The 72,089-nt window shown below is 44.5% G+C and overlaps 6 non-coding genes across 6 annotated transcripts; 4 read left to right on the forward strand and 2 right to left on the reverse strand.

Moving 5' to 3' along the window:
* The first annotated feature begins 11,396 nt into the window (after positions 1-11,396).
* On the forward strand, positions 11,397-11,470 carry trnan-guu (transfer RNA asparagine (anticodon GUU)). The gene has a single exon. It is a non-coding gene; the product is annotated as a tRNA-Asn (tRNA).
* A 4,007-nt stretch (positions 11,471-15,477) lies between these two features.
* trnai-uau (transfer RNA isoleucine (anticodon UAU)) lies at positions 15,478-15,572 on the forward strand. The gene is made up of 2 exons: positions 15,478-15,515; positions 15,537-15,572. It is a non-coding gene; the product is annotated as a tRNA-Ile (tRNA).
* A 4,984-nt stretch (positions 15,573-20,556) lies between these two features.
* Positions 20,557-20,639, reverse strand: trnas-uga (transfer RNA serine (anticodon UGA)). Its single transcript has one exon. It is a non-coding gene; the product is annotated as a tRNA-Ser (tRNA).
* Positions 20,640-26,531: 5,892 nt separating this feature from the next.
* On the forward strand, positions 26,532-26,613 carry trnal-aag (transfer RNA leucine (anticodon AAG)). The gene has a single exon. It is a non-coding gene; the product is annotated as a tRNA-Leu (tRNA).
* Positions 26,614-36,133: 9,520 nt separating this feature from the next.
* On the reverse strand, positions 36,134-36,206 carry trnak-cuu (transfer RNA lysine (anticodon CUU)). The gene has a single exon. It is a non-coding gene; the product is annotated as a tRNA-Lys (tRNA).
* A 31,002-nt stretch (positions 36,207-67,208) lies between these two features.
* trnak-cuu (transfer RNA lysine (anticodon CUU)) lies at positions 67,209-67,281 on the forward strand. Its single transcript has one exon. It is a non-coding gene; the product is annotated as a tRNA-Lys (tRNA).
* Positions 67,282-72,089: the final 4,808 nt, after the last annotated feature.

Here is a 72,089-nt window from a genome sequence, read left to right on the forward strand (position 1 = left end):
TCTGAAATGAATATTCATGAAAAAAACACTGTCAGTTTGGGAATCCATTGCATAAAAGTAGAGTTGGCAATGTTTGGCGAATATTTTCTTGCAGCCAAAATGCCAGTTGTTATCCTGGAACTGTGTGACAATGAATGATGATGGGAGAAAACAGCAAAGGCTTCGTCCCTGATGGTCTTAAAGCACCAACCTTTCGGCTACCTTCCAAATTCCTACCAATCATACAATAGAGGCTCACACAATCAAAACTTGCAAGCTATCTTAAACTGACTCAGCGAGTTAAAGCTTCAGATTGTCAATACCGGAATGACAGTTGTTTTCTATCAATTTCACTCTTCGAAAAGAGCAGGTAGAACATTGATTATGGAAACATGGAACCAGTCTGATCTCACCCACTGCAGACACATCCATGTCACCAGGAACCACCTGTCATACAATAGATTCTCACTTCGAGCCTTTTGGTGTCTTGTCTGATATTGTACCAAAGCCCATTTTAGGTTTCAATTCCTGACCTGCCAGACCTGTGCACTGATGGAGTGCAGTTCTGATGAAATGTTACAGACCTGAAATAAAAGCTATGTTTTTCTCTCCAGAGGCGCGACCAGACCTGCTGAGAATTCCAGCATTTTCTGTTTTTTCTATTTCAGAAAGCCAGCATCTGCAGAATTTTGACTTTCTTTAACTAATTATTCCACAAAGAATGTGGAAGCCATAAGGCTTGAGATCGATGTTTCAGCTGAAAATGTGTAAGTAAACTCACGTGCACAAGCTGAAAATGCAAATGGTTCATTCCATTGTCCCAATTACTGACTCATTAACACAGTCACACCAGTACGAGACCATCCAGATACTTCATATGTGTGAAGCGATTTATTCAGTTTGCAAAGCAGTAAACACACCAACTTTAAAATTCAAAGGATTAAATCCTCTGACAGAGCATTCCTGTTGGCAGGGTTTAAATGTTCCATGTCTGGTGAAAAATAATCCATCTGCTAAGACTGCATCGAGTTCAGATCTAACTGCAGGGTATTTGTTCAGCTGTTCATAACACCCAGGGGAGAATTATGTGGAGTCCAGAGCATTTTACTTGCTGTATCAATTCATTCGAAGACTTTATACCTTGTCTCGATGGCACCCATCGTATTCTAATTACTGGACTTCAGTTTCATTTTACAATGTTAGCCTTCAATGGCGGAGCGGTCACCCAGCATTCACCGCGGTACAGAATGTGCTCTATCCTCATTACAGCAGCTCCCCACACATGCGCATTACGGTGTGTGCTAGGAGCATGCGCACTATTGTCTCTTTCACGAGCATGCGCAGTGCTGGTCTGTGACTGAAGCTGCTCAGAACGGGTGAGAGAATGTCGAGCGGAGCAAACTAACAGAGTTAGTGGGTGTGTGAGGAGGAATGGAGCCAGCGGAGTGGACAGGGAGGCTTCATAAAGACACAGTGCATGCCGCAGACACCAAATAACAAGGTACCGGTCTTGTGTTTCTAGAGAACAGGCCGAAAAAGTCTGGATTTCTCCCTTCGCCAGGCCCGGGGTAACGGCCGCCATCTTTTTAGGGGGCAATGTGCAGCAGGGCGCATGCGCAGTCATCCTGGTCCAAGTAACAGGAGGAGAGAATGTTGTGCATTTCTAACCTGGACTGACAGGGATGGATTTTGGAAATTCCTTTTACAGGGGGTCAGAAGGGGAGGATTTACACGCAGCAAACGCAAACCAGGAGAAACGTTTGTCTCTTCTCAATTTCTATCCTGCACTGACAATGATGGATTTTGTAATCTCCAATTACAGGATACTAGAAGATGAGATTTTGCAGGTGGGAAATTCAAACCAAACATCACACTAGAGTCTGCAAGAATCACTCGATTCATCAGGACCTGGATATTATCGGTCTCTGAGTGTAAGCATTGAGTTTCAGGTCATTACCGCTCACTGTGTAAAGTTTCTTCCTTATATCCCTCTAGTAGATCTTCCCAAACTCTTTAAACTGTCTCCCATAACCATTTTACGATCAGTTAATGGAAATAGTTTTTCTTTAACTACCTCATCTAAACTTCAGGACCTTCACATCCTTCATAATGTGTGGTGGTCACTGGTTTGTACAAACCCAGATGTTCTGTGTTTATGACATCATCACACATCGACAATTACCTGTGAGATCATCACACATCGACAATTACACTGTGACATCACCCCGCTCCCCGGGTATTTCCTCAACTGGGAGATTTTTCTCTGACTCCAGTGCTTCTGATAGCTTTCCAGCTGCAGGCTCCAGCAGGAGATTTTAAATTGAAAACTGTTAAATTGTTTCAGAGCTGAGTATTTTCACCTTTCAGCTACAGCTTTTAGTTTAGCTTTTAGTTCTATGCTCTGTATCTGTGAGAGGTTCCATGGCTCTGGGGCTGGTGTGACTCCCTTACTGTAGACCTGAATCCATGTCCATCCATTGCTCTGTTTCACCTCTGCCCTCCCTGATCACCTCTCTACCATTGCCTGACATCCTCTGACTCTAATACTGCGTGTAGTGTTTGTTTAGGATGTATGTTTAGGATTTTACTGTAACTTCTGCCCACTGTGTCTAAATGAGGTTTCCACTGCTGCCCATCCCCAGACCATGCGCTGCTGTCTTACCAGCTTTATCTTCCCACAGTATCTTTCACAGTCAGGAATTGTTTTTCCTGCGCTATCGTCCATTTCTCTTCCACTTCTGAACTTACATTGAGCATCACATTCTGCACCATTTTTATCCCCTGTAATTCATTCTGTGAACCCTGAAATGTTAACTCTGTTTCACTGTCCACAGATACCAGAGCCTATTGTGACCCCCAGTTGCTTGTGGAGAAGATGATGTTTGACCTTCTTGAACCGCTGCAGTCCGAGTGGTGAAGGTGCTCACACAATGCTGTTAGGTAAGGAGTTACAGGTTATTCACCCAGTGATGATGAAGGAACAGTGATATATGTCCAAATCGACAACAACAATTTGTGTTTATATTGCACATTTATTGTTATTCAGTTTTCCAAGGCATTTCACAGAAATGTTACAAAACAAGGTTTGACACTGAGCCACTTAAGGAGATATTCAGGCAGGTGACCAATAGTTTGGTCAAAGAGGTTGGTTTGAAGGAGCATCCTAAAGGATGCTATAAGGTAGAGAGGTGGAGAGGTTTAGGGAGGGAATTCCAGAGCTTAGGCCTTGGAAACTGATGGAGTGACAATCAGTGATGGAGTGATTATAATCAGGAATTCTCAGGAAGTCGGAATTCGAGGAGCGCAGATATCTCGGCGGGGGATTGTGAGGCTGGAGGAGGTTACAGAGATAGGAATGATCACAACCATGGAGGAAAACAAGGATGAGAATGTGAAAATATGGGTGCTTCTTAAATGGGTGCCTTCAAATCATTTCTATAGTTTGTGAACGGCTGTGGGCCAAGCATTGATCCTTGGGGTACCCCACAAGTAACAGCCTGTCATCCTGAGAATGACCCGTTTATTCCGACTCTCTGTTTCCTGTCTGTTCACCAATTCTCAATCCATAGTAGTATATTACCCCAATCCCATGTGCTTGGATTTTGTTCACTGCATCTTGTGCTTTGTTCACTAACCATCTCTCTCTGTCTCTCCCACTCCCCTCTCTCTTTTTCTGTCTCTCTCTTTTTCTGTCTCTCTCTTTGTCACAAAGAATTCTCCAGCCCAGCGAGTTGTGGATGTTCCATCATTGAATATATTTCAGGCTGAGATGGGGAGATTTTTGGTCTCTCAGGGAGTCGAGGGATATGGGGAGTGGGCGGGAAAGTGGAGTTGAAGCCCAAGATCAGCCACGATCGTATTGAATGGTGGAGCAGGCTCGACGGGGTGTCAGGACTTCTCTTGATCACTACTTATACTCCTAAAGAGACCAGAGTCTTGTGTAGGCCCAGACTGGGTGGCAGGTTCCCTTCCCTGAAGGACATGAATGAACCAGTTGGGTTTTTATGACAATCCAGCAGTTTTCATGGTCATTTTTTCCTAGTGCCGGCCCCACAAATTCCCAGATTCATTCAGTTCAATTTCACAACCTGCCTTTGTGTTTTTGTGGGTTCTCTCTCACTCCCTTTTTTCTGTTTTAAGTCAATTTCACAGGGTATTAGAAGGGGAGGATTTTCATTCAGGAAACTGAAACCAAACATCACATCAGGATCTGACAGATTCGCCCAATTTATCAAAACCTGAATATCATCGGATTTTGAACATGGAGGGAAAAAGCACCGTTCACAGTGGGGAGAAACCGTACACGTGTTCTGTGTGTGGACGAGGCTTCAGCCGATCATCTGGCCTGTCGAGACACAAGCACAGTCACACTGGGGAGAGTCCATGGAAATGTGGGGAGTGTGGGAAGGGATTCAGAACCGCATCTGAGCTGGAAACTCATCGGCGCAGTCACACTGGGGAGAGGCCGTTCACCTGCTCCGAGTGTGGGAAGGGATTCACTCATTCATCCAAACTCCTGAAACACCAGCGAGTTCACACTGGGGAGAGACCTTTCAAATGCCCAGACTGTGGGAAGTGCTATAAAAGCTCCTGGGATCTGATGTCCCATCAGCGTGTTCACACTGATGAGAGGCCATTCAGCTGCTCTCAGTGTGGGACTGGGTTCAGGTGGTCATCTCAACTCACTGCACACCAGCGCACTCACACTGGGGAGAGGCCGTTCACCTGCCCTCAGTGTGGGGTAAGATTCACCGATTCCTCCACCCTGCTGACACACCAGCAAGTTCATGAGTAATGACAGTGATTGGATTTTGCTGTTTTTCACATCCAGGACTGAACCGTGTGCATTGGGATGTGATTCTGCTGATGTTAATAAACTCCAGAACAGTTATAGGCCTTAATATTCTGGCTAAAAGTCAAATAAATCAGCTTTGACCGGCTTCAGCCCATCATCTGGCCTGTCGAGACACAAGTGCAGTCACTCTGGGGAGAAACTGTTGAACTATCGGGAGTGGGGGAAAGGATTCAATTACCCATCCCAGCTGGAAATTCATCGACACAGTCACACTGGGGCGAAGCCGTTCACCTGCTCTGAGTGTGGGAAGGGATTCACTCAGTCATCTCTCCTGCTGAGACACCAGCGAGTTCACACTGGGGAGAGACTGTTCACCTGCATCCAGTGTGGGAAGTGCTATTAAGATTCTGGGGAAATGATGTCCCACTAGGATTCTCACACTAAAGAGAGACCTTTTAAATGTCCAGACTGCGGGAAGCGCTATAAACATTCAGGGAACTGAGGCACCATCAACGTGTTCACACTCGGAGAGACCGTTCAATTGCTCTGAGTGTGAGAAGGGGTTCACTCATCATCCCACCTGCTGAGACACCAGCGAGTTCACTCTGGGGAGAGACCGTTCACCTGCTCCGTGTGTGGAAAAGGATTCACTACCTCATCCCACCTGCTGGACTCCAGCGAGTTCACAAGTAACTACAATGATTGGATTTTGCTGTTAAACGCATCCAGGACTGAACCATGTTCATTGGGGTCTGTTTCTGCTGATGTTTAATAAACTCCAGCCCAGTTATAGGGGTTAGTGTGCTGAATAAAAGTTAATAAATCAATTTTATGTGAAATATACTGTGTGTCAAATCTTTTTGATATCTCTTAGACAAGTTAGTTCCTTTCGAAGGGCTCTCCCTGTCCCTTGTCTCCTCCATCCTCACCTCCAACAAGAAGTGTGAGGAGCTCATGGAGCTTCTTTGTCACTAAGGTTGGGACAATCCGATCAACTGCCTCTGCTGCTTCCTTCCCTTCCACGAGCCCACCGGGCCAAACTATCTGTAAAGGTCCCCCTTGTCTGAGCCCGGAATCCACATCTTTCTCCAGTTTCTCCCCATCTGTCCTCATGCCCTCTCAATGCTCATCTTGTCCATGAGACCCAACTTCTGCTCCACTGACCCTATTCCCACTAAACTGCTGATCGCCCAACTTTTCCATGTTCAATGAGATTGTTAATGGTTCTCTCTCTCTTTTGGTACTGTCCCTCTTCACCTTTAAATCCACCATCATCAACCATCCTAATAAAAACAATTTTGACCCCACTGTCTTTGCAAACTGCCCCCATCTCCAGCCTCCCTTTCCTCTCCAAAGTCCTTGTACTTTGTGTCCCCCAAGGATCTATCCTTGGCCCCTCCAATTTCTCATCTACATTCTGCCACTAGGTGACATCATCCAAAAGCACCACAACAGTTTTCACATGTATACTAACAACACCCAGTTGCATGTATAATCAGTGTCCTATTATATTCATAATCAGGATCTAATTGCATTAATAATCAGTGCCTGATTACATTGTCAGTGTCCTATTACGTTATTAATCAGTGACCTATTACATAAAGAATCAGCATCATATTACACTAGTAATCAGAGTCCTATTACATTAATAATCAGAGTCCTTTTACATTACTAATCAGGATCTAATTATATTAATAACATGGTTCCACTGAATTAATAATCAGGCTGCCTGTTGCAGCAATAATCAGGATGCAAATACATTAATAATCAGAATTATTTCAATGAACTATCAGAATCCTATTGAAGCGATAATCAGGGCCCTATTACATTATAGTCATTTGCCAATTGTGTCAATAATCATGATCTGATAAGATTTATAATCAGGAGGCTAGTATATTAATAATCAGAGTCCAAATACATTAATAACCTGTTAGTAATCACCCCCCCACCCGCACCCCCACCCGCACCCCCACCCCCCCACCCGCACCCCAACCACTCAACAACTCTCACACCCCTTAACAAATTTCACTCTGGGGGTCACATGAAGCTGAATCATTAAAATGGGGTCACATCAGGAGAAACTGTGGGAAGCACTGATTTAATCCAACCCCTTTCTGGACTTTAAATTACTTACCTCACCATTCAATGTCACATCTCCTTGTTCTATCTCCCTGACAGAAGTTATTATTATTCATGTTTATCAGGTCTCGTTGTGGGTTCTTGTTTCCAGTGTTGGTGTCTGTTTCACTTCATTCTTCACCCTGAACCTGTCATAGATTCTGCCATCAGCCTGTACAGTACACGGCCTGTTGTCATGAAAGGAGTGGATAATACTGAGCAGCTTTGGTGGACAATCAAGTTTCTCCAATATCTTCTACAGTTCTGCCCTGCTGACGGAGTCGAAGTCTTTAATGAAATCTAGTAAAGTAAGGTAAAGAGGTTTATCCTGTTCTCTACATATCTCTTGTAGCTGGCGTATGGAGAAGATCATGTCCACTGTAGATCTGCCAGCACAGAAACCGCACTGTGCTTCTGGATACACTCGGTCTGCAAGTAGATGGAGTCTTTTAAGTCTGACCCTAGTGAAGGACGTCCCTGTGATGCTGAGGAGTGAGATGTCCCTCTCTCAAATTTATTTTTGTACATTTTGATAATTCTTGCATTACTCGTGTTCTATGGAATGGATCCTACTTCCCAACAGAGAAGGAGGAGGTCATGAAGGTGCGGCAGTAGATGGGACTTCCTGGGCTTGAGCAGTTCAGTTGGAATTCACAGAATCACACAGTGCAGAAGAGGCCCTTCAGCCCATCGAGTCTGCACCGACACGTGAGAAACACCTGACCTACCTACCTAATCCCATTTACCAGCACTTGGCCCAATTCCATCCTTGCCGAGTGCTTTTCTGTTTGCTGAACAATCAATGGCCTTTATGCGCTCAAGTGATGAGGACTCCTCGTCCAACTCAACCATGACTGGAAGATGCAGTCAGCATCTTCAGTGTCAACGGAGACTGGGAGGTGCCGGTCCCGTGGGAGTACAGCTCACAGTCATCTTCAACCCACTGGGACATTTGTTCACTTCTGTCAGTGAGAACTTCACCATCTGCTGATTTCAGGGGGGCAACTTTGGTGATGGTCGGACCAAGCGCCCTCCTGATCCCATCATACACAATACATAGATTTCCATTGTCACAGGCAGTTTGGATTTATTGACGTGGGCTGATCCAGTGTTTATTTGCACAGTATCTCCCTGTCTTTTACACAACTGTCTCAGCTACTTGCAAGTTACACAGTGCTCTAGCTGTTGGGTTTATGTTGTAATCAGGTAGGCTTTGCTTTTTGCTTCAATGACAGATTCATCTCTGCTGAGTAGGTCTCAAGCCAGTCTTTGTTGTGGGTTCCACCTTTACCAAATGTTGCTGCTGCTGTGTCAGAAATGATTGAACTCAGCGACTTCCAATATTCAGCAATATCAGTGTTGACTGATGAAGCTTTTACTGATGTGCCTGTAAAATATTTTACTGTTTTGTTTATGTTCCTTGATAAATTAATTTCATCATGGAGGTGTCTCTGTGTGGAATGTACAAGTCAGTAAGAATTGTCAGCAAGGATTAATCAGTACTCTCTAATTGGAGATGTTAATCAGTGGAACCTCTCAGACACTGAATTGTAGACTTTGCTCCAAAGATAAATTTAGGATTGAAGTAAAAATTCATAGTTTTATTGTAATCGAGTTCCTGTTGGGAGTTCTTGAATTAAGAGGAAAGTTCACAGATGGTGCTTTTAAGAAAGGGACACTGCAGCTCAGATAATCAGTGACAGATCCAGAAAATTAAACTCCAACCAGTTATAGGGGTGTTAATATCAGCAGAATCAAAGCTAATACTATCTGACTATCAGTCCTGGATGTGACTAACAGCAGCAATAACAGCGAAATCCAATCCCTGCAGTCACTTGTGAATTCGCTGGTGTGACAGCAGGTTGGCTGACTGAGTGAATCCCTTCCCACACACAGTGCAGGTGAATGGCCTCTCCCCAGTGTGAACTCGCTTGTGTACTTTAAGATTAGATGAAGACCTGAACCTCTTTCCACAGGAAGTGCAGCTGAATGGCTTCTCCCCAGAGTGAACTTGCTGGTGTGACTTAAGGCTGGCTGACTGAGTGAATCCCTTCGCACACACAGAGCAGGTGAATGGCTTCTCCCCAGTGTGAATTCGCTGGTGTGACTGAAGGCTGGCTAACTGAGTGAATCCCTTTGCACACACAGAGCAGATGAATGGTTTCTCCCCAGTGTGAACTCGCTGGTGTGCAGTGAGGTCAGAGGAATGCCTGAACCTCTTTCCGCAGGAATTTCAGCTGAACGGCCTCTCCTCAGTGTGAATTTGCTGGTGTTTTAGCAGGTTGGAGGACACAGTGAATCCCTTTCCACACACAGAGCAGATGAATGGCCTCTCCCCAGTGTGAAATCGCTGGTGTCCACTCAGGTGGGATGAAGACCTGAACCTCTTACCACAGTAAGTGCAGCTGAAGGGCCTCTCCCCAGTGTGACCTCGCTGATGTGTCAGCAGAGTGGATGACTGAGTAAATCCCTTGCCACACACGGAGCAGGTGAACGGCTTCTCTCCAGTGTGAATACGTCGATGGCTTCTCAGCAGAGATGGATAATTGAATCCTTTCCCACAGTCCCCACATTTCCACGGTTTCACCATGGTGCTGGCTCCAATGTGAGTGTGTCAATGAATTTCCAGCTGGGGTGGATAACTGAATAGCTTCAGACCATTCTCACATTTTCTCATCCACACACACAACACGTACACAGTTTCTCCCCACTGTGAATGGTGTGATGATTTCTCAGGCTGTGTAACTGGTTAAAGCTCTTTCCGCAGTGAGTTCACTGGAACACTCTCACTCGGGTGTGTGTGTCTCAGTGCTTTTCCAGTCACACTGATGTTTGAAATCTTTTTCCCACAGAAAGAACAGTCAAACATTTCTCCTTCCACATACAAAGGTTGATTATATTCATGTCCTGATGAATCGAGTGGCTCAGTCAGATGTTGATGTGATGTTTGGTTTGCGTTTCCAATCTACAAATCTTAATATTTGATGATGTTTGGCATCTGAAAATCAAAAGTCATCACTGTCAGTCCAGCGTGGAAATTAATAATTGACAATTCCACTTGCTACGGAATATTTCTTCCTCCCGTCTCCCCTCCCCCACCCCAAGCTGTAAATCACAGTCCCACACACACTCTCCTTCCTGTGATGAGAAATCCAGATCCATCATGCAATCTCCACCATTTCTTTCCTCTCCCAGTTTTCTATCTCCCTCTGCTCTGGCTGGGTTCAGTTCTACAGCCAGTAAAAGGAATTTAAAATCCACTACTGTAAGTCCAAGATTAGAAACTGAGAAGAGACAAACATCTCCCTTGGTTTGAGTTTGCTGTGTGCCTGTAAAAGGAGTTTCCAAAATCCATCCCTGTCAGTCCAGGATAGAAATGCACAATATTGTCTCCTCCTGCTACCTAGACCAGGATGACCGCGCATGCGCCCTGCTGCACATTCCCCCCTATAAAGATGGCGGCCGTTACCCCGGGCCTGGCGAAGGGAGAAATCCAGAATCCAGTTCTCTGCAAACCCAAGACCGGTACCTTGTTATTTGGGGTCTGCGCCCTGCACTGTGTCTTTATGAAGCCTCCCTGCCCACTCCGCTGGCTCCATTCCTCCTCACACACCCACTAACTCTGTTAGTTTGCTCCGCTCGACTTTCTCTCAACCACTCTGAGCAGCTTCAGCCACAGACCAGCACTGCGCATGCTCATGAAAGAGACAGCAATGCGCATGCCCCAGTATACTCAGAGACGCGCATGCGCAGAGAATTTCTGTTGTGAGGATAGGGCACATTCTCTACCGCAGTGAAAGCTGGGTGAGCGCCCCGCCATTGAAAGACCAATTTGTAAAATGTCTTCATCCTGCAATCAGAATACGATCGATGCCATAGGGGCAAGACATAAAATTGTTAAATCAATTGATGCAACGGCCACTTTGCTCCAGGCTGCACCACAATTCTCTCCTGGATGTTATGAACAGCAGAACAAACCCCAACAGTTAGATCTGAACTCAGTGCAGTCTCAGGAGATGGGACGAGCTAGTGACCTTTTTCCCCCCTACACATGGAACATTTAAACTGTGTTTTGCCAGCAGCAATGCTCTGATTATGGATCAAATCCTTTGAACTTTTAAAGTTGGAATGCTGACATGTGGGCAAACTGAATAAAGCTATTTGCGCACGTGAAGCATCTGAACATTGACTCTGATGTTATCAGTGAAATTAACTGATCTGAGACATTGAAAGGATTCTGCACATCAGGAATTCAAACCTAATATTGGCTTCGGGACAATCAGAATACTTGGGAACAGACAAGACACGCAAAGGCTCGAAGGACAGCTGGTTCCCGGTGACATGGATGTGCCTGCAGTGGGTGGGATCAGATTGTTTCCATGTAGCCATAATGAAGGCCCCAAACTTTACCTTGGAAGAGCTAAACTTATAGAGGACAATTGTCATTCTGGTAGCAGAAATCTGAAGCTTTAACTCACTAACACCCCAGGTTAAATCTGCATCAGTCTCTGTGGTGCAATTGGTCAGCATGTTTGGCTGTTAACTGAAAGGTTGGTGGTTCAAGACCACCCAGGGACGAGGCTTACACTGTTTCCCCCCCATCGGCATTCATCGTCACACAGTTCCAGGCTGTCATTAGGTACTTCCGCTGAAAGAAAAGATTTCTGAAATGTTGCCAGTTCGACTGTTATCCAAGTGAGTTCCCAGGCAAACAGCTTTTTTCGAATATTCATTTCAAATTTAATGAGACAACAATTAGCCCTACCATGGACCGATATCTAACCCATTGGAAATTTATGAAGTTATTGGATTCAACCAAGCCCATCAATTATTCTCGCTTTCTCAGCTCCACAGTGAGTGATACAGGGAAAAGCAGCAATATTCCAGCCCCGCACTCTCCACACCCACTTCCAGAAAGCAGTGACTGCAGCTTCAATCAGCGGGTTACTGCCCATCCCTGGGACACAAGATACTCCAACTCGGGTCAAACCTCCCAATACAGCGAGCACAGGCTCAGGAAAAAGCAGGTAGATTATATCCCGGTCACTAAACCTCCGAGCAGCATTTACACAATACCCGAGTTAGTGAGTCACAAATAAAAGTGACACAAACTTTCTAAATGTTTTCAATGTAAAATTCCTTCATTTTATTGAAAATCTGACTGTTGGGAATCTGAAAATGAGCACCATGCGATTTGTGTTACCGAGTGAGTTGTTTTCCATTGTTTGTCCGTCAGGTTTGCAATTCAATTTGTGTTGGATATTGAAGCGAATCTGATTTCAAAATAAGGTAACAAAGCAGGTAAATATTAAATCCAGAAACAAATCCTGAGGAAAATGGATCACAATGTTCGGAAGGAGGTGCAGCTGAGAAGTGGAAGCTGTGAATGATGCATTGATGATTGAGTGGAAAGCATTGGATCCTTGGTCAATCATCGTGTCTGAGTGGTGAAAACGATGCTTTTAAAATCCACTCGCGTTTCCCCAGGAAAGTTCCAATCTTATCGATTGTGCTTCTCATTATTGCTGATTTCAACCAGGTGTCCACAGAGCTCACCGATCAATGGAAGAAAAAACATCCTAAAATTCTCCTGATTTTTGGAAGAGAATGAAGGGCTCTCGGGATCGGGTCTTGGGACTGGGGATCCGCCATGATCTTATGGAGTGACGGAGGAGTCTTGTGGGGCCTTGTGACATGTCGCTGCTGCTTTGATTCTGTTCTATTTGAGTAGAAATACCAAACAAAGCAATGGGCAGTAGCATCCTGAGCTCGGTATCGCAGCTGAGCGGTCTTAGGTGCTGATTTAAGGTCTCATTCTTTGTTGAGGCGTGGTTTCTAACCCCAATGCTGCTGAAATTGCCCTATTGGTCGAAAAAGTGCCAGCTCACAGTTAAAGCAGGTATATGCGGTGTTTCACTTTAACAGGAAGAACGAGGAAAGACAATAAAAATATAAATGGCTGTGGAGAAAAGGTGGGGTTTTTGAATTAGCTGAATTCCTCTTCCATGAGCCAGAATTTATACAATGGGCAGAATGTCCTCCTCCTGTAGCCGCCTATGATTTTATGCCAATGACACTAACCTGTGCATAGAGCCAGTCGTCGTGGCCGAGTGGTTAAGGCGATGGAGTCAATATCCATTGGGGTTTCCCTCTTCTCATTATTCCTGGTTTTAACTTTGTGTCTAGCTCAGTCGGTAGAGCGAAGGCGCGTAATGCCAGGGCATTGGGTTCGCCCCACGGCGGGCACAGCTTCTTCGAAACAAATAATTCACCAACCTCATCACTGCGGTTCTTGTGAAATTTGCACATGTTGGATATTCACCACTGAAAGTACTTGATGCACAAAAATTTCTAAGCACTTTCACGTCACATCTCTTTCTGCCTCATCTCCAGCTCTCTCTGCTCTTCCAGGAGCTACTTAACCAATCTCAGTCAGTTCGTGTGAACATAAAACACAACGTGATCAGTTTACAGATAACAAGGCAAAGAGACACCAGGGAATTTCCTGATTCTCCCAGGTACTGATTACAGGAATATGCACAGTGCCGATTATCCACCGCTACACTCTCCTTCCAGTCTTGCATACGTTGTTAAGCTTTGAAATTGTTCATATTTTCGCACTGGATTTCAATGTGAAGAAAGCAGAGCTGTGATAAGCTTATATAGTTCAGCAGATGTACTGTACGAAGGTACATAACAGGCTGATGATAAAAGTGCTCTTTGGATGCGATGAGCTCCAGTGAAGGATTGGCACCATTAATGTGTTGTTCAATAAGTCTCGTGACAAATCTCGTGCTAGAAATGAGAAGAAAACTCGCTGAATTTGCTCCGTATTTTGGTTTCAAAAGAGCCGAATGGAAGGTTAGAAAGTACATCTCGCTAGAGTGGGTTATAAAATGGCAGAATGACTGTGAAAGAAGCACCCGCGCTGTTGGGAAACATAAAATTACAGAAAGTTACAGCATAGAAAGAGGCCATTCGGCCTCGATGAGCTGATGTGCTGCGTTTAAAGACCAGTTGTGATTGACCCATCAGGAGTGATATCTTTGTCAGTGCAAACAGTAGGGACCAAAATTCGTCCTTCCCCCAACCATATTTTGCCTCGCGCCACCATCTCTGTGGTCAGTGCTTTGCACCCAGCCCTTCTCTTGTCCTCCTTTCATTCATTCATTCACTCCGCCTTTATCTCTGTTCCCGACCTGTTCCAAGTGTGATATTTCCAGCTCGGAGGCAAAACTTCAACTGTCACCCCAAAGATTCTGATGGAGCTGCGAAATGTTTTCAATCAAAAAGTACTTAATACCCATTTTAACAAGATCAAAAATCTGAATTCACAGAAGTGAAACAGGAAAAACAGACGGGAGCGTTTGGAAGGTTCTGACTCCATTTAGCCAATAATTAACCTTGGAGTTTCCAAAAGGAAGGAACACTGAGCAGCGCAATCGGCAGAATGTGAACCTGCGTGGGCAGATCCCAGTGGAGTTCTAATCCATCGCCTTAATCACTCAGCCATGGCTAGAGACCTTACACTGGTGTAAATCTTGTTCATGTAAAACCATGGAATGGTTACAGCAGAGTCTGAGAGTATTCAGCCCCACCAATTCCCACTCACCCTACAATTCCTACAGCCTCCCTTGTTCTTCCTACCAAGACAAACCACGTCATGTGTCAAATGCCCCGATCCTATTCTAAGGGATTTGATGAAACGTCTGAAAAGATGAACCAACTGAAACTTTGGCAGTGATGAGATTCAAATCCACGACTCGATCGAGGCTGCAGTCTCAATTCAAAGTCTTGCAAACACTCAAACACACTACTGCTGGCAATGTGATAGTAACTATTGCCTTGAGTGGTATTGGTGCTGAGTAAGAACTTAAGTAGCAGCAGAAATAGACCATTTTGTCGCTCGAGCCCCTCACAGTTCTATAAAATCAGAGCCAAGGTAACAATCTTGAGGCCATTCAGACCGTGACAGAGGAACATCGACCATTCAGCTTTTTGATGCTGCTCCGCCATTCAATAAGATCATGGCTGACACGACAGAAACCCCGCACAGCGAGTTAGCCAGAGGGACTTGTATAGAATTTCAAACTGTGTCGTGATGCGATATTTCTGGATTATGCTTTGCAGAAATAGGATTGGGCTGGGATATTTAGGAACACCGGAGAGAAATTGATCGAGCAATGGAATCGTGAAAGTTCACAGCTCATTAGGACCCATCGTGCCCTCGCCAGCTTTTTACAAAGAGATGCCCAGTTAGTCCCAATATCTTTCTCTTTCTTCATAACCCAGCAGCTTTTCCATTTCAAATATTTGTCCAATTCCCTTTTGAAAACTCGGAGTTAAGGAAAACAATATTGAAAAAGGCGCAGGACCTTCAGCAGTGTCCATGCTCAGTGTGTGAAAATTAGCAACGTTTCCCTGGCCCATTGTCGGCATTTTATTTCATTCAAAATATAATACAGTTCATATAGTATCATTAAAATTTATTGAGATCCCATTGACCAATCTGCCACCAAGGACTCATGTCTGACCCCAGTGATCTGTGAAAAATGTAACCAGATCAAATGCAGCCACTAGCGGGCGCTCCAGTGGCGCAATCGGTTAGCGCGCGGTACTTATAGAGCAGTGCGATCAGCGGGCTATGCCGAGGTTGTGAGTTCGACCCTCACCTGGAGCAGAGGTTTTACTGGAGCTACTACATGTGGAACCACATTTGGATCCGAGATTCTTGAATTAATGGCACGGTTTTCAGCCGGCAGCATTGCAATAACAGGGCATAAGCGCACCCCTGACCCCCGTACTGGTTTATTAAATTCTTTTACACAGAGGTGTTGTACAGGAAGATCAACAGCGACTCATTTACCATCTCTTGCATGGTTTTAACTTGTTCTATTTGACTAAAAACGTTAAGAAAATCATGTTTAAATTGTTGCATTTCCACCACTGATCACACAAGATAACACCCGGCTGGAGGTGGTTAGTTAAAACTGCTCCCCAAGTTCCACGGTGACAGACAGTCTGATCCTTGATAGAGTTCCTGATACACGCACGGGGAAAGCAGATATCACCTGACTCATGAAACGCGCATAACATCAAGCTGACCTTTGGCACCAAGCTGATGGTGTATTAGGCCTGTGTCCTCAGTACCTTGTTGTCTGGCTGTGAAACATGGACGACTTACAGCTATCAAGAAAAGAAGCTCCACAATTTCCATCTGCGCTGTGTGCGGTGGTTATTGGGAATCTCCTGGCGGGACACAATCAGGAAGCGGCAGTTCTCTCAAAGACAGAGCTCCCAAGTCTGTTCGGCTCATCAAACAGAGGGAGGTTGGATGGCTCGGGCCCGTTTACAGGATGGAAGGTGGTCACATAGCTAAGGGCCAGGCGGCAAGTGAGACGTCCAAAGCTCTGCTTGTATGACACTCACAAGCGTGACATGGAGGCCCTAATTAGCGATTATCAGACATGAATTTCACTCGATGACTACAAAGGAAGATTGCAGCACTTCCTGTGAGCTGTTGTGCATCACCATGATGCCCATTTGCTACAGCGGCTTGGCAACAGGCGCCAAGACTAGAAACAACAACCCATAACATCGCTTTTAGCTTCATGTGAGGCACTTGTGATGGAAACTGCCCCTCAAGGATTGACCTCCTCAGCCATCAAAAACTGTGCAGCATATGGAGACAACCCATCTAAAATAGATTTGTTTGATGTGTGTCCGTCATCTTTCATGAATGGAAGGATGACGAAGATCATTGTGAAATTCATTTGCAAAAAATATGACGTGTTTCACACACAAACACACACAGGAACACAGCCAGACACACAGAGACGCATATGCACACACACACATACACACACATAAACACATATAACAAGCACGCATCAATACATACAGATAGACCAACACGCACACGCGGACACAGACAGACACACACACGCACACACAAACACAGACGTACACAGTGTACACAGACATACAGGCACACATGCACAAAGACACACACACAAACACACGCACATACACAGACACACACATATAAACGCACGCTCACACACACAGAAACACAGAAAGACACACGAAGAAACACACACACGAGCACAAACACACGGACACACACGCACACATACAAAAACACACACACACATGCACACACAGACACACAGAGACACACACGCACACACCACACACACTGACACACGCGACACACACACATTCACACTCTCTCGCACACACACACACGCACATCACCCACAGAAACAGACACACACACATACACACACACACACAAACACAGACGCTGACACAAACACACACACAAACGCACACTGACGCACATGCACATTCACACACATACACATGCATAAATACATTCACATACACACACTGATACATACAGGCAGACATACATGCACACACAGACACATACAGTCAAAAAAACAGACACAGACATACACACACATACATAAATGCACACACGCACAAAGACACACACACAGACATTTGCACATAAACATAACCACACACACACATGCACGCACACACACGCCAATATGCCATCTTGCTCTAACGCCGGAAAAACCACATTTCAAATTAGTATTCCCATCTTGACAACCTGGGTGGCTCCGTAGCACTGAGGAAAATGTCAACCAGTATCTTTCAGGTGGTATCATGAGCCAATAGACACTGGCATCCTGTTTCTTGAGGCGTAATCGTTGCAATGGTTGCATTAAGGGGCCACCTATAATTCAATTTCTAATCGAAACTTCTATCGTTATTCTTAGTGGAAACCTTGTGCCTGTCAATTTTCAATAGGAACTTTTATCTTTTATTGCTGAAGTTGACGCTGCTGCTGTTAGTTGCTTCAGTGAGACCTCTTCATGTTTTATAATACAAAGCATTTATTTTCCATTTTGCTGATACAAAGACTTGTATCTTCGAATGTATCATCAGGACCTGTCCCTCTTCTCCCCAAACTAGCCCATATCTCATTTGTATATTAAATTCAGGGACAGTTAGTGTCCTCGCTGCACAAACCCATATCTCTGTTTATGTTACAGCAGGTCCTGCCTCTCCAATCACTGAAGTAGCCCATATCTATGTTTATAACGTACCAGCCCCAGTTACTGTTATGAATGTACTGGTCCATATTCCTATCTATATTACAGCAAATCCTGTCTCTATTATTAATTCACTAGCCCATATCTCTATTTATATTACACGAGATCATGTCTCTGTTAATACTGAACAAGTAATGTCTCTATTATGACTGCACTAGCTGATATCTCAGTTACTGTTACAGTAGAGCCCGCCTCTGTTATTGCTGCACTAGCCCATATCTCTTTTTATATTGCACCAGGTCGTGTATCTCTTTATGCTACGCCAGACCCTGAGTCATTTCAGATAAGATTCCATAGATTATACAAATTAACTAGACAGACAAACCAATCGAAAAATGATTAGAACGGTCGGGGTGGAATTTGTAAAGCTCACAGTTAAAAACCGTAGAAAGAGAACAACGAGAGTTTCAATCCTTTCCAACAATTGGAATAACTAATCGAATAATTTCAGGTCTGTCAATATCTTGTCAGGTAAACGTACAGGATCATTTTTTCCATCGCTTGCATACATCATCACACATTTGAGGTAAATATCAGGAGTTTCTGTGAGATGCTGCAGTGATCATTTTCCAATAAGATGCTCGTCATTCTCGATGTGATTCTAATCCCTGAGTTCCTCAGGATAGTGTCCTAGGCCCAAGCATCTTCAGCTGCCTCATCAATGCCCTTCCCTCCATCATAAGGTCAGAAGAGGGATTGTTCATTGATGATTACACAATGTTCAGCACCAGTCATGATTCCACACATTCTGAAACGGACCATGTCCAAAAGCCGCAAGACCTGGACAACATACAGGCTTGGGCTGATAAGTATCAAGTTACAGTCGCGCCACACAAATGCCCGGTAATGATCATTTCCAACAAGAGAAAATCGAACCACTTCCCCTTGACATTTGAAGAGGAATTAGTATCACTGACTCCCCGACTATCAACGTTGTGGGCGTTACCATTGAGCAGAAACTGAACTGTACCAGCAATGTAAATACTGTGGCGACAAGAGCAGATCAGAGGCTGAGAATGCTGCGGAGAGTAATTCACCTCTTGAACCTCCAAACTCGCCACCACCAACAAGGCTCAAGTCAGGAGTGTGATGGAATACTCTCCACTCGCTTGGGTGAGCGCGGCTCCAATAACACACTAGAAGCTCGACACCATCCAGCACAAAGTAGCCCATTTGTTGACACCTCAACTACCACCATCATCATTCACTCCCTCCACCAATGATGCACAGTGGCATCGGTGTGTTCCATCTACAAGATGCACTTCAGGAACTCATCAAAACTCCTTCGACAGCACCTTCCAAGCCCGTGACCACTACCAGTTAAAAGGGCAAGGACAGCAGAAAGGTGGTAACATCACCACCTGGGAGTTCCCCTCCAAGTCACTCACCATCCTGACTTAGAAATGTATTTATTTCCCAAAGAGTCTAAGGCCGTAATAATGGAGACTGCCTCCAGTGTAAGAGAGACAGATATGATCTCGTGGAGTAAAAACAGAGACAGGGAGAGTTGAATAGAAGCAGAGACAGAGGTACAAAGACAAAGTCTCTGCAAAGACAGGATCCATTTTAATTGAAAAGACAGACAAGTCGAATGTGATACAGGCTGATATAGAGTCTAGTGTAAATTGTTCTGAAATGGTCTAGCGGAATATAAGTGCAGACATGATTCAGTGTGTTATAAGCAGGGCTGCGATCTAGTGGAATATAAGTGAGGCAGTGACGAGTGCAGTAATAATTGAGACAGGATCTTGTGTAATACGAACCAGCCTAGTGTAGTAATAACACAGACCGGATCCAGTATAAGAAAACTGATACAGGGTCTAGTGGAGCTTCACATAATTCAGGGCTCTTTGTAATATAAACTGACGCAGTGTCTGGTGAAGTAAATACCGCCAAAGATACGAGATTAATGCAAACAGAGACATAGACAAGTACAGAAATGAGAATAATGGTATAGGACAATAACAACAGAAACAGAGAATTGTGTGATATTGTGAGACACGTATTGGTGCAGCATTACCTGAGACAGGGCCTAGTTTGATAGACACGTGGCAGGTTCTACTGGAGTAATAGCTGAGACAGAGTCTTGTGAAATGCAACTAAAAACATGTTCTAGTTTTCTATAACCAGAGACAATCTATAGTACAGTGCCAACTGGGGCATGGTTTACTGTAACTTTAGCCTAGACCTGCTTCAGTGCAGTCATGACTGAGATAGTGCCAACTGTATTGTGGCCCTCGTCCAGTACATAAACAACTGTGGCTGAGCCAATTATAGGCACAACTGAGAGATGACCTTCTCTAATATGACCAGAGACATGTCCTAGTGTAATAGAAACAGAAACGGCGTCTATTTTAATATGAACAGAGACAGTGCCAAATGCAGTAATAATTGAGACAGCGCCTGCTTCATGTGATGTGAGCAATGACGGTTTCACTGCCATCCACTGGTCAAACATTGCTATTACAGGTGTTGTGAAAATGTCGATTCCATTTACTGTTTCTGAGATCAATGGTTAAAATCAGAAATAATGGAAAACTTAGTCGGCAGGATTCGAACCTGTGCGGGGTAACACCTAATGGATTTCAAATCCATCGCCTTAACCACTCGGCCACGCCTAAAGACTTTGGCGGAAGGCCTGTATTATTTATACGAAATCATAGAATAGTTGCAGCAGAGACAAGAGGGTCTTCTTCCCGCCCTGTCACTGTCACAACGCGACCTTTTCCCCATAACCCTGCAATTTATATTGTCCCTCCTCGTTCTCCCTCCCAAACTGGGAATGAAAGAGTGAGAATGAAAGAGGAAGAGAAGTGACGGGTTTTGGAGATCCCAGGGGAGAGAGACTCCGGGAACAGTTCATTGTGACAGTTCACACAGCAACAAGAAAACAACATTCCCAGATGAGGACCAAACCCGGGCGGCAGGAGTGGGAGCGCCGAATAATAGCACGTTTAGTTCAAACACAGAAGATTTGTTCAGCCAATAACAGCATCGAGTGTGTTAGACATGATCATGAAGTGAACATTGAGGTGAAATAGTGCCACAAACTGCGGATGTACAACTTCCAATTTCCAAAACCCACCAACCTCATCAATGCGGCTCCTCTGAACATTTCAAGTCAAATATTGATCCTTTATAAGGTGCCGTTCCCAGAACTATACACAGTCCTCCAGGTGTGATCTAACCAGGGCTTTGCATAGCTGTAGCAAACCTTTCCCTCTTTAGTATAACAGCCTCTGTTACAGGGTATACAGCAAGGGGAATTAGATTGTATAGATCGAATCAGAAAAATATGGAGATGCTTCATCAGAATAAAATTCCTTTTCAAATTCCATTTGAAATGAACTTGATTGTTTCGAAAGCTGTATAAGAATCCCCAGCCCACATCTCTGTGACATTGGGTCAGGGAAACTTTGTTAATTTTCACACACTGAGCATAGACACCGCAGAAGCTCCTGCACTTCTTTCAGTTTTGTTTTTCTCAACTCAGAGTTTTCAAAAGGGAATTGGACAATGACTTGAAAGGAAGAAAAAAAATCAGAGTTATGGAGAAAGGGAAGGAAATTGAGTCTAATTGAAAGAACAATGTAAAAGGCTGATAATGATATGATGATTGAGTGGTCTCCTCAAGCGGTCTGCCATTTTATGATGACATTATCAGGTTAATTTGACGACAACATTTATAAATCTGCAACCGAATTCCATTTCTGTAAAGCAAGGACCCAAAGTGCTGCTGCAGGACCTCACAGTTTAACATGAGGTGCAGGTGCCTCTGGCTTTGTCAGGTATTGTTCTGTAGTGAACTGGTTATCACATGTGCACGAAATCACCAAGCCTCCTTAGACAGCACCTTCCAAACCCATAACCATTACTACCTGGAAAGACAAGGGCAGCAAATAGATGGGAACACTACCACCTGGAATTTCCCCTCCAAGTCACTCACCATTCTGACTTGGAAACATGGCACTGTTTCTTCACTGTCGCTGGTTCAATATCCTGGAACTCCCTTCCTAAAAGCACTTTGGGTGTACCTACACCACATGGACAGTTGCATTTCAAGAAGGAAGCTCAGCACCACCTTCTCAAGGGCAACTAGGGATGGGCAATAAATGCTGGCCCAGCCAGCGAACCCCACATCCCGAGAATAAATTGCAAATTGTCTGCAGAATTTTTGTTTTTATGCAGAATTAATCATCGGTTAAATAAAATTAAAACCAACCAAACACCCCTTCCTTCTTACTTCCGTTTATCTCCATTCAGGATCATAATTCTTCTTATCCGTGTTACTAAACGTTATTTCAGTTGCAAACATTCACTAAATTTGCAGTCTGAAATGGAACGATAATTGGTCAAGTTGGTGACATCCTTGCTTTCTGGGCCTTTGTCTCTCCTTCGGCCTCTGTTACTCTCGGTGTATATGTCTGTGTGTTTTCCTCTGTGTGTGTCAATGTGGTTCAGTCCCCTGAGGAGTTGAATACATTTTTACCATCACAAACTATATTCGCATTGGCTAATCCATTTTAACTGTGCCTTTTATTGTAATTTCAGGCTTCTTTCATGAGAGAAACGTTTCTCCCCAAAATGACACGTTTATATAAAACACAATCAATATGCATTATCACACAGTCCCAGGTTTTTATTGGGTTCTTAAGCGACAATGAGAAAAAAATCCAACTCTCCTGTGCCCAACGAGTCCCAACAGCAATGATATTTTTATCTGAATATTAATTTCAAATATAATTTAACAACTGACCAACCATGCACCTACAAATAACACATTCGAAATCTATGAAGCTATTGGATTCAAATAACCCCATTACTTATTCTCTCTTCCTCAGCTCCATAGTGAGTGAGACAGGGAAAAGCAGAAAAGCAGCAACATTCCGGCCCCGCACTCTCCAATCACCCGCTGCCAGCAGAAAGATACAGTCGCTTTGCTGAGTGTTTATTCTGTGAAATGGTGAAGAGCGAATATAAGACGCTTGTAAGATACTGCGTTCAGTTAATATTCAACAACAAACAGGAACAAGGCAGCTTTTCTCTCACTTAAAAGGGCAAGTTTTTATAATGCTACAGCATACAACAACAACTTATATTTAGAAAGCGCCTTTAACCTGTTGAAACGTCACAAAGCGTCCGCCATGGTCATTATATAACAAAGTGTGACGCCGAGCCTCATAATCGGTCAGCTGACTAAAAGCTCTGTCAAAGGGGGAGGCTTTAAGAACTGTCTTAAAGGAGGAAAGTATCGATTTCATGCTCCATCCAACAGCAATGGTTCTTCTCATTGGCTGAAGAAGCCACTTGTGTTCAACCTGAACAGACCATTTAGCCGGAGAAAGTTGACTGGTGAAAGAGATCGGGAAAGAAAAAATTCCAAAAGTAGCCTCCTTGAGCCAAATTTCCAGCAGCTTCCTGATGGCCGACTGGTTCGGGTTCAGCACTTTCACTGCGTCACCCCAGGTTTGATTCCCTGTCAGAGAATTGAGATTTTCTGCTCTTGGGCGAACTGCTAAAGCCAACATTACTGTCTTCCTGGCTGAAAACAACACAGAACAGTTCTGTCACATTCAGGGCAATGAGAGTTGAAGTTTCACATCAGAACTGAAATGTCTCACGTGCAACAAGTCGAGAATAAATCGAGAGTCGGAGTGAGGAAGTGAAAATAAAAGAGGAGGGCTATGATAGGTTACAAAGCACTGACTATAGAGCTGGTGATGCGAGGCAGAATATTATTCCTGTATTCCCCATGTTACCTTCAATTCTAATTTCCTTATTTATCCCATTCCCAACATTCCCACTACAGTTTGGTGGCATATAAACAACTCCCACTAATGTTTGATGCCTCTTTCTGTTTATTAGCTCCACTCAAACTTATTCTTCAATCTAAGATCCTCTCCCACTAATGTGCGGATCTGGACCCTTATTAACAGCACTAACCCACCTCCTTTTCCTTTTTGCCCATCCTTCTTAAATGACGATTGCTCTTGAATATTCAGATCAACCAATCACACTGCTCTGTCAAAGCAGAACACATGGCCGATTGGCCAATTTATTTGCTGTAACTTTCTGCCATTTTGTGTTTCCCAACACCCCAGTTGTATCTCTCTAAGTTTTACTGCCATTTTATAACTCAATCCATCGAGATGTAACCCCTGCCCTTCTATCCGACGCTTTGAATTCAAGACAATGAGCAAATTCAGCGGGTTTTCTTGTCATTTCTAGCACTGAATTTGACACCGGACTCGTTCAACGGCAGTTAAATAGTCTCAACCGTTCACCCCTTCAAAATGAACCTGTTGTGTTGCTTCTTGCAGTGCATCTGCTGAACAACATAAGCTCATCCCAGCTCCGCTTTCTTCATAGTGAAATCCAGTGTGAAAATATGAACAATTTCAAAGCTTAACAACGTGCACAAGACTGGAGGGAGAATGTGGCTCTGGATAATTCACACTGTGCACATTCCTGTTATCAGCATCTCGGACAATCAGGAAAATGAGATCCTGTAAACCCTTCCCTTCTCAAATTCTCGTGTTTTCCTTCCCTATCCCTGATTCCCAGGGAAATATTGAGTTCATGGACTGACTGTGTCTGCATCAAGCAACTAATTGACTTGGGAGCTTGGGAGGTGAGGCAGGGACAGAAGCAGAAACAGATGTGACATGACAGTGTTTAGAATTTGATGTGCGTCAGTTACTTTCAGTGATGAATTTCTGCCGTGTGTCCCCTTGTCAGTTTCACAGGAGCCGCAGTGATGAGGTTGTGGGTTTTGGAAATTGAAAGTTGTACATGAGCAGCTTTGAACAGCAGGTCGAACAAGTGCCAGTTCAGATTGAATGTATGGGTTTGTGTGCGGTGTTTAATTTTAACAGGAAGGGTGAGGAGAGACAGCATCAATATAAATTGCTGTGGGGAACAGGCGATTTTTTTGGAATTAGTTAAATGGCTCTTCAGAGAGATGGCATTGGCACGATGGGCTGAATGTACTCCTCTGCTGTAGTCATCTATAATTTTATACCGACCATATTAACTTGTGCATAGGGCCGTTCGCCATAGCCGAGTGGTTAAGGCGTTGGAGTCCAAACCCATTGGGGTTTCCCACTTCTCATTATTCCTGCTTTTAACTCTGTTTCTACAGAGTTATTAACGGTTACATTGATCAAATCCATCCAGAAACTCGGGAGTTTTCCTATTTCCGTTCACTCCTGAAAACATTCACGAATCTTGCATTCGGAAATGGATCAAAAACGGAGCCAGGTTGGTGTCAGGCTTGCTTTCTGGGTGTATGTCTCTCCTTAGAAACAATAACTTGCCCTCTGTCACTCTCGGTGTCTATGTCTGTGTGTGTTCCTCTGTGTGTGTCAATGTGGTTCAGTTCCTCATTTTTACCATCCAAACATTATTCACCTTATTCCTGCGGCTTCATATTAAGATGGTCCAGAGAAAACAAAAGCGCTGTTTTAAAAGATGTAAGAGGACATTTATTTCTGTTTCTTTTTGAATGCAGGCTGTTCAGCTACTAAATGCCCGGACGTGACAAAACGGAGGATGATTATATATTCTAATTCAGTGCCAATGCCGGCCAACGTAATGGTTGTTTCTGCTCTGACTGTGGTTGAGTGGCCGAATGGACTGAGCTGCTGGTCGAGGTTCCTATGATTTGGGCTCCACTCCCGCGGTTATTAAACTTTCCGGTGGTTTGCTTTTGAGACACTTCCTAAAAATGCTCCGTGCGACCGGCTGATCTGTGCAGTGTTGCATTTTGGTTGGGAGGATGGGGAGAGTCAGTCTAAGTTGGGTTAATAGCAGGGACTGAAAATCCTTTTTCTCTCTTACTCCCTGTACGCATTCTATTATTTTCTACAAGCAACAGTTCGATTTCACTAAATAGTTGTGGCCAAGTGATTTTAACTGACGGTCTGCAGAATTACTTATCGGTTATTTGGAATAAAAACCATTCAAATACCCCCGTGTTTCTTATTCCCGTTCATCTGCAAACATTCACTAAATTGGCAATTGGAAATAGAAGAGTAATTGACCATTCCTGATCAACCAATCACAACTGCTCTTTGACAGCAGCACGCCAGGCCGAATGGCCTCTTACTTTCCGTAACTTTCTATAATGTTATGTTTCCCAATACCACGGATGCTCTTTCCCGGTTATTCTGCCATATTATAACCCATTCTATCGAAATGTACTTTGTTACCTTGTGTCCTGTCCTTCTGAATTCAAGACCCGGAGTGAATTCAGTGAGAAGTTTTCTTGCCATTTCTAGTAAGAGATTTGGAACCAGACCAGTTGAATGACAGTTTAAATGGTGCCAGTCCTTCACTGCAGCGCATTGTGTTTTTGAGTGGAGATGATTTCTGTTTGTTACAAAGTGCAGGATCATCTGATTAACTGACGGAGCTGGATCCAGGTTCCGAATGATCAATTCCTACTTAATTACTTTTGTTCTATTTCGGTGGCAATGCCAATGAAGGAGATGATTAATAATTTTCACCTATGTGGTAGCGTGGCCGAGCGGTCTAAGGCGCTGGATTAAGGCTCCAGTCTCTACGGAGGCGTGGGTTCGAATCCCACCGCTGCCAAACATTTAGCAGCCCCATTTGGACAAACACACACCACCGAAAATTGAGCGTCCTGTGCTGCATTTTGTCAAGAAGAAAGAGGAGAGACAATACAAATATGAGTTGCTGCGGGGAAAAGGTAGGGTGTGGAATTATAGTAGTTGAGTTCCTCTTCCAGAGAGTCGGCTTGTGAACGACATGCTGAATGTAGCCGCTTCTGATTTTATACAAACAGCAATGACGTCAGTGCAGGTCCTGTGTTCACGGTGGAGTGGATAAGGGGATGGGGTTGGAATCCTGTGGGGTCTCCTCACAGACTTCCAAATCCTACCAGCTCCAGTTCTCATCATTCCTGATTTTGATAAGGTGCCTATGGAGTTAATTATTAGATTAGTCAAAAAGAAAAGGGAAGCATTTGTTAGGGCTAGAAGGCTGGGGACAGATGAAGCCCGTGGAGAATACAAAGAAAGTAGGAAGAAACTTAAGCAAGGAGTCAGGAGGGCTAAAAGGGGTCATGAAAAGTCACTGGCAACAAGGATTAAGGAAAATCCCAAGGCCTTTTATACATATGTAAATAGCAAGAGGGTAGCCAGGGAAAGGGTAGGCCCACTCAGGGACAGAGGTAGGAATTTGTGTGTGGAGCCAGAAGAAATGGGAGAGATACTAAATGTATACTTCTCATCAGTATTCACCAAAGAGAAGGACTTAGCGGTCGATTTGTCTAGGGAAGAGTGTGTAGATAGCCTGGAACATGTTGAGATCAACAGAGAGGAGGTGTTAGGCGTCTTGAAGAATATTAAGGCGGATAAGTCTCCAGGGCCAGATGGGATCTACCCCAGAGTACTGAGGGAGGCAAGGGAGGAGATTGCTGGGGCCTTGACAGAAATCTTTGTATCCTCACTGGCTACGGATGAGGTCCCAGAGGACTGGAGAATGGCCAATGTTGTTCCACTGTTTAAGAAGGGTAGCAGGGATAATCCAGGAAATTACAGGCCGGTGAGCCTTATCTCAGTGGTAGGGAAATAAGGGGCAGCATGGTTTTGTCAAGGGGAAGTCGTGTCTCACTAACTTGATCGAGTTTTTCGAGGAAGTGACAAAGATGATCGACGATGGAAGGACAGTGGATGTTATATACATGGTTTTCAGTAAGGCCTTTGACAAGGTCCCTCATGGCAGACTGGTACAGAAGGTAAAGTCACACGGGATCAGAGGTGAGCTGGCAAGATGGATACAGAATTGGCTTGGTCATAGAAGACAAAGGATAGCAGTGGAAGGGTGCTTTTCTGAATGGAGAGCTGTGACTAGTGGAGTTCCGCAGGGATCAGTGCTGGGACCTTTGCTGTTTGTGGTATACATAAATGATTTGGAGGAAAATGTAACTGGGCTAATTAGTCAGTTTGCAGACGACACTAAGGTTGGAGGAGCTGCAGATAGTGAAGAGGATTGTCAAAGGTTACAACGGGATATAGATCGGTTGGAGACTTGGGCGGAGAAATGGCAGATAGATTTTAATCCGGACAAATGCGAGGTAATGCATTTTTGAAGGTCTAATACAGACAGGAATTATACAGTAAATGGCAGAACCCTTAAGTGCATCGACTGGCAGAAGGATCTGGGTGTACAGGTCCACAGGTCACTGAAAGTGGCAACGCAGGTGGATAAGGTAGTCAGGAAGGCATATGGCATGTTTGCCTTCATTGGCAGGGGTATTGAGTATAAAAGCTGGGAAGTCATGCTGCAGCTGTATAGAACCTTGATTAGGCCACACTTGGAATATTGCATGCAATTCTGGTCGCCACATTACCAGAAGGATATGGAGGCGTTGGGGAGGGTGCAGAGGAGGTTTACCAGGATGCTGCCTGGTCTGGAGGTTATTAGTTATGAGGAGAGGTTGGAGAAACTCGGATTGTTCTCACTAGAGCGACGGAGATTGAGGGGCGACTTGATAGAAGTTTACAAAATTATGAGTGGCATGGACAGAGTAGATAGTCAGAAGCTTTTTCCCAGGGTGGAAGAGTCAATTACTAGGGGTACATAGATTAAAGGTGAGAGGAGAAAACTTTAGAGGAGATGTGCGGGGTAAGTTTTTTACGCAGAGGGTAGTGAGTGTCTGGAATTTGCTGCCAGAGGAGGTGGTGGAAGCAGGTACGATAGTGGTGTTCAAGAGGCAGCTTGACAAATACATGAATAGGATGGGAATAGAGGGATACGGACCCCGGAAGTGCAAAATATTTTAGTTGAAGGGCCATATGATCGGCGCAGGCTTGGAGGGCCGAAGGGCCTGTTCCTGTGCTGTACTTTTCTTTGTTCTTTGTTCTATAAACGGAATCAAAACCATTCCCATAGTTTCTTCTTTCCGTTCGTCTGTGTGATTGTCAATGTGGTTCAGTTCCCCAAAGGAAAGGACACATTTTTAACAGAACAAACTTTATTCACGTTAGTTGTGCATCTTCAGATCAAAAATTATCAGGGTGAAAGGTACAAAAAGAGTCTGTCTCCTTCTCTGTGTGCCCCATTGCAACAACAGCTTATATTTAGATAGCGCCTTTAACGTAATTCAACCGCCAAAGATAGTTCACAGGATCATTATATAACAGAGTCTGACACTGACACACATAAGGAGATGTTAGGCCACGTGACCAAAAGCTTGGTCGGAGAGGTAGGTTTTAAGAAGAGTCTTAAAGGAGGAAAGTGAGATCGTGGCGGAGAGGTTTAGGGAGGGAATTCCAGAGATTGGGGCCTCGGTAACTGAAATCACGGTCACCAATGGTGGAGCTATTCTGTTTGGGAATGTACAAGAGGCCAGAATTAGAGGAACACAGATGTCTCAGAGACTTGTGGGGTTAGAGGACATCACAGAGATTGGGAGAGGCGAGAACAAGGAGGGATTTGAAAACAAGGTTAAGAAATTTTGAAGTAGATACATTCTTTGAACGGGAGCTAATGTAAGTCAGCGGGTAGAGGGTGATAGGAGAATGGGACTTCCTGTGAGTGAAGACACAGGCAGCAGTTTTGGATGACCTCAATTTGCGGGCGGGAGAATGTCCACTTACATTCCAGAACTGACATTCTGCTGGATCAGCACTGCCCTGTTTCCAAGACCAATATTGATCCTTTATAAGGTGCGGTTCCCAGAACTACACACAGTCCTCCAGGTGTGATCTAACCAGGCCTTTGTTTAGCTGTAGCAAACCTTTCCCTCTTTTCTATAACAGCGTCTGTAACAGCTTGTACAGCAAGAGGAATCGATTGTATAAATCGACTGAGAAAAATGAGGAGATGTTTGGTCAGAATAAACTTCTTTCAAATATTCAATAGGAAATCAATTGCTTAAATAAATATTCCTCTTTATTTCGAAGACAACATGTGAATCCCCAGTTCAACTCTCCATGCCATTGGGTCAGGGTAACTTTGTTAATGTTCACACACTGAGCGTGGACACTGCAGAAGCTCCTGCACCTCTTCCAATATTGTTTTTCTTAACTCAGAGTTTTCATAAAGGAATTGGGCGATTATTTGAAATGGGAAAAAAAACTGCAGGGTTATGAAGGAAGAGAATGATATTGGAACTAAGTGGATAGCTCTTTGAAGAAAGCGCACACCCGATGGGTCGAATGCCCACCTAATGAGCTGTGTCAGTTTACAATTAGATTAATTTCTCTGCAGCTTTCCAAAGTGTCACACCCCAGTTCTATTCCGGTAAACAGGATCTTGCAGCGCAGTGGGTCTACACAGTTTGAAATTCTATACAAGTCCCTTTGGCTTTTTCTTGCACATTGTTTCTGTAGTGTAGCGATGTCAACATACCATAAGTTAACAAATAAACAAGTAGTGTTTATCACATTCACTTCAGATGCGCAAGGTCACCGGTTCGAAAGCTGGCAAAAATATTTTGAAAACTGAATCATCTAATTGTGAGAAGTTGTACAATTCCTGTTTCTTGCTAAACAATAGCCGAATACATTATCTCACAGCCATGTGACATTGGCACTTCACCAGGCTTTGAATGATTTTCTCCAAAAGGTACGGTAATGAGAAAGAGACAAAAAATGAGACGAATTACAGTAAGATAGTTTGTGCATGTGTGAAGTGTTGAATGACCTGCTGATGTGCTCTGTCATTTTATGATTCCAATGTCAGATCATTTTCTCTGCCGCATGGCTATGTTTTTCAGCCGAATTGTACTTCCATAAAACAGGGTTTGGAAGTGCAGTAAGGCTGCACAGTTTGATATTTTAAGTCGGTCCCTGTGGTTCTGCCCATTGTTTCTGTAGTTACCAATTGGTTATCACGTACATGCAAAGGTCCCCTGTCTGGAAATGGGTAGAAACATTATTGAAATTTACACATTCAAGTGTGAGAGAAAGTTCCATAATTCACATTTGTTGTTGAATATTAACTGAATATAGTATCTCGCTGCTACAGTAAATTTGCCCTTCGCAAAGCTGTAAAAAGCATTCTCAAAACGAGGAAGGGTGAAACTGACTAGGCACAAAAAACTAGCAGTTCCTTTCATCAACAACAGAAATTAATGAGTTTACAAATACAAATTCACAGTTACTTACTGACTGAAAGATGACAACCAGTGTGATCCAAAGACTAGCTTCATCGTAAAGACAGACGCAATTGATACTGTGATTGAACACGAGACATTGGGAGAGATGGTCCAAAATTACTTTGTATCGCACTTCATCATGGTTCTTAATTCTTTCATGAGCATCGTTGGCCAGCATTTTTGCACATCCCCAAATCCCCTTGAGCTGTGTAACTTGTTAAACCATTTCAAAGGTTAGTTGAGAATCAACCACATCACTGTGGGTCTGGTGTCACATGCAAGTCAGACCAGGTAAGGACGACCGATTGAATTCCCTAAAGGACTGGTGAATCACATGGGTTTATATGGCAATATCAGTGATAGTTTCATGGTCATCATGACTGAGAAAATACTGAGGACATGTCTGATCAGAATAAACACCTTTTGTAAGTTCACCATGAAATGATTTGCATAAATAACTTATGTTAATATCGAAAACTGCAGAAAGAACCCTACTCCAACTCTTAATTTCATTGTGTAAAGGAAATGTTCATTAAGGCAAACTTCATGGATTCACAGAAACTGCTTCTTTGAAAAGGAATTTGGCAATGGTTGAAAGGGAGAAAATTCTGATAAATGGAAAGAGAGAAGGAAATTGGGACTAATTGGCAAGATCTTTGTAAAAAAAAAACTGATATAAATATAATGGGTGGAAGGACCTCTTACTGCGCTGTGCCACTTGACGATGACATTGTTGATCAGTCTGTCTCCAGCATTCCTAATGAGAACAGCCGAATTCCATTTCTTCAAAACAAAGACCCAAAGTGCTGCTGCATGACGTCACCTTTTAACATTCCAGACAGCTCCATTGGGATCCAGGCAGGGAAATGTTCCTGTAGCGTTGTAGTTACCCTGCTCATTTCGCATGTGTAAGTTATTCCATTCGATGCTCGGGGAAACATTATCACCCAACTGTGTGGAAAAGTTGCATCGCTCCCATTCCTGTTTGTTGTTGAATATGAACTGAATGCTGGATCTTGCAGCCACATTAGATTCGCTCTTCACCATTTCTGAAGATAACATTCAGCAAAATAAGAAGATGTTTCCGCTGGCAGTGGGTGATTGGAGAGTGCGGGGCTGGAATATTGTTACCTTTTCCTGTCTCACTCACCGTGGAGCTGAGAAAGAGCGATTAATTGATGGGCTTGTTTCAATCCAATAGCCTCGTTGATCTGTATTGATTTAGATGGGGGTTCATGATCGTCCATATTCTTTGTTATATCCGAAATGAATATCCATAAACAAAGCTTCGTGTGGGAGCTCAGTGGGCGACAGGTGAGTTTTCAACGTGGGGGGGGGGTTTCTTGTGGTTTCAGGGTCCCAGAACAAGCCAGAGAATTAATGAGTAATGATGGGGGGGAAAATGGCTATAACTTAGCCTCTGGGTGGTTTCGAACCACCAACCTTTTAGCTCACAGCCGAACAGGCTGACCAATTGCGCCACAGAGACTTAAGGAAAATGCCTGCACGCTGTAGGATATCCTAAAGCAATGGCTCAGCGAGTGAAAGCTTCAGATTGCCGCTACCCGAATGATAATTATCCTCTCAGTTTTACTCTTCCCAAATAAAGGGTGAGACATTCATTGTGGATACATGGAAACAGTCTGATCCCACCCACTGCAGACACATCCATGTCACTGGGAACCAGATCCCCTACAACTGGTGCCGTCTCCCTTCGAGCCTTTTGGTGCCTTGTCTGTTACCAAGTATTCCGCTTGTCCCAAAACCAATAATTCTAAAGGAGTTTCTCTGTTTCACAGGGAGTGGTTAGGATCTGGATTGCACCACCTGAGAGTGTGAGGGAGGCAGATTCATCGCGGATTTCAACAGAGAATTGTACAGAAAATGCAGATCTCCGGGGAAAAGGTGGGGGAGTGGGACCAGGTGAGTTAGTTTCCAGAAGAGTAAGAGGCCTCCCTTTTCAGACGGAGATGAGCAGATTTTCTTATTCTCTCAGAGGTCGTTAGTCTGTGGAATTATTTTCCCCAGAAAGCAGTGGAGGCTGGGTCATTGAATTTATTCAAGGCAGAATTAGACAGATTTTTGATACACAAGTGGGTCAAGAGTTATGGGGGTGAGGTGGGGACAGACAGCAAAGAGGAGTTGAGACCACAGCCTGATCAGCCATGATCTTATTGGATGGTGAAGCAGGCTCAAAGGACTGAATGGCCAACTCCTGTCCCTGAGTCCTTTGTTCCTATGAGTCAGGCCGAATGGCCTCTATCTGTGGTGTAGCCTTGGCTCTGATTCTCTGACACTGAGGTGCTTGAGGGGAAAAATGGTCTATTTCTGCTCCTATTTGTTATGTTCTAATTCAGAGCCGACACCACCCAAGGCAATGGTTGGTCTACTGTTGATGGTGGCAGCGTGGCTCCACGTTTTAACGAGATTGGCTTGGGTTTCGTTGTTTTAATGGGTTCGAATCCTCAAGCCATCAACGTTTCAGCTGTTTTGTTCTTTCAGTCACTTCACCTGAGCCCGGGCTTGTGGTTGTTGCCATATTAAGATGTCCCTCCTGGCAGGATGAACCAGGAGAGATAGTAAGAATTGCAGGGTGACTGGGAATGTGTAGGGCCGAATGTCCTCTCTCTCTGTTAAACCTGTCTATGATTTTATATGAAAAAGGTTAAAATCGATATAAGGTCTGTAATCATGGCTGAGTGGTGAAGACAATGGATTTAAAATCCATTGCGCTCTCCCCATGAAGGCTTGAATCCTGCCGACCTCGCTGCTCCTTCCTTTAGGTGCCTCCAGATTAAAATTAATTATTGGGGAAATGGAATAAAAACCTTCCAACCACTCTCGGGTGGTTCTCCTGCTTCCCTTCCTCGTTTCTTCATTTCCGTTCATCTGCAAGCATTCACCATAATCTCTGTCTGAAATAGAACAATAATTAGACCTGTTGGTGACATCCTTGTTTTCTGGGTGTTTGTTTCTCCTCAGGCCTCTGTCACTCTCGGTGTATATGTTTGTGTGTGTTCCTCTGTGTGTGTCGATGTGGTTCAGTTCCCCAAGGGGGTGAACACATTTTTAACCATCACAAACTTTATTCACTTTAGTTGTGCAACTTCATATTAAAATGTTACAGAGAAAAATATCAGGATGAAAGATGCAAGAGGAGTTTGTCTCTTTCTATGTATGGACTACAACAACAACTTAAAAAGCACCTTTAACCTAATGAAACGTCACAAAGCGTTCCCCAGGATCATTGTAGAACAAAGTGTGACACCAAGTCACATATTCAGTCAGGTGACTAAAAGCTCGGTCAAAGGGGGAGGCTTTAAGAACTGTCTTGAAGGGGGAAAGTATCGATTTCATGTTCCAGCTAACAGCAATGGTTCTTCTCATTGGTGAAGAAGTCACTTGTGTTCAACCCAAACAGATCATTTGGCAGGAGAAAGTTGTCTCTGGTGAAAGAGATCTAAAATGAAAAAAAAATGTCAAAAGTAGCTCCATAATCCAAATTTCAAGCCTTATTGGTAGTTCCTCTGGTGTCCCGTGACTCGGATTTACAGCTTTCATTGGGCCCACAGTGGTTAGGCTGGAGGGTTTTAGAAGTTGTAAGTTGAACATGAGCAGCTTGTGGGACTATTTCACCTCATTGTCGATGTCATGTTCCAGCTCACAGCAAATGTTCTCGCTGGCTGAAGAATTGGTTTGTGTTGAGTCTAAACATGCAGTTTTGTGGTAAAAGAGATCTGAATTTTTTTTTTAAATGGCAAAAGCAGCGTAGATAAGCCATACCGAAAAAAGACTTGACAGCTTTCTTGCTGGCCTAGTGGTTACGATTCGGTGCTTTTAGCGCCTCAGGTGGGGTTTGGTTCTCGGTCAAGGAATGAAAATTTATTAAACTTGTGAAATGTTTAAAAACGAGTGTTGCGAACTTATTGATTGAAAACATTTAACAGCTGCACCAGAGTCAGTGGAAGGAGAGTTGAATTCTTGCCTCAGAGCTGAAAATGTCACACTGGGAACAGTTCGAGAACAAACACAGACGCAGAGTGAAGAAATGAAAGAAGGACAAGAGAAGGGCTGGTTGCAGAGCAGTTTCCATAGTGATGTTGGTGCGAGGAAAAATATGGGTGGGAGAAGGATATATTTTGCTGTCTCCTGTTTGCACTGGCACAAATATTACTCCTGTTCGATCAAACAATCAGAACTGCTCTTTGAAAGAAGTAAAAAGAGCCGAAAGGCCTCCATCTATCTTGTAACTTTCTATAATTTTATGTTTTCCAACACCACGGGTGCTTCTTTCACAATCATTCTGCAATGTTATAGCCCATTCCAACGAGATGTGCTTTCTTACCTTGTATTCGGTTCTTTTGAAAACAAAACATGGAGCAAATTCAACGAGTTTTCTTGTCATTTCCAGCACGAGATTAGTCACGAGACTAATTGAACGACACATTAATGGTGCCAATCCTTCCCTGGAGCACACCGCGTCAAAGAGAACTGTTACCATCAGCCTGTTATGTAGCTTCTTTCAGTACATCTGCTGAACAATATAAGCTTATCACAGCTCTGCTTTCTTCACATTGAAATCCAGTTTGAAAATATAACCAATTTCAAAGCTGATCAACCTACACAAGACTGGAAGGAGAGTGTGACTGTCGGTAATGGGCACTGTGCACATTCCTGTAATCAGCATCTGGGAGAATCAGGAAGGTGAGATCCTGGTGTCTTTTTACTCTATGGTCTGCAAACCTATCGTATTGTGTCTTACATTCCCATAAACTGACTGTGTCTGCATCAAGCAGCTAATTGACCCGGGAGCTGGAGCAGAGGCAGGGACAGAAGCAGAAAAAAATGCGACAAGAAATTGCTTTGAATTTTATGTGCATCGGTTGCTTTCAGTGGTAAATGTCTGCCTTGTAACTTTCACAGCTGCCACAGGGATTCGGTTGGTGCTTTCCCTTAAAAGTAGCAAGATTTAAAAAAATACTACAGCGCCCAACGTGGGGCTCGAACCCACGACCCTGAGATTAAGAGTCTCATGCTCTACCGACTGAGCTAGCCGGGCATACAGAAAAAAAGGCCCCATATGCCAACATACATGTAAACAACTGTTGCTTTCCACCTAGAGCCTCAGCTTGTTCTGAATTTCAAAGTGTAGAAGGTAATCGACCTACAAAATCCCCAAGGTCGCAATGCATTCCTCTCAATCATCAATAACATCGTTCATGTCTCCCACTTCTTAGCTGCACCTCCTTCCAAACATTGCAAACTCCTCTTGCATCTTTCATCCTGATATTTTTCTCTGTAACATTTTAATATGAAGCTGCACAACGATTGTGAATAAGGTTTATGCTGGTAAAAATATATTCACCCCCTCGGGAACGGAACCACATTGACACACACAGAGGAATAAAAACAGACATATACACCGAGTGTGAGAGGGCAAGGGATTGTTTCTAAGAAGAGACAAACACACAGAAAGCAAGCATGACAATAATATTTTTTTCCCAGTTCCAACTGCAAGTTTCGTGAATGAACAGAAATAGGAAAACTCCAGAGTGTTTGGATGGATTTTATTCAATTTAACCGATAATTAACTCTGTAGACACAGTTAAAACCAGGCATAGTAAAAAAAACGGGAATGACCTTTAACAACTTTAACAACTCGGCGATGACGACTGGCCCTATGGTATACAAGCATAGATGGGGACAGCAGAGGAGGAGGACATGAGGCCTCTGGTGTCCGTGCCGTCCGATGGAAGAGGAATTCAGCGACTTTGACAACCTGCCTTTTCTCCACAGCAATTTATATTTGTATTGTTTCCCCTCGCTCTTCCTGTTTAAGTGAAACACCGCACACGCCTGCTTTAACTTTAGGCTGGCATTTCTTCGATCAATGGGAGTTCTGAAAGTGCAATTTTGGTCAATGTAAGCTTCAAACCGATCCCTCTATAGAAAGTAAAAGTACAATCTAGCACCTTAGACTGCTCGGCCACACTATCAAGCTCAGGCTGTTACTTCCCATTTCCTTGGCTGGTGTCGCTCCTGAAACAGAACAGAAGCAAAGCAGCAACAATACGTCATAAGGCCCCACAAGCCTCCTCCGTCACTTAATAAGATCCTGGCTGATCTCCAGCCTCAACACTAATTTCCCACCCGATCCCGATAGTCCTTCATTCCCATAGAGCCCAAAAACCACGAGAATTTTTCGATAAAAACAAAATGCTGTGGATGCTGGAAATATGAAATAAAAACAGAAAATGCTGGAAAAACTCAGCAGGTCTCGCAGCTCCTGTGGAGAAAGAAACTGAGTTAACGATTCGAGTCCGTATGGCGCTCCTTCAGAGCGAAAGTGGATTTTAGGATGCTTTTCCTCCCATTGACCCGATAGATCTGTAGACACCTGGTTGAAATCAGCAATAACAAGAACCACAGTCGGTAAGATTTGACTCTACCTGGGGAAACCCCAACGGATTTTGAAATCATCCATTTAACCACTCGGCCATGATGATTGACCAAGGGCCCACTGCTTTCCACTCAATAATCAATAACATCATTCACAGTTTCCACTTCTCAGCTGCATCTCCTTCCGAACACTGTGATCCATTTCCCTCAGGATCTGTTCCTGGATTTAATATTTAGCTGCTTTGTGTCCTCATTTTGAAATCAGAATCGCTTCAGTATCCAAAACAAATTGAATTGCAAACGTGTTGGATAAACAATGGAAAACAAGTCACTCGATAACACAAATCCCATGGTGCTCATTTTCAGATTCACAACAGTCAGCTTTTCTGTAAAATGAAGGAATTTTACAATGAAAATATTTAGAAAGTTGGTCTGACTTTTATTTGTGTCTCACTCACTTGGGTATTCTGTAAATGGTGCTCGGAGGCTTAGTGATCGGGATATAATCTACCTGTGTTTTCCTGAGCCTGTGCTCGGTGTATTTGGAGGTTTGGTCCGGGTTGGAGTATCTTGTGTCCCAGGGATGGGCAGTAACCCGCTGATTGAAGCTGCAGTCGCCGCTTTCTGCTGGCAGCGGGTGATTGGAAAGTGCGGGGCTGGAATATTGCTGCTTTTCCCTGTTTCACTCACTGTGGAGCTGAGGAAGAGAATTATTGATGGGTTTGTTTGAATCCAATAACTTCATAGATTTCAGATGGATTAGACGTTGGTACATGGTAGGTCTAAATGTTTTCTCATTATGTTTGAAATGAATATTCATGAAAAACATGTCAGTTTGGGAATCCATTGCATAAAAGTTGAGTTGGCAACGTTTGGCAAACATTTACCTGCAGCTAAAGTGCCCATTGTCACCCCGGAACTGTGTGGCAATGAATGATGATGGGGAGAAAACATCAAAGACTTCATTCCTGATGGTCTTAAACTGCTAACCTTCCGGTTTCCTGCCAAATGCCTACCAATCATATAACAGAGACTCACACAAGCAAAACCTGCAAGGTATCTTAAACTGAGGCAGCGAGTTAAAGCTTCAAATTGCCAACACTGAAATGACAATTGTTCTCTATCAGTTTCACTCTTCGAAAAGAACAGGTGAGACATTGATTGTTGAAACATGGAAACAGTCTGATCCCACCCACTGCAGACACATCCATGTCACCAGGAACCAGTTGTCATACAGCTGGGTCTCCCTTCGAGTCTTTTGGTGCCTTGCCTGTTATTGGTTTTCATTCCTGTTCTGCCAGATTTGTGCACAGATGTAGTGCAGTTGTGTTGAAAGGTTACAGACCTGAAATAAAAAATATGTTTTTCTCGCCACAGACGCTATCAGATCTGCTGAGAATTCCAGAATTTTCTGGTTTCTTTTATTTCAGAAAGCCAACATCTGCAGCATTTTGATTTTCTTTAACTAATTAGTGCAAAGAATGTGGAACCCATGATGAGAAGAGTTTGAGGCTCAATTTTCAGCTGAAAATGTGTAAGTAAACTCGTGGGAACAACCTGAAAATTGAACTCTATTGCCCCAGTACTGACACAACAACACAGTCACACCAGTGCGAGACCATCCAGATACTTTACGTGTGCAAAGGGATTTATTCAGTTTGCAAAGCAGTAAACACACCAACTTTAAAATTCAAAGGATTTAATCCACAGTCAGAGCATTCCTACTGGCAAGACACGGTTTAAATGTTCCATGTATTGTGAAAAAATACCCCATCTGCTGAGAATCCATTGAGTTCAGATCTAAGTACTACATCCAGGAGAGAATTATGGTGGATACAGAGCATTTTAATTGCTGTATCAATTGTTTCGACAATTTTATATCCTCGCCCTATGGCACCCAAGGTATTCTGATTACTGAACTTGGGTATCGATTTTACAATATTACCGTCCAATGGCGGAGTGAACACCCAGCAATCGCTGCGGGACAGAATGTGTCCTATCCTCATTAGTGCAGCAACTCCGCACATGCGCATTGCGGTGTATGATTGGAGCATGCGCATTGCGGTCTCTTTCATGAGCATGCGCAGTGCGGATCTGTGACTTAAGCTGCTCAGAGCGGTTGGGAGAATGTCGAGTGGAGCAAACTAACAGAGTTAGTGGGGGTGTGAGGAGGAATGGAGCCAGCGGAGTGGGCAGGGAGGCTTCATAAAGACACAGTGCAGGCCGCAGACCCCAAATAACAAGGTACCGGTCTTGTGTTTGCAGAAAACGGGCCGAAAAGGTCTGGATTTCTCTATTCGCCAGGCCTGGGGTAACGGCCGCCATCTTTATAGGGGGCAACGTGCAGCAGGGCGCATGCGCGGTCATCCTGGTCTAGGTAGCAGGAGAAGACAATGTTGTGAATTTCTATCCTGAACTGACAGGGATGGATTTTGGAAACTCCTTTTACAGGGGATTAGAAGGGGAGGATTTAGACAAAGTAATCTCAGACCAAGAAAAATCTTTGTCTATTCGCAATTTTTATCCTGCACTGACAATGACGGATTTTGTTAATTCCATTCACAGGATACCAGAAGATGAGGTTTCGCAGATTGGAAATTCAAACCAATCATCACATCAGAGTCTGCAAGAATCAGTCGATTCATCCGGACCTGGATATTATCGGTCTCTGAGTGTAAGCATTGACTTCCAGGTCATTACTGCTCACTGTGTGAACTTTTTTCCTCATATCTCCCTTGTAGATCTTCACAAAATCTTTAAACTGTCTCCCATAACCCTTTTATGATCGGTTAACGGAAATAGTTTTTCTTTATCTACCTCATATATACCTCAGGACCCTTCCATCCTTCATAATGTGTGGTGATCACTGGTTTGTACAGACCCAGATGTTCTGTGTCCGTGTGTGTGACATCATCACACATTGACAATTACACGGTGACATCATCCGCTCCCCGGGTATTTCCTCAACTGGGAGATTTTTCTCTGACTCCAGTGATTCTGATATCTTTCCAACTGCAGCTCCAGCAGGAGATTTTAAAATTGAAAACTGAAATTGTTTCAGAGGTGAGTATTTTTCACCACTCAGCTACAACTTTTAGTTTAGGTTTTAGTTCTACGCTCTGTGTCTGTGAGAGGTTCCATGACTGGTGTGACTCATTTACCGTGGATCTGAATCCATGTCCATCTATTGCTCTGTTTCACCCCTGCCCTCCCTGATCACCTCTCTGCCATTGTCTAACTCCCTCTGTCCCTAATACTGGGTGTATTTTAGCTCTGTTTAGGGTTTTACTGCTACTTCTACCAACTGTGTCTCAATGAGGTTTCCTCTGCTGCCCATCCCCTGACCATGTGTTGCTGTCTTACCAGCTTTATCTTCCCACAGTACCTTCCATAGTCAGGAATTGTTTTTCCTGCACTATAGTCCATTTCTCTTCCACTTCTGAGCTTATGTTAACCAACAAATTCTGCAGCATGTTTATTCCCTGCAAATGATTCTGCACACCCTGAAACATTAACTCTGTTTCATTCTCCACAGATACCAGCAAACATTGTGACCCCCAGTTGCCTGTGGGGAAGATGATGTTTGACCTTCTTGAACCGCTGCAGTCTGTGTGGTGAAGGTGCTCCCACAATGCTGTTAGGTAAGGAGTTACAGGTTATTCACCCAGTGGTAATGAAGGAACAGTGATATATGTTCCAAATCAACAATAACAATTTGTGTTTATATCGCACATTTAATGTTATACTGTTTTCTGCGATATTTCACGGAAATGTTGCAAAACAAGGTTTGACCCTGAGCCACATGAGGAGATGTTCGGGCAGGTGACCAATAATTTGGTCAAAGAGGTCGGTTTGAAGGAGCATCTTAAAGGATGCTATGAGGTAGAGAGGTGGAGAGGTTTAGGGAGGGAATTCCAGAGCTTGGCCCTTGGAAACTGACAGAATGGCAATCAGGGATGGAGTGATTAAAATCAGGAATTCTCAGGAAATCGGAATTCGAGGAGCGCAGATATCTCGGGGGGGATTGTGAGGACGGTGGAGGTTACAGATATAGGAATGATCACAACCATGGGGAAAACAAGGATGAGAATGTGAAAATTTAGGTGCTTCTGAAATGGGTGCCTTCAAATCATTTGTATAGTTTGTGAATGGCTGTGAGCCAAGCACTGATCCTTGGGGTACCCCACAAGTAACAGCCTGTCATCCTGAGAATAAGACGTTTATTCCGACTCTCTGTTTCCTGTCTGTTCACCAATTCTCAATCCATAGCAGTATATTACCCCAATCCCATGTGCTTGAATTCTGTGTACTGACATCCTGTGATTTGTTCTCTAACCTCCCCCCTCTGTCTCTCCCAATCCCCTCTCTCTTTTTCTCTCTCTGTCACATTGAATTCTCCAGCCCAGCAAGTTGTGGATGCTCCATCATTGAATATATTTCAGGCTGAGATGGGGAGATTTTTGGTCTCTCAGGGCATCGAGGGATATGGGGAGTGGGCGGGAAAGTGGAGTTGAAGCCCAAGATCAGCCACGATCGTATTGAATGGTGGAGCAGGCTCGACAGGGTGTTAGATCTTTTCTTGTTCTTATTTCTTGTGTTCTTATAGAGGCCAGAGTCTTGTGTAGGCCCAGACCGGGCGGCAGGTTCCCTTCCCTGAAGGACATTAGTGAACCAGTTGGGTTTTTATGACAATCCAGCAGTTTTCATGGTCACTTTTTCCTCGTGCCGGCCCCGCAAATTCCCAGATTCATTCAGCTCAATTTCACAACCTGCCTTTGTGTTTTTGTGGGTTCTCTCTCACTCCTTTTTTTCTGTTTTAAATCAATTTCATAGGGTGTTAGGAAAGGATTTTCAATCGGGAAACTCAAACCAAACATCACATCAGGATCTGAATGAGTTGCCAATTTATTGTAACCTGAATATCATTCGATTTTGAACATGGAAGGAAAAAGCACCGTTCACAGTTGGGAGAAACCGTACACGTGTTCTGTGTGTGGACGAGGCTTCAGCCGATCATCTGGCCTGTCGAGACACAAGCACAGTCACAGCGGGGAGAGTCCGTGGAAATGTGGGGAGTGTGGGAAGGGATTCAGAACCCCATCTGAGCTGGAAACGCATCGGCACAGTCACACTGGGGAGAGACCGTTCACCTGCTCCGTGTGTGGGAAGGGATTCACTCATTCATCCAAACTCCTGAAACACCAGCGAGTTCACACTGGGGAGAGACCTTTCAAATGCACAGACTGTGAGAAGTGCCGTAAAAGCTCCTGGGGTCTGATGTCCCATCAGCGTGTTCACACTGATGAGAGACCATTCAGCTGCTCTCACTGTGGGATTGGGTTCAGGTGGTCATCTCAACTCACTGCACACCAGCGCACTCACACTAGGGAGAGGCCGTTCACCTGCCCTCAGTGTGGGGTGAAATTCACTGATTCCTCCACCCTGCTGACACACCAGCAAGTTCATGGGTAACGACAGTGATTAGATTTTGCTGTTAATCACATACAGGACTGAACTGTGTTCAATGGGGTTTGTTTATGCTGATGTTAGTAAACCCCAACTCGGTTATAAGCTTTAATGACCTGGCTAAAAATCAAATCAATCAGCTTTGTGTTGAATGCAAACTTTGTTTTAATAGCTCTAACACAAGTTAGTTCCTTTTGAGGGGCTCTCCCTCTCTCCCTGTCTCCTCCATCCTCACCAACAACAAGTGTGAGGAGCTCATGGAGCTTCTTTGTCACTAAGATTGAGACAATCCGATCAGCTGCCTCTGCTGCTTCCCTCCCTTCCACTAACCCACCGGGACAAACTGTCTCTAAAGCCTCCCCTTGTCTGAGCCCTGAACCCACATCTTTCTTCAGATTCTCTCCCATCTCTCTTCCTGCCCTCTCAGTGCTCATCTTGTCCATGAGACCCACCTCCTGCTGTATCGACCCTATTCCCACTAAACTGCTGATTATCAAACTTCCCCATATTCGCTGAGATTGTTAACATTTCTCTCTCTTCAGTTACTGTCACTCTCTCCTTCAAATCTGCCATCACCACCCCCTCCTCAAAAAACAACCCTTTCACCCCACCGTCCTTACTGCCCCATCTCCAACCTCCCTCTCCTCTCCACACTGTTCAAACCTGCTATCACCTCCCAAACACTGGGATTCTCAGTGTGAACAGGGTGGGATGTGTTTGGAGACAGGATGTCCCAGTTCTCCACCCTGGGATTCTCAGTGTGAACAGGGTGGGATGTGTTTGGAGACAGGATGTCCCAGTTCTCCACCCTGGGATTCTCAGTGTGAACGGGGTGGGATGTGTTTGGAGACAGGATGTCCCAGTTCTTCACCCTGGGTTTCTCAGTGTGAACAGGATGGGATGTGTTTGGAGACAGGATGTCCCAGTTCTCCACCCTGGGTTTCTCAGTGTGAACAGGGTGGGATGTGTTTGGAGACAGGATGTCCCTGTTCTCCACCTTTAAAAGGACAGGGAGAGGACCAGCTGGGCTGAATGATGCTGCTTTATGACATCACTGCAGTGCCTAGTAACCATTCTCCCTGAGCCCTGCTCATTATGGGCTGGCTTTAGCTCAGCACTGTTACAGGGAGGGAAACAGGAGGAGGATTTGAGCCGTGTGGAGCTCGGGATTAATGGGGTGAGATGCAGGATCAATTTCTACCTGACTGAGTGAGAAATGTCATTGTCCCGGACACTCCCTGTCCCTTGGTATCTGTATCCGCGGGACAGGCTGATGGGTTTACTCTGTATCTAATCCGTGCTGTATTTGACTGGAGAGTGTTTGAGTCTGACAGTTGTTGTTGACCTAGATGATGATGAATTAAAACCAATAGCTTCCCCCCTGGACACAGATCCTGAAGGACAAGGAGTGTCTGGAATATTTTGGATCATGTCCTTGATCCAGTTTTGAACTTTCTCACGTCTTCTCTCATCTTGCTTAGTTTGAATGAAAAGACCCCCAGTTTCTCCAGTGTCTGCTCATGGGAAAGAGAAATTAGAATTAAGTTAGAAACTCAAACAGGAGCTTCACAGCAGACAGGTCACCATGAGAAAACATTTCATTCCACAGTCAGTTGTTATCATCTGGAATACACTGTCTGAAAGTTTGGTGGGAGCAGGTTCAACAGTATCTTTCAAAAGGGAATTGGAGAAATGCTTGAAGGAAAACATTGACAGGGCCATGGGGAAACAGTAGGGGAGTGACTATTCAGATCGCTCTTCCAAAGAGCTGGCAAAGGCACAATGGGCCGAATGGACTGCTTTTTAGCTGGAGTCTCTCATCCGTGGTGTCATCTGTGAATCTCCCCAGCACCCTCTCCATGGCCTTGACATCATTCCTGTTATAAGATGCCCAGGATTTGACTCAATATTCTAAATATAGCTTAACCAATGATTTACAAGTTAATTTCATAAAGAAAAGTGAAGTAACAGGTTCAAACAGCATTTTAAACTTGCCCTTCAAACTTAAAGATCTGTGTATCTGAACCCCTTGTTACATGGCTAAAATACTTTGAGGTAAATTCTCTGATATAATGTGTGTTATTGGATAGAGAAGTTTAGTCTGAGTTAAAAACTCAAACAGGCTCTTCACTGCAGACAGGTCACTATGGCAACACTGATAAGACATTCCATTGCACAGAATCAGCTCATTGGAAATTCGAATCAGATCAGGGAAAAGGACAGAGTTTGTCTGTTATTAACCACAATATAAACTGAAACCAGAGTGAGGAACAGAATAGATCAGATTATAATCTGTGATGTTTATCCCTATAATTGTGTAACTATCATAAATAACAGAATTAACAGTTGGCAGGGGAGTTTTTGGAGAATGAGAACATTCCTGAAGAAAAGTAACTGTTGGGAACCAGGGAATGTCTCCTTGTAAATCACGGGTTAGAGAAATTCCAGCTGTCTTTTCCTCACTTCCTGTCAAAACCCAGCAGGGAAGCCAAAGAAGATTCAGGGGCCAGAGCTGCATCACCACAGGTTATAAAAGTGAGGGGACACTGATGTAAGGGGGCAGTCGGGACTGGAGACACCGGAGATCAAGCTCAGAGTGCCCGAGGTTCCATCCAGTGGGCTGACCTCGTGTAAGTGACTGTGGACACACGGGACTTGCATATTTACTCTGATTGATGGATCAATATAATATATGGTAGAGGACAGAGAATCTGCTCAGCTTGTATTTCTTAAAAAGTTACTAAAATTGTTGACACTGGACTCTGAAATGTACTGATTTACGAAGACATATTGTTAGCTGGAATCACCCACCTCTTTACTGTTCTGACCCTCTACTCCCTTTAAACTGTTCCCATTCACAAATATCAAGGGGAATTTTTGACTGATTATGGAGCACCTGTAAATGGAGAAGAAATTGGAACCAGTCAGAGAACGTCTGTAAATGGAGGAGAAATTGTGACGGTCGAAGGAGAGTCTGTAACTGAACAGCAATGTGACTTTTCAGGGAGGGTCTGTAAATGAACAGCAATGTAAATGAGCAAGAAATGGTGTGGTCAGAGTGTGTCTGTACAGGAAGTAGAAATGGTCACAGAGAGCTCTTGGTTAGTTATGGGAAATTTTGGAGTTGGATGGAGTTGAGAGGGAGGAACATAGTGATAGGCTAAAGGGATAGATGGAGAGAGTGAGAGAGAGAGAATAAAAGAGAGAGAGAGGGAGAGAGAGACCAAAAACTAATTAAAGAGGAGAAAAGGAGTCAGATTCCATGTGGCAGATAAACAGAATTTTTTTTTAAGTATGCACTGCTTTGACAGTTAGTGGTCTTAGAAAAGAAAAAAACAGCTGATGTCTGATCAGGAAAGAGGAAGCTGGTTGAGGGGCTGCAGTTAGTTTAATACAATCTCAGTAAATGGAGTGATACACAGACCAGCCTCCCATGCGGGTGAGCGACACCAGCAAGAACCACATGAAAACAGGAGATTGTGGAAGGTCCAGCAGTGTCAGGATCCAAGAATACAGGACCGACAGAGGTTATTCAGCCTATCAAGTCTGTACCAGCTCAAAGACCAACCCAGTTCATCCCACTCCCCCTCTTTCCCCGTACCCCCCAGTTGTTAACCCAAACAAAGGCCTGAAAGGTTGACTCTTTCTCCACAGATGTTTCCTGAGCAGCTGAGTATTTCAAACATTTTCTGTTTGATTCTTGGGAAATGAGTTTGTTGAAGAAACAACCCCAACCACCTGCCCTCACGCATCAAATATAAAATTAGTAAGCAAACACCGACCCCCCCAACCAATATAAAAGGAGTTTTGTTTTAGAAACAAATATTTCTGTACAGGCTTTTCATTCTTGGTGTGTGGGCATTGGTAGCAAGTCTATTAATTATATTGTGCATCCCCAGTTAGTCTTTGTGCAGGTAATGATGTGCCACCTTCTCCTTGACCCACTGTCTAGTGAAGGTGCTCCCACAAGGTCAGGACGTAAAATCCTGCGATCCACCATTTTCACTCAGCGATAAAGGAGCAGTGAGAATATGCACAAGACAGGATGGTGTGTGACTTAGATGGAAAGATGGGAATAAGGGTGTTCCCCAGCATCTGCTACATTTCTCCTTCTACGTGGCGTAAACCTTAGGGTTTGGAGGTTCCATAAAAATTCGTTTGTGTTGCTGATGTATAAAATCCTTCGTCTTCACCTTGCCCCGTCTCCCTCTCTCTCTCCTCAGGTAGGGACACAAACCAGATGGCAGGTGACACACCCGTACTCTTGCAGGCTGTATCAATTGAATTAATAATAATATATGGTTGGCACCAATCATAATCGGAGCTCGGAATATGATTTTGTATTCAACAATGTCACGGTTCAATGGCACTGCAGTTACCCAGCATTCACCGAGAGGCAGAATATGCTCTATCCTCACTGCGGGAGATCATTGCGCAGGCGCAGCGCCAGTCTATGAGCGGAGCATGCGCAGTTGCGGTGCTGAAAGGAGAGTCGCGGTCGGGTCGGATCAGGGAGGAGAGCAGAAGCAGAGTGGAGCCAGCGGGCAGGTGAAGGCGAATGGAACCGGCGAGCGGGTGGGACGCCTTCATAAATATACATTGCAGGCCTCAAACCGCGAATAGGAAGCTTCCGACTCCGCGTTTGCGCCGATTTGGCGACGGCGTCTTTTGTCACGATCTCAGGTCCAATTGATGGCCGCCATCTTTATAGGGGGCAATGGGCAGCAGTGCGCATGTGGATCCGCCATCTTCATAGGGGGCAATGGGCAGCAGTGCGCATGTGGATCCGCCATATTTATCGGGGGCAATGGGCAGCAGCTGTGACCACAGTTGCAGCAATTAAAATTAGGAATTGTCAGCAATCCGGAATTAGAGAAAGTGAAGATATCTGGGGGGGACTGTGAGACTGGAGGAGATTACAAAGGAATGGATGAGAGTTTCAGCAGCAGATGAGCTGAGACTGGGCTGGAGTTGGGCGATGTTACTGAGGTGGAAATAGGCGGTCTTGGTGATGATGTGGATATGTGGTTGGAAGCTCATCTTGGGGTGAAATATTTAAATGGAGTAAATTTCTGTTCATTCAGGACTGGATGTCAGACAAGTCAGGACAGTGTGTGACTTGGAGGGGAACTTGGAGGTGACAGAGTTCACATATACCTGCTACCCTAGATCTTCTAGCGTGTGGAGGTTGAGGGTTCGGAAGATTCTGTCAAGTTTCTGGTTGAGTTGTAGAGATATAAAATTCCCCTGCTTTACCGGGTGCCTCTACCACCTTTCTCATTCTTGCTCTCTTCCCAGAGGGTCCAGAGTCTTGTGTACACCCAGACCGGGTGGCAGGTTCCCTTCCCTGAAGGACATTAGTGAACCAGTTGGGTTTTTATGACAATCCAGCAGTCTTCATGGTCACTTTTCCCTCGTGCCGGCCCCACAAATTCCCAGATTCATTCAGCTCAATTTCACAACCTGCCTTTGTGTTTTTGTGGGTTCTCTCTCTCTCCCTTTTTTTCTGTTTTAAATCAATTCCACAGGGTATTATAAGAGGAGGATTTGCAGTTGGGAAACTGAAGCCAAACATCACATCAGGATCTGACGGAGTATCCCAATTTATCGTAACCTCAATATCATCAGATTTTGAACATGGAAAGAAAAAGCACCGTTCACAGTGGGGAGAAACTGAACACGTGTTCTGTGTGTGGACGGGGCTTCAGCTGATCATCTGGCCTGTCAAAACATGTATGCAGTTACAGCCAAGAGAAACTATCGAAATGTGGGGATTGTGGGAAGGGATTCAATTACCTGTTTGAGCTAGAAGCAGATCGATGCACTTACACTGGAGAAAGGCCATTCATCTACTCCCAGTGTGGGAAGAGACTCAGTCTCTCATCCAATCTGCTGAAGCATCAGCGAGTTCACAGGGCAGAGAGACCGTTTAGTTGTCCAGACTACAGGAAGTGCTATATAAGTTCCAAAGACCTGATGTCCCATCAATGAGCTCACTCTAACAAGAGACATTTTAAATGCCCAGACTGCAGGAAGTGCTTTAAAAGGTCTGAGTAGCTGATGTCCCATCAACGTGTTCACACTGACGTGAGACCTTTCAGGTGCTCTCACTGTGGGACTGGGTTCAGACAATGAAACCAACTCACTTAAGACCAATGTGCTCACACTGGAGCGCACCTGCTCCAAGTGTGGGAAGGGATTCAGTCAGTCACCTGACCTGCTGAGACACCAACGAGTTCACAAGTAACTGCAGTGATTGGATTTTGCTGTTAATCACATCCAGGACTGAACCATGTTCATTGGGATCTGTTTCTGTTGATGTTAATAAACCCCAGCCCAGCTATTGTGGTTAATATCTGGATAAAGTCAACAAATCAGCTTTGAATTAAAAGCCTGATTTGAACAGACGAGAGAGGAGCAAGAGGAGGCCATTCAGCCCCTCAAGCCTGCTCCGCCATTTAATAAGATCATGGCTGATCTGATTGTGGCCTCAACTCTGGATTCCGCCTACCCCTGATAACCTTTAACTCTCTTGTTAGTTAAGAATCTATCTATCTTTGCCTGACTGATAAGCGATGACCCTGCCTCCACCCCTCTCTGGAAAAGAGAGCTGCTAAGACCAACAACCCTTCGAGAAAAAAAATCTCCTCATCTGTCTTAAATGGGAGACCCCTTATTTTTAAACTGTGTCCCCTAGTTCTAGTCTTTCCCACAAGGGGAAACATCCTTTCAGCATCCACCCTGTTGAGCCCCCTCAGGATTTTATATATTTCAATAAGATCACCTCTCATTCTTTTAAGCTACAATGGGTACAGGTCCAGCCTGTCCAACCTTTCCTCATAAGATAAGCCGCTCATCTCAGGTATCAGTCGAGTGAACCTTCTCCGAACTACGAACACACTTATATCGTTTCTGAAATAAGGAGACCAAAACTGTACACAGTACTTCAGATGCTCACCAACACCCTGAACAACTGTAGCAAAGCACCCCTATTTTTATGTTCCATTCCCCTTGCAATAAAACAACACCATTTGACTTCCTAATCACTTGCTGTACCTGAATACTAACATTTCCTGATTCATGTAGCAGGACACCCAGATCCCTCTGTATCTCAGAGTTCTGCAATCTCTCTCCATTTATATAATATGCTGTTTTTCTATGCTTCCTGCCAAAGTGGACAAGTTCACATTTCCCCACATGATACTCCATCTGCCAAATTTTTGCCCACTCACTTAACCATCTCTATCCCCTTGCAGGCTCCTTAGGTCCTCTTCACAACTCACTTTCCTGCCAATCTTTGTGTCAGCAATCAGCAAATTTAGCAACCATACATTCAGTCCCTTCATCCAAGCCATTGCAATAGATTGTAAATAGTTGAGGCCCCAATATTGATCCCTGTGGAACTCCACTCGTCACATCTTGCCAGCCTGAAAAAGACCCAGTTTCCCTCTTCTGCTTTCTGTTAGCTAACTAATCCTAGCTAACTATCTATCCATGTGGATGTGTTACCCCTTCTCAACTCAGGACAAAATTAATAGTCATGTGAGCAAATGTGGGTTAATTCAGGAACACCAGCATGGAATTGTTAAGGGAAAATTGTGTTTAATAAACTTGCTTAAGGGATTTGGAGAGGTAACAGAGTGGGTGATGAGGATGCTGCTGTTAATGTGGTGTACATGGACTTCCGAATGGAATTAGAGATTGTGCCGCACAACAGACATGAACAGAGTTAGCTCATGGAATAAAAGGGACAGTAGCAACATGGATACAAAACTGGCTGGGTATAGGAAACAGCGAGTCATGGTTAATGGATTTTTTCAGACTGGAATAAGGTTTATAATGGAGATCCCCAGGAGTCACTGTGAGGACTCCTGCTCTCCTGAACATATATAAATGACACAAACCTTGGTGTTCAGGCTCAATTTTCAAATTTGTGGACAGAGTCTTGAGTGGGCACAGAGTGAATAGCGGCTTCCCTTCCCTGAAGGACATTAGTTGAACCAGTTGGGTTTTTATGACAATCCAGCGGTTTTCATGGTCACCTTTTCCTCGTGCCGGCCCCACAAATTCCCAGATTCATTCAGCTCAATTTCACAACCTGTCTTTGTGTTTTTGTGGGTTCTCTCTCACTCTCGTTTTAAATCAATTTCAGAGGCGAATAGAAGGGGAGGATTTGCAGTCGGGAAACTGAAACCAAACATCACATCAGGATCGGACGAAGTCGCCCAATTTATCATAACCTGAATATGATCGAATTTTGAACATGGAAGGAAAAAGCACCGTTCACAGTGGGGAGAAACCGTACACGTGTTCTGTGTGTGGACGAGGCTTTAGCCGATCATTCGCTCTGTCAAAACACAAGCGCAGTCACACTGGGGAGAAACCGTGGAAATGTGGGGACTGTGGGAAGCGATTCACGTGTCCATCTGAGCTGGAAATTCATCGGCGCAGTCACACTGGGGAAAGGCCGTTCACCTGCTCTGAGTGTGGCAAAGGATTCGCTCAGTCATCCCACCTGCTCAAACACCAGCTAAGTCACACAGACGAGAGACCTTTTAAATGTGCAGACTGCGTAAAGTGCTTTAAAAGTTCCGGAGAACTGATATCCCATCAACGTGTTCACACTGACGAGAGACCATTCAGGTGCTCTCACTGCGGGACTGGGTTCAGGCGATCATCTGACCTCACTAAACATCAGCGCAGTCACACTGGGGAGAGACCTTTCACCTGCTCCGAGTGTGGGAAGGGATTCACTCAGTCATCTAGCCTTCTGACACACCAGCGAGTTCACACAGGAAAGAGATCTTTCAAATGCCCAGACTGTGGGAAGTGCTGTAAAAGTTCCAGGAACCTAATTACACATCAACATGTTCACACTGATGAGAGACCGTTCAGGTGCTCTCAGTGTGGGGCTGGGTTCAGGCGATCATCTGAACTCACTGTACACCAGCGAGTTCACACTGGGGAGAGGCCGTTCACCTGCTCTGATTGTGGGAAAGGATTCACTCAGTCATCTAACCTACACAGACATCAGCGAGTTCACAGGTCACTACAGTGATGGGATTTTGCTGTCAGTCACATCGAAGACTGAACCATGTCCATTGGGGTATGTTTCTGCTGAAGTTGGTAAGCTCCAGGACAGATATAGTGGTTCATATTTTGGATAGAAGTAAAATAAATCAGCTTTGTGTTAAATACAGTGTTGAATCTTTTTACTATTTCTAATGCAAGTTAGTTCCTTTTGAAGGTCTCTCCCTCTTCCCCATCTCCACCATCCTCACCTCCAACAAGTGTGAGGAGCTCATGAAGCTTCTTTGTCACTAAGATTGAGACAATCCGATCAGCTGCCTCTGCTGCTTCCTTCCCTTCCACTAACCCAGTTCTCTCTCTTCACGTACTGTTGATCTCTCCCTCAAATCTGCCATCATCACGCCCGTCTCAAAAATCAAACCCTTGACCACATCATCCTTGCAAACTATTGCCCAATCTCCAACCTCCCTCTCCTCTCCAAACTTCTTGAACATGTTGTCACCTCCCAAATCTGTGCCCAGCTTTCCCAGAACTCCCTGTTTGAATCCCTCCAATCAGGTTTCTGCCCCTGCCACTGGACTGAAACAGCTCTGATCAAAGCCACCAACTACATCCTATGTGACTGTGACAAAGGGAAACTATCCCTTCTCAACCTGTCTGCAGCCTTTGACAAGGTTGACCACACCATTCTGCTCCAACATCTCTCCACTGTCGTCCAGCTGGGTGGGGCTGCTCTCTCCTGGTTCCATTCTTCTCTATCTAATCATAGCCAGAGAATCACTTGGAATGTCTTCCCTTCCCACTCCCACAGTTACCACTGGTGTCCCCAAAGGATCCAGCCTTGGCCTCTTATTTCTCATCAACATTCTCCCCACAGCGACATCATCTGAAAACACAGTGTCAGTTATCACATGTACACTGATAGTGCCCAGCTCTATCTCACCACCTCTCTCCACTTCTCCACTGTGGTTAAATTATCAGACTGTTTGTTTGATATCCAGTGGTGGATGTGCAGAAATTTCTTCCAATTCAATATTGGCAAGACTGAAGACATTATTTTCATTCCCAAGCTACCAACTCCATTCCTTTCTCCAAAGCCAAAGGATCTAAGCTCAACAGTCCTGCCACATCCAGTCGTGAATAGTGGTGAACAATTAAGCAACTAATTGGATGATGAGGCTCCCCAACTATCCCCATCCTCGATAATGGAGGAGCCCAGCACAAGAGGGCAAAATATAAGGCTGAGCCATTTGCAACAACCTTCAGCCAGAAGTGCTGAGCGGACGGTCCATCTCGGCCTCCTCCGGAGGTCCCCAGCATCACAGATGCCAGTCTTCAGCCAATTCGATTCACTCCACGTGATACCAATAAACGGCTGAAGGTGCTGGATACTGCAAAGTCAATGGGCCCTGACAATATTCCAGCAAAAGTACTGAAGACTTGTGCTCTAGAACTGGCTGCACCCCTAGCCAAGCTGTTCCAATACAGCTACAACACTGGCATCTACCCGGCTATGTGGAAAAATGCCCAGGTATGTCCTCTACACAAAAAGCAGGACAAATCCAACCCGGCTAATTACCGCCCCATTAGTCTGCTCTCGATCATCAGTAAATTAATGGAAGGGGTCATCAACAGTGCTATCAAGCGGCACTTGCTTAGCAATAGCCCACTCACTGACACCCAGTTTGGTTTCCACTAGGGCCACTCAGCTCCTGACCTCATTACAGCCTTGGTTCAAACATGGACAAAAGAGCTGAACTCCAGAGATGAGGTTAGAGTGACTGCCTTTGATATCAAGGCAGTCTTTGACTGAGTGTGGCATCGAGGAGCCCTAGCAAAACTCGATTCAATGGGAGTCAGGGGGGAACTCTCCACTGGTTGGAGTCATACCTAGCACAAAGGAAGATGTTTTAGTTGTTGGAGGTCAGTCATCTCAGCTCCAGGACATCACTGCAGAAGTTCCTCAGGGTAGTGTCCTAGGCCCAACCATCTTCAGCTGCTTCATCAATGACCTTCCTTCCAATATGAGGGCAGAAGTGGGGATGTTTGCTGATGATTGCACAATGTTCAGCAGCATTTGTGACTCCTCAGATAATGAAGCAGTCCATGTCCAAATCCAGAAAGACCTGGCGAATAGCCAGGCTTGGGCTGACAAGTGGCAAGTAACATCCACACCACACAAGTGCCAGGCAATTACCATCTCCCAACAAGAGAGTATCCAACTATCATCCCTAGACAATCGATGGCATTACCATCACTGAATCCCCCACTATTAACATCCTCGGGGGTTCCATTGACCAGAAATTGAACTGGACTAGCCATAAAAATGCTGTGGCTACAAGAGCAGGTCAGATGCTAGGAATCCTGCGACGAGTAGTTCACCTCCCGACTCCCCAAAGCCTGTCCACCATCGAGAAGCCTCAAGTCAGGAGTGTGATGGAAAACGCCCCACTTGCCTGGATGAGTGCAGCTCCAACAACTCTCAAGAAGCTTGACACCATCTAGGACAAATCAGCTTGCTTGATTGGCACCCCATCCACAAACATTCATTCGCTCCACCAATAATGCATAGTAGCAGCAGTGCATACCATCTACAAGATGCACTGCAGGAACTCACCAAGGCCCCTTAGACGGTATCTTCCAAACCCATGACCACTACCATCTAGAAGGACAAGGGCAATAGACACATGTGAACATCACCACCTGGAAGTTCCCCTCCAAGCCGCCCACCATTCTGACTTGGAAATTCCTTCACTGTTGTTGGGTCAAAATCCTGAAACTCACTCCCTAACAGCACTGTGGGTGTACCTACACCACATGGACTGCAGCGGTTCAAGAAAGCAGCTCATCACCACCTTCTCAAAGGCAATTAGGATGGGCAATAAACGCTGGCCCAGCCAGCAACGCCTCCATCCCAAGAATGAATTAATATGAAAAGAAGATTGATGGTCTGATGGCTATTTGTGGAATCTTACTGTGCACAAACAGGTAAACAGTAACAATTTGTATTTATATAACACATTTAATGTAATAAAACATCCCAAGGTGCTTCAGAGAAGCATCCTGAAGAGAAATTTAACATCAAGTCACATAGCATATTAGAGAAAATGGACTAAACCTTCACTGGAGAGGCAGATTTTAACAAGGACCTTGAATCAGGAGAGAGAGCTGGAGAAGTTCAGGGAGGGAATTTCAGAACTTCATGCCAGGCATGGACAACAGTGGTGGAGTAATTAAAAGCAGGGATGTTCAAGAGGCCAGAATGAGAAGGGCACATATATCCCTGAGGGTTGAGTGATGGAGTTTGCAGGGGTAGGGAGAGACGAGGTGACAGAGGGATTTGAAAACGAGGATGTGAGTTCTAAAATTGAGGCATTGCTTGACTAGGAGTCAATGTATGTCAGCGAGGCAAGGGGTGATGGGTGAACAGGACATGGTGTGAAAAAGCACACGGGCAGCAGAGTTTTCGATGATTTATATTTCTGCGTGGGGGTGGGGTGAATGTGAGAAGCTGGTCAGGAATGTATTGGAATCAACAAGTCCAAAGGTAACAAGGGCAGGGATGAGGGTTTGAGCAGCAGATGAGCTGGGGTCAGGTGGGGACATGTGATGTCATGGAGATTGAAGTCCCTGGGGGACACTGAGTCGAAGGACTGTGCAGAGGAAAGTGAGTTTGGAGATGGGGTGGAATTTTAGGGTGCTGGGGTCAAGTGTTTTTTCAGGTGATAACAGTGGATTTAATGGTGAGAGGGACAGTACCAGAAGAAAGAGAGAGAGCCATCTCTCTCTATCAGCTGAGATAGGGAAGCTGGGTGATCAGTAGTTTAATGAGAATGGGGTCAATACAGCAGAAGACAAGATGAGCACTGACAGGACATGAGGGGAGAGAAACTGGGGAAAAATGTGAGTTCAGGGCTCTGACAAGGGGAACTTTAAAGACAGTTTGTCCCGGTGCACTAGTGAAAGGGAGGGAAGCAGCAAAGGCAGCTGATCGGATTGTCTCAACCTTAGTGACAAAGAAGCTCCATGAGCTCCCCACACTTGTTGTTGGAGGTGAGGATGGAGGAGACAGGGGAGAGAGAGAGCCCTTCAAAAGGAACTGACTTGTGTTAAAAATATTAAAAATGTTGAACATACTGTGTGTTTAATACAAAGCTGATTTATTTAACTTCATCCAGAATATTTCGCACCTCAAACATGGTTGGAGCTTTTCAACATCAGCAAAAACCGACTCCGATGAAATTTGTTCAGTCCTGGATGTGATCAACAACATAATCCAATCACTGTAGTTACTTGTGAATTTGCTGGTGTGTTAGCAGGTGGGATGACTGAGTGAATCCCTTTCTACACTCAGAGCAGGAGAACAGCCTTTCCCCAGTGTGAATGCGCTGGTGTACTGTGAGGCGAGATGAGTGCCTGAATCCGGTCCCACAGTGAGAGCACCTGAACAGTCTCTCGTCAGTGTGAACACGTTGATGGCACAACAGTTCCCCAGAACTTTTAAAGCACTTCCCGCAGTCCGAACATTTAAAATGCCTCTCATCAGTTTTGAATCGCTGGTGTGTCAGCAGGTTGGATAATTGAGTGAATCCCTTTCCACACTCGGAGCAGGTGAACTGCCTCTCCCCAGTGTGAACTCGCTGGTGTCTCAGCAGGTTGGATGACTGAGTGAATCCCTTTCCACACTCGGAGCAGGTGAACGGTCTCTCCCCAGTGTGAAATCGCTGATGAGTTTCGAGCTGAGATGGGGAATTTAATCTCTTCCCACAGTCCTCACATTTCCACAGTTTCTCCACAGTGCAAACACTGCTTTTTCCTTCTATTATTGAGCTTGATGGATCGAGTGACTGTCAGATCCTGACGTGATGTTTGGTTTCAGTATTCCGACCTCAAATCCTCCTCTTCTAATAACTTGTGAAATTGATTTAAAACAGAAAAAAGGAAGTGAGAGAGAACCCACAAAAACACAAAGGCAGGTTGTGAAATTGAGCTGAATGAATCTGGGAATTTGTGGGGCCGGCACGAGGAAAAAGTGACCATGAAAACTGCTGGATTGTCATAAAAACCCAACTGGTTCACTAATGTCCATCAGGAGAGGGAACCTGCCACCCGGTCTGGGCCTACACAAGACTCTGGCCTCTGTGGGAGGAGCGCGAGTGTGAGAGGAAGGGCGAGAGAGAAGCGAAGGAGAGAGAATATCTTGACATATACAAATAGAACAGAAATCCATCAGGTTCTTGCAAACCATCAACCTCCACTACCTAGAAGGACCAGGGTAGCAGGTTTGAGTGAACACCATTACCTCAAAGTTCTCATCAAAGTTACACACCGTCCAATACTGGGTGAGCAGAAATTTCCTTCATTTAAATATTGGGAAGACTGAAGCCATTGTCTTCAGTCCCTGCTACAAACTCCACTCCCCAGACACCGACTCCATCCCTCTCCCTGTAACTATTCTCACATCCTCTGAGATTTGTAGATATATTTTATTTCTCTACTTTCTCTCATTGTCTATCCTTTGTCATTATAACTTCACTCATTCATCACTTCCTGTTTCCCCCTCAATTTTACATGTCATTCATTTGCTTTCTTTCTGTATTCTCTCTCTCTCTCTCTCAGAATCTGTGGCTTTGAGAGTCCAGTGTCAGCAACTTCAATACCTCATTAAGAAACATGAGATGAGCAGATTCTCTGTTCTCTACTGTATCGTATATTGATCCATAAATCAGAATAAACATGCAAGTCCCATGTGTCCACAGTCACTTACACGAGGTCAGCCCACTGGATGGAACCTCGGGCACCCTGAGCTTGATCTCCGGTGTCTCCAGTCCTGGCTGCCCCCTTCCATCAGTATCTCCTCACTTTTATACCCTGTAGTGATCCAGCTCTGGCCCTTGGCTCTTTGTCTTCTCTGCTGGGTTTTGGCAGGAAGTGAGGATAAGACAGCTGCAATTTCTCTAATCTGTGATTTACAAGGACACATTCCCTGGTTCCCAGCAGTTACTTTTCTTCAGGAATGTTCTCATTCTCCCTAAACTCCCCTGCCCACTGTTAATTCTGTTATTTCTGATAGTTTCACAATTATAGGTATAAACATCACACATTATAATCTCATCTATTCCATTCCTCTCTGGTTTCAGTTTATATTGTGGTTAATGACAGACAAACTGTCCTTTTCCCTGATCTGATTCGAGTTTCCAATGAGCTGATTCTGTACAATGGAATGTCTTATCAGTGTTGCCGTGGTGACCTGTCTGCAGTGAAGAGCCTGTTTGAGTTTCTAAACTAAACTTCTCTATCCCATAATACACATTATATCAGACATTTTACCTCAATGTCTTTTAGCCATGTTACAAGGGGTTCAGATACACAAATCTTTAAATGTGAAGGACAAGTTTGAAATGCTGTTTGAACCTGTTACTCCACTTTTCTTTATAAAATTAATTTGTAAATCATTGGTTCGGCTGCATTTAGAATATTGAGTCTAATTCTGGGCATCTTAAAACAGGAATGATGTCAGGGCCATGGAGAGGGTGCAGGGGAGATTCACAGAGGTGATACCATGGATGAGAGGCGACAGCAAAAAAGGAGGCCACTCGGCCCATCGTGCCTTTGCCAGCTCTTTGGAGGTGCTATCTGAATAGTCCTCTCCCCTGCTGTTTCCCATGGCCCGGTCAATGTTTTCCTTCAAGAATTTCTCCAATTCCCTTTTGAAAATTACTGTTGCACCTGCTCCCACCAAACTTTCAGACAGTGTATTCCAGATGATAACAACAGACTGTGGAATGATATATTTTCTAATGGTGACCTTTCTGCAGTGAAACTCCTGTTTGTGTTTCGAACTTAATTCCAATTTCTCTTTCCCATGAGGAGAGACTGGAGAAACTGGGGGTCTTTTCATTAGAACAAAGCAAGATGAGAGGAGATGTGAGCAAGGAGTTCAAAACTGGGTCAAGTACATGGTACAAAATATTCCAGACACTCCTTGTCCTTCAGGATCTGTGTCCAGGGGAGAAGTTGATGGGTTTATCTCATCATCATTGAGGTGAACGGCTTCTGTCAGAATCAAACACTCTCCAGTCAAATACAGCACGGATTAGATACAGAGTAAACCCATCAGCCTGTCCCCCGGATACAGATACTGAGGGATAGGGAGTGTCTGGGACAATGACATTTCTCATTCAGTCAGGTAGAAATTGATCCAGTATCTCGCCCCATTAATCCTGAGCTCCACACGGCTCGAATCCTCCTCCTGTTTCCCTCCCTGTAACAGCACTGAGCTAAAGCCAGCCCATAATGAGCAGGGCTCAGGGAGAATGGTTACTAGGCACTGCAGTGATGTCATAAAGCAGCATCATTCAGCCCAACTGGTCCTCTCCCTGTCCCTTTAAAGGTGGAAAACTGGGACATCCTGTCTCCAAACACATCCCACCCTGTTCACACTGAGAATCCCAGGGTGGAGAACTGGGACATCCTGTCTCCAAACACATCCCACCCTGTTCACACTGAGAATCCCAGGGTGGAGAACTGGGACATCCTGTCTCCAAACACATCCCACCCTGTTCACACTGAGAATCCCAGGGTGGAGAACTGGGACATCCTGTCTCCAAACACATCCCACCCTGTTCACACTGAGAGTCCCAGTATTTGGGAGGGGACAGCATGTTGAAACAGTGTGGAGAGGAGAGGGAGGTTGGAGGTGGGACAGTAATTTGCAAGGACCGTGGGGGTGAAAGGTTTGTTTTTTGGTGGTTGGGGGTGATAATCACAGATTTGAAGGAGAGAGGAACAGTACCTGAGAGAAAGAACTGTTTAAAATCTCAGTGAACATGGGGTAGTTGGGTGATCAGCAGTTTAGTGGGAATAGGGTTGATGAAGCAGGAGGTGGGTCTCATGGACAAGGTGAGCACTGAGAGGGCATGAGGGGAGATGGGAGAGAAACTGGAGAAAGATGTGGGTTCAGGGCTCAGACAAGGGGAGGCTTTAGAGACAGTTTGTCCTGGTGGGCTAGTGGAAGGGAGGGAAGCAGCAGAGGCAGCTGATCGGATTGTCTCAATCTTAGTGACAAAGAAGCTCCATGAGCTCCTCACACTTGTTGTTGGAGGTGAGGATGGAGGAGACAGGGGAGAGGGGGAGCCCTTCAAAAGGAACTGACTTGTATTAGAGATATTAGAAAGACTCAAGAAAATGTGCATTCAACACAAAGCTGATTGGTTTGATTTTTAGCCAGGTGATTAAGGCTTATAACCGAGTTGGGGTTTACTAACATCAGCAGAAACAAACCTGTCTGAACACAGTTCAGTCCTGGATGTGATGAACAGCAAAATCCCATTACTGTCGTTACTCATGAACTTGCTGGTGTGTCAGCAGGGTGGAGGAATCAGTGAATCTTACCCCACACTGAGGGCAGGTGAACGGCCTCTCCCCAGTGTGAACTCGCTGGTGTGCAGTGAGTTGAGATGACACCTGAACCCAGTCCCACACTGAGAGCAGCTGAATGGCCTCTCGTCAGTGTGAACACGCTGATCGGACATCAGATCCCAGCAGATTTTACAGCACTTCCCACAGTCTGGGCATTTAAAAGGTCTCTCCCCAGTGTGAACTCGCTGGTGTTTCAGGAGTTTGGATGAATGAGTGAATCCCTTCCCACACTCGGAGCAGGTGAACGGTCTCTCCCCAGTGTGACTGCGCCGATGAGTTTCCAGCTCAGATGGGGTTCTGAATCCCTTCCCATACACCCCACATTTCCACGGACTCTCCCCGCTGTGACTGTGCTTGTGTCTCAACAGGCCAGATGATCGGCTGAAGCCTCGTCCACACAAACACGTGTACCGTTTCTCCCCACTGTGAACGGTGCTTTTTCCTTCCATGTTCAAAATCCGATGATATTCAGGCTACGATAAATTGGGCGACTGTGTCAGTTCCTGATGTGATGTTTGGTTTCAGTTTCCCGACTGCAAATCCTCTCTTTCTAACACCCTGTGAAATTGATTTAAAACAGAAAAAGGGAGTGAGAGAGAACCCACAAAAACACAAAGGCAGGTTGTGAAATTGAGCTGAATGAATCTGGGAATTTGTGGGGCCAGCACGAGGAAAAAGTGACCATGAAAACTGCTGGATTGTCGTAAAAACCCAACTGGTTCACTAATGTCCTTCAGGGAAGGGAACCTGCCACCCGGTCTGGGCTACATAAGACTCTGGCCTCTATAAGAACTAAAGAAATAAGAACAAGAGAAGACCTAACACCCCATCGAGCCTGCTCCACCATTCAATACGATCATGGCTGATCTTGGGCTTCAACTCCACTTTCCCACCCACTCCCCATATCCCTCAGCTCCCTGAGAGACCAAAAATCTCTCCATCTCAGCCAGAAATATATTCAATGATGGAGCATGAACAACTCGCTGGGCTAGAGAATTCTATGTGACAGAGAGAGAGAGAGAAAAAGAGAGAAGGGAGTGGGAGAGGCAGATGGAGGAGGTTAGTGAACAAAGCACAGGATGTCAGTAAACAGAATTCAAGCACATGGGATTGGGGTAATATACTGCTATAGATTGAGAATTGGTGAACAGACAGGAAACAGAGAGTAGGAATAAACAGGTCATTCTCAGGATGACAGGCTGTTACTTGTGGGGTATCCCAAGGATCAGTGCATGGCCCACAACCATTCACAAACTAGAGAAATGATTTGAAGGCACCCATTTAAGAAGCACCTAAATTTTCACGTTCTCATCCTTGTTTTCCCCCACAGTTGTGATCATTCCTATCTCTGTAACCTCCTCCAGCCTCACAACCCCCCGAGATATCCACGCTCCTCGAATTCCGAATTCCTGAGGATTCCTGATTTTAATCACTCTATCCCTGATTGCCATTCTGTCATATTCCAAGGCCCAAGCCCTGGAATTCCCTCCCTAAACCTCTCCGCCTCTCTACTTCATTTTCATCCTTTAAGATGCTCCTTCAAACCGACCTCTCTGACCAAATTATTGATCACCTGCCCGAACACCTCCTCATGTGGCTCAGGGTCAAACCTTGTTTTGCAACATCTCCGTGAAATATCGCAGAAAACTGTATAGCATTAAAAGTGCGATATAAACACAAATTGTTGTTGTTGATTTGGAACATATATCACTGTTCCTTCATCATCACTGGGTGAATAACCTGTAACTCATTACCTAACAGCATTGTGGGAGCACCTTCACCACACGGACTGCAGCGGTTCAAGAAGGTCAAACATCATCTTCCCCACAGGCAACTGGGGATTGGCAAGATATTGTAGCATCTGTGGAGAGAGAAACAAAGTTAATGTTTCAGGGTGTGCAGAATGAATTACAGGGAATAAACATGCTGCAGAATTTGATGGTTAACTTAAGCTCAGAAGTGGAAGAGAAATGGACCATAGCACAGAAAAGACAATTCCTGACTATGAAAGATACTGTGGGAAGATAAAGCTGGTAAGACAGCAGCACGTGGTCGGGGGATGGACAGCGGAGGAAACCTCATTGAGACACAGTTGGTAGAAGTAGCAGTAAAACCCTAAACAGAGCTAAAATACACCCAGTATTAGGGATAGAGGGAGTTAGACAATGGCAGAGAGGTGATCAGAGAGAACAGAGGTGAAACAGAGCAATGGATGGACATGGGTTCTGATCCACAGTAAAGGAGTCACACCACTCCAGAGCCATGGAACCCCTCACAGATACAGCGCGGAGAACTAAAACCTAAACTAAAAGTTGTAGCTGAATGGTGAAAAATACTCACCTCTTAAACAATTTCAGTTTTCAATTTTAAAATCTCCTGCTAGAGCCTGCAGCTGGAAAGACATCAGAAGCACTGGAATCAGAGAAAAATCTCCCAGTTGAGGAAATACCCAGGGAGCGGGGTGATGTCACCGTGTAATTGTCGATTTGTGATGATGTCACACACATGGACACAGAACATCTGGGTCTGTACAAACCAGTGATCACCACACATTATGAAGGATGGAAGGGTCCTGAGGTTTATATGAGGTAGATAAAGAAAAACTATTTTCGTTAACTGATCGTAAAAGGGTTACGGGAGACAGTTTAAAGATTTTGTGAAGATCTACAAGGGGGATATGAGGAAAAAAGTTCACACAGTGAGCGATGACCTGGAAGTCAATGCTTATACTCAGAGACCGATAATATCCAGGTCCGGATGAATGAAGTGATTCTTGCAGACTCTGATGTGATGATTGATTTGAATTTCCAATCTGCAAAACCTCATCTTCTGGTATCCTGTAAATGGAATTTACAAAATCCATCACTGTCAGTTCGGGATAGAAATTGAGAAGAGACAAACGTTTCTCTTGGTTTGAGTTTGCTGTGTATAAATCCTCCCCTTCTAACCCCCTGTAAAAGGAGTTTCCAAAATCCATCCCTGTCAGTTCAGGATAGAATTTCACAACATTCTTTCCTCCTGCTACCTGCACCAGGATGACCGCGCATGCGCCCTGCTGCACATTGCCCCCTATAAAGATGGCGGCCGTTACCCCGGGCCTGGCGAAGGGAGAAATCCAGACTTTTTCGGCCCGTTCTCTGCAAACACAAGACTGGTACCTTGTTATTTGGGGTCTGCGGCCTGCACTGTATCTTTATGAAGCCTCCCTGCCCACTCCGCTGGCTCCATTCCTCCTCACACACTCACTAACTCTGTTAGTTTGCTCCACTCGACATTCTCTCACCCTATCCGGGCAGCTTTAGTCACTGACCAGCACTGCGCATGCTCATGAAAGAGACAGCAATACACATGCTCCAAGCACACATCGCAATGCGCACGTGCGGAGTTGCTGCTGTAATGAGGATAGGGCACATTCTGTCCCGCAGCGAATGCTGGGTGTCTGCTCCTCCATTGAACCGTAAAATTGTAAAATCGAAACCCAAGTTCAGTCATCAGAATATGATGGGTGTCATAGGGGCCAGGATATAAAATTGTCGAATCAATTGATACAGCAATTAAAATGCTCTGTATCCGCCATAATTCTCTCCTGGATGTAATGAACAGCAGAACAAACCCCTGTACTTAGATCTGAACTCAATGGAGTCTCAGCAGATGGGGTATTTTTCACCATACATGGAACATTTAAACCGTGTCTTGCCAGTAGGAATGCTGTGACTGTGGATTAAATCCTTTGAATTTTAAAGTTGGTGTGTTTACTGCTTTGCAAACTAAATAAATTCCTTTGCACACATAAAGTATCTGGATGGTCTCACACTGGCGCGACTGTGTTGCTGTGTCAGTACTGGGGCAATAGAGTTCCATTTTCAGCTTGTGCACACCAGTTTACTTACACATTTTCAGCTGAAAATTGGGTCTCAAACTCTTCTCGTCATGGGTTCCACATTCTTTGCACTAATTAGTTAATGAAAATCAAAATGCTGCAGATGTTGGCTTTCTGAAATGAAAGAAACCAGAAAATTCTGGAATTCTAAGCAGATCTGATAGCATCTGTGGCGAGAAAAACATATTTTTTTTCAAGTCTGTAACCTTTCAACACAACTGCACTACATCTGTGCAGAAATCTGGCAGAACAGGAATGAAAACCAATAACAGGCAAGGCACCAAAAAACTCGAAGGGAGACCCAGCTGTATGACATGGATGTGTCTGCAGTGGGTGGGATCAAACTGTTTCCATGTTTCAACAATCAATGTCTCACCTGTTCTTTGAGAAGAGTGAAACTGATAGAGAACAATTGTCATTTCAGTGTTGGCAATTTGAAGCTTTAACTCGCTGCCTCAGTTTAAGATATCTTGCAGGTTTTGCTTGTGTGAGTCTCTGTTGTATGATTGGTAGGCATTTGGTAGGAAACCGGAAGGTTAGCAGTTTAAGACCATCAGGAACGAAGTCTTTGATGTTTTCTCCCCATCATCATTCATTCCCACACAGTTCTGGGGTGACAATGGGCACTTTAGCTGCAGGTAAATGTTCGCCAAACGTTGCCAACTCAACTTTTATGCAATGGATTCCCAAACTGAAATGTTTTATCATGAATATTCAATTCAAACATAATGAGAAAACATTTAGACCTACCATGTACCTACGTCATTTGCAATCTATGAAGTTAATAGATTCAAACAAACCCATCAATAATTCTCTTCCTCAGCTCCACAGTGACGGAAACAGGGAAAAGCAGAAAAGCAGCAATATTCCGGCCCTGCACTTTCCAATCGCCCGCTGCCAGCAGAAAGCAGCGACTGCAGCTTCAATCAGCGGGTTACTGCCCATTACTGGGACACAAGATACTCCAACCAGGGCCAAACCTCCCAATATACTGAGCACAGGCTCAGGAAAACACAGGTAGATTATATCCCGATCACTAAGCCTCCGAGCAGCATTTACAGAATACCCAAGTGAGTGAGCCACAAATAAAAGTCAGACCAACTTTCTAAATCTTTTCATTGTAAAATTCCTTCTTTTTATTGAAAAGCTGACTGTTGTGAATCTGAGAATGAGCACCATAGGATTAGTGTTACCGAGTGACTTGTTTTCCATTGTTTATCCAACAGGTTTGCAATTCAATTTGTGTTGGATACTGAAGCGAATCTGATTTCAAAATGAGGTCACAAAGCAGCTAAATATTAAATCCAGGAACAGATCCTGAGGAAAATGGATCACAGTGTCTGGAAGGAGATGCAGCTGAGAAGCGAAAACTGTGAATAATGTTATTGATGATAGAGTGGAAAGCAGTGGGCCCTTGGTCAGTTTCATGGCCGAGTGGTTAAATGAATGGTTTCATAATCAGTTGGGGTTTCCCCAGGGAGAGTCAAATCTTACCGACTGTGGTTCTCATTATTGCTGATTTCAACCAGGTGTCTACAGATCTATCGGGTCAATGGGAGGAAAAGCATTCTAAAATCCACTTTCGCTCTGAAGCCATACGGACTCGAATTGTTAACTCAGTTTCTTTCTCCACAGGAGCTGCGAGACCAGCTGAGTTTTTCCAGAATTTTCTGTGTTTATGTCATATTTTCAGCATCCACAGCATTTTGTTTTTATCCAAAAATTCTCGTGGTTTTTAGGCTCTAAGAGAATGAAGGGCCATCGGAATTGGGTGGCAAATTGCTGTTGGGGCTGGAGATCCGCCATAATCTTATAAAGTGACCGAGGAGGCTTGTGGGGCCTTATGACGTATTGTTGCTGCTTTGCTTCTGTTCTATTTCAGTATCAATACCAGCCAAGGCGATGGGGAGTAACAGCCTGAGCTTGATAGTGTGGCCGAGCAGTCTAAGGTGCTAGATTGTATTTCTACTTTCTGTAGAGGGATCGGTTTGAAGCTTACATTGGCCAAAATTGCACTTTCAGAACTCCCATTAATCGAAGAAGTGCCAGCCTAAAGTTGAAGCAGGCGTGTGCAGTGTTTCACTTAAACAGGAAGAGCGAGGAGAGACAATACAAGAATAAATTGCTGTGGAGAAAAGGCGGGTTGTCAAAGTCGCTGAATTCCTCTTCCATCGGCCACCAGAGGCCGCATGACCTCCTCCTCTGCTTTCCCCATCTATGCTTGTATACCATAAGGCCAGTCGTCATCGCCGAGTGGTTAAAGCCATTGAGTCCAAATACATTGCTCTTTCCCGTTTTTTACTATGCCTGGTTTTAACTGTATCTACAGAGTTAATTATCGGTTAAATTGAATAAAATCCATCCAAACACTCGGGAGTTTTCCTATTTCTGTTCATTCACGAAACTTGCAGTTGGAACTGGCAAAAAAATGTTATTGTCATGCTTGCTGTCTGGGTGTTTGTCTCTCCTTAGAAACAATCCCTTGCCCTCTGTCACACTCGGTGTATATGTCTGTTTGTGTTCCTCCGTGTGTGTCAATGTGCTTCAGTTCCCGAGGGGGTGAGCCCATTTTTACCAGCATAAACCTTATTCACAATAGTTGTGCAGCTTCATCTTAAAATGTTACAGGGAAAAATATCAGGATGAAAGATGTAAGAGGAATTTGCAATGTTTGGAAGGAGGTGCAGCTAAGAAGTGGAAGATGTGAACGATGTTATTGATGATTGAGAGGAATGCATTGCAACCTTGGGGCTTTTGCTGGTCGATCACCTTCTACACTTTGAAATTCAGAACAAGCTGAAGCTCCAGGTGGAAAGCAACAGTTGTTTACATGTATGTTGGCATATGGAGCTTTTTCTTCCGCATGCCCGGCTAGCTCAGTTGGTAGAGCATGAGACTCTTAATCTCAGGGTTGTGGGTTCGAGCCCCACCTTGGGCGCTGTGACATTTTTTAAAATCTTGCTGCTTTTAAGGGAAAACACCAACCGAATCCCTGCGGCAGCTGTGAAACTTACAAGGCAGACATTAACCAGTAAAAGCAACCGATGCATATAAAATTCAAAGCAATTTCATGTTGTATCTCTTTCTGCTTCTGTCCCTGCCTCTCGTCCAGCTCCCTCTGTCCTTTCAGCTTCCGGGTCAATTAGCTGCTTGATGCAGAGACAGTCAGTACATGGGAATGTAAGACACAATAAGATAGGTTTGCAGACCATAGAGTAAAAAGACATCAGGATCTCATCTTCTCCTAGATGCTGATTACAGGAATGTGCACAGTGCCCATTACCGACAGTCACACTCTCCTTCCAGTCTTGTGTAGGTTGTTCAGCTTTCAAATTGTTCATATTTTCACACTGCGTTTCAATGTGAAGAAAGCAGAGCTGTGATAAGCCTATATTGATCAGCAGATGTCCTGCAAGAAGGTACATACAGGATGATGGTAACAGTGCTCTTTGGACGCGGTGAGCTCCAGTGAAGGATTGGCACCATTAATGTGTCGCTCAATTAGTCTTGTGACAAATCTCGTGCTGGAAGTGACAAGGAAACTCATTGAATTTGCTCCGTGTTTTGGTTTCAAAAGAGCCGAATACAAGGTAAGATATTACATCTCGCTGGTCTGGACTATAAAATGGCAGAATTATTGTGAAAGCAGCCGTGGTGTTGGAAAACATAAAATTATACAAAGTTACAACATAGAAGGAAGTCTTTAGGCCCTGTGTATTGCTTTTAAAAAGCAGTTCTGATTGTTTGATCGATCAGGAGTAATATTTGTGCCAGTGCAAACAGGAGGCAGCAAAGTATATCCTTCTCCAACCCATATTTTTCCTCGCACCAACATCACTATGTAAACTGCTCTGCAACCAGCCCTTCTCTTGTCTTTCTTTCATTTCTTCACTCCACGTCTGTGTTTGTTCTCGTACTGTTCCCAATGTGACATTTTGAGCTCTGAGGCAAAAATTCAACTCCCCCTCCACTGACTCTGGTGCAGCTGTCAAATGTTTTCAATCAATAAGTTCGCAACACTCGTTTTTAAACATTTCACAAAATCAATAAATCTTCATTCCTTGACCGAGAACCAAACCCCACCTGAGGCGCTAAAAGCACCGAATCGTAACCACTAGGCCAGCAAGAAAGCTGTCAAGTTTTCTTCCGGAGTGGCTTATCTACGCTGCTTTTACCATTTAAAAAAATACTTCAGACCTCCTTTACCACAAAACTGCATATTTAGACTTAACACAAACCAATTCTTCAGCCAACAAGAACATTTGCTGTGAGCTGCAACATGACATCGACAATGAGGTGAAATAGTCCGACAAGCTGCTCATGTTCAACTTACAACTTCTAAAACCCTCCAGCCTAACCACTGTGGGCCCAATGAAAGCTGTAAATCCGAGTCACGGGACACCAGAGGAACTACCAATAAGGCTTGAAATTTGGATTATGGAGCTACTTTTGACATATTTTTTTTCATTTTAGATCTCTTTCACCAGAGACAACTTTCTCCTGCCAAATGATCTGTTTGGGTTGAACACAAGTGACTTCTTCACCAATGAGAAGAACCATTGCTGTTAGCTGGAACATGAAATCGATACTTTCCCCCTTCAAGACAGTTCTTAAAGCCTCCCCCTTTGACCGAGCTTTTAGTCACCTGACTGAATATGTGACTCGGTGTCACACTTTGTTCTATAATGATCCTGGGGAACGCTTTGTGACGTTTCATTAGGTTAAAGGTGCTTTTTAAGTTGTTGTTGTAGTCCATACATAGAAAGAGACAAACTCCTCTTGCATCTTTCATCCTGATATTTTTCTCTGTAACATTTTAATATGAAGTTGCACAACTAAAGTGAATAAAGTTTGTGATGGTTAAAAATGTGTTCACCCCCTCGGGGAACTGAACCACATCGACACACACAGAGGAACACACACAAACGTATACACCGAGAGTGACAGAGGCCTGAGGAGAAACAAACACCCAGAAAACAAGGATGTCACCAACAGGTCTAATTATTGTTCTATTTCAGACAGAGATTATGGTGAATGCTTGCAGATGAACGGAAATGAAGAAACGAGGAAGGGAAGCAGGAGAACCACCCGAGAGTGGTTGGAAGGTTTTTATTCCATTTCCCCAATAATTAATTTTAATCTGGAGGCACCTAAACGAAGGAGCAGCGAGGTCGGCAGGATTCAAGCCTTCATGGGGAGAGCGCAATGGATTTTAAATCCATTGTCTTCACCACTCAGCCATGAATACAGACCTTATATCGATTTTAACCTTTTTCATATAAAATCATAGACAGGTTTAACAGAGAGAGAGGACATTCGGCCCCACACATTCCCAGTCACCCTGCAATTCCTACTATCTCTCCTGGTTCATCCTGCCAGGAGGGACATCTTAATACGGCAACAACCACAAGCCCGGGCTCAGGTGAAGTGACTGAAAGAACAAAACAGCTGAAACGTTGATGGCTTGAGGATTCGAACCCATGAAAACAACGAAACCCAAGCCAATCTCGTTAAAACGTGGAGCCACGCTGCCACCATCAACAGGAGACCAACCATTGCCTTGGGTGGTGTCGGCTCTGAATTAGAACATAACAAATAGGAGCAGAAATAGACCATTTTTCCCCTCAAGCACCTCATAGTGTCAGAGAATCAGAGCCAAGGCTACACCACAGATAGAGGCCATTCGGCCCGACTCATAGGAACAAAGGACTCAGGGACAGGAGTTGGCCATTCAGTCCTTTGAGCCTGCTTCACCATCCAATAAGGTCATGGCTGATCAGGCTGTGGTCTCAACTCCTCTTTGCTGTCTGTCCCCACCTCACCCCCATAACTCTTGACCCACTTGTGTATCAAAAATCTGTCTAATTCTGCCTTGAATAAATTCAATGACCCTGCCTCCACTGCTTTCTGGGGAAAATAATTCCACAGACTAACGACCTCTGAGAGAATAAGAAAATCTGCTCATCTCCGTCTGAAAAGGGAGGCCTCTTACTCTTCTGGAAACTAACTCACCTGGTCCCACTCCCCCACCTTTTCCCCGGAGATCTGCATTTTCTGTACAATTCTCTGTTGAAATCCGCGATTGAATCTGCCTCCCTCACACTCTCAGGTGGTGCAATCCAGATCCTAACCACTCCCTGTGAAACAAAGAAACTCCTTTAGAATTATTGGTTTTGGGACAAGCGGAATACTTGGTAACAGACAAGGCACCAAAAGGCTCGAAGGGAGACGGCACCAGTTGTAGGGGATCTGGTTCCCAGTGACATGGATGTGTCTGCAGTGGGTGGGATCAGACTGTTTCCATGTATCCACAATGAATGTCTCACCCTTTATTTGGGAAGAGTAAAACTGAGAGGATAATTATCATTCGGGTAGCGGCAATCTGAAGCTTTCACTCGCTGAGCCATTGCTTTAGGATATCCTACAGCGTGCAGGCATTTTCCTTAAGTCTCTGTGGCGCAATTGGTCAGCCTGTTCGGCTGTGAGCTAAAAGGTTGGTGGTTCGAAACCACCCAGAGGCTAAGTTATAGCCATTTTCCCCCCATCATTACTCATTAATTCTCTGGCTTGTTCTGGGACCCTGAAACCACAAGAAAACCCCCCCACGTTGAAAACTCACCTGTCGCCCACTGAGCTCCCACACGAAGCTTTGTTTATGGATATTCATTTCGGATATAACAAAGAATATGGACGATCATGAACCCCCATCTAAATCAATACAGATCAACGAGGCTATTGGATTGAAACAAGCCCATCAATTAATCGCTCTTTCTCAGCTCCACGGTGAGTGAGACAGGAAAAGGTAACAATATTCCAGCCCCGCACTCTCCAATCACCCACTGCCAGCGGAAACATCTTCTTATTTTGCTGAATGTTATCTTCAGAAATGGTGAAGAGCGAATCTAATGTGGCTGCAAGATCCAGCATTCAGTTCATATTCAACAACAAACAGGAATGGGAGCGATGCAACTTTTCCACACAGTTGGGTGATAATGTTTCCCCGAGCATCGAATGGAATAACTTACACATGCGAAATGAGCTGGGTAACTACAATGCTACAGGAACATTTCCCTGCCTGGATCCCAATGGAGCTGTCTGGAATGTTAAAAGGTGACGTCATGCTGCAGTACTTTGGGTCTTTGTTTTGAAGAAATGGAATTCGGCTGTTCTCATTAGGAATGCTGGAGACAGACTGATCAACAATGTCATCGTCAAGTGGCACAGCGCAGTAAGAGGTCCTTCCACCCATTATATTTATATCAGTTTTTTTTTTACAAAGATCTTGCCAATTAGTCCCAATTTCCTTCTCTCTTTCCATTTATCAGAATTTTCTCCCTTTCAACCATTGCCAAATTCCTTTTCAAAGAAGCAGTTTCTGTAGAATCCATGAAGTTTGCCTTAATGAACATTTCCTTTACACAATGAAATTAAGAGTTGGAGTAGGGTTCTTTCTGCAGTTTTCGATATTAACATAAGTTATTTATGCAAATCATTTCATGGTGAACTTACAAAAGGTGTTTATTCTGATCAGACATGTCCTCAGTATTTTCTCAGTCATGATGACCATGAAACTATCACTGATATTGCCATATAAACCCATGTGATTCACCAGTCCTTTAGGGAATTCAATCGGTCGTCCTTACCTGGTCTGACTTGCATGTGACACCAGACCCACAGTGATGTGGTTGATTCTCAACTAACCTTTGAAATGGTTTAACAAGTTACACAGCTCAAGGGGATTTGGGG

This window comes from Cetorhinus maximus, chromosome 23 (assembly GCF_964194155.1).
Source record: "Cetorhinus maximus chromosome 23, sCetMax3.hap1.1, whole genome shotgun sequence".
Taxonomy (NCBI): domain Eukaryota; kingdom Metazoa; phylum Chordata; class Chondrichthyes; order Lamniformes; family Cetorhinidae; genus Cetorhinus; species Cetorhinus maximus.